Source organism: Polyodon spathula, chromosome 2, assembly GCF_017654505.1.
Source record: "Polyodon spathula isolate WHYD16114869_AA chromosome 2, ASM1765450v1, whole genome shotgun sequence".
Classification (NCBI taxonomy): Eukaryota; Metazoa; Chordata; class Actinopteri; order Acipenseriformes; family Polyodontidae; genus Polyodon; species Polyodon spathula.
In genome coordinates, this window is record NC_054535.1 from 104,732,437 (window position 1) to 104,804,525 (window position 72,089).

The window sequence follows — 72,089 nt, forward strand, 5'->3', positions numbered from 1 at the left end:
GGCTGGTCTTTGTTATCGCATTTACCAGCACCACCTGCTGTCCCAATCCCCTCACTGCACTTTGGGTCACAGAGCGCCTCAGAGCAAAAAGAAAAATACATTACAGCTTCGAATGCAAAAATGCAAATGTGAGATATATTACATACACCAAAACAGTTTCTTACCTGTAACACTTTTTTTTTTTTTTCTTTTGGAAAATAATGTACCAAAGAGTACGGAGCAAAGGTCTAGTAAATGTGATCCTCATGCTTATTTAATCTGTTATTATGATTGCTCCCCACCAAGCACAAGAGGGATTATGTCTTTCTGTTTTTATCCACAGCTGTAAAAACAGTACTGCACTGTGCATCAGTATTATGCCAGGAGAGGAGTGTGCTTCTTGCTCACACTACAGTATATCAAGGCTATTAGTAATAGATGCCCACCTTTGTCAATAGGTCTAGGTGAATATTCATGAAACCTGAGCTCACATGTAAATACCGTTTTTTTTTAAGTGCTTGTGTATTTCATCTGAGATTGGTAGTCCCTAGCATGGGCTATTATTTCATTCAGTGTGAATTGTTAAATTGGCTTTAACAGTCTTTAACAAAACATTGTTTAAAATAGACCTTAATGTTTTTTGTAAACAGAGCCTATTGTATCTTATTAATAATAACAATAGTCTACTAACATAGGCCAAAACATTTTAAGCTCCAATGCAATGTTGCCTCATAATCTAAATGAACAAAAAAAAAAAAAAAAAAAAAAAACTTGAAAACTAGTAAGAAACAATTAGTATGTAAGGAGCCAATAAAATAACATTTTGATTTGTGCATTGAATTAAAACAATAATGCTTGAAAAGTCAAGTGCATTTTACCTGTAAAAAAGTATATGAAAAAAAGAAAAATAAAAGATTTGAAACAAAAATGACTTTCCCATGACACACACACACACACACACACACACACACACACACACACACACACACACACACACACACACACACACACACACACACACACACCACCCTACTGAAAGTATTGACGCAACTTAAGGTTGTCGTCTATACTCCAAGGTTGCCAAACACAAAACAGGACTGTAAACTTTCAGAAAAAGAGGTGGTAGCAGTGCCAAATCTAAAAGGTTGATATGTATGATGTCATTTTACAAAGAAATGCCTACAATAATGTTATGCCCATGAATGGAGAATTGTCCTGGATTTTTCCAGTAAGCCATAATCTTACAAAAATACACCTACTTCATACCACTGTGCGGTTTAGAAAGAGCAGCAAAAGCAATTATCAAACTGATGTAGCTCTCACGTATGGCAGGGACAGCATTGTAGTAATCCAAGTATAATAAATATTGAGAAACATGCAGCTGAAAAGGGCTCTCGCTCAAGGTTGCTAGAGACAGCGGTTTGATTGTTCATTTCTATTACTGGGTGATTATAGTTGGGTAAATTCTATTAAAACATTTCTGCTAAACCAACATTTGGTTTTTTGGTTTATTGATTATACAGTACATTATAATTGTAATTGTATAACCTGCACATTTTGTCAAATCATTTGCTGCAGTAAAGTGTTTCTAGCTGAAAGTTGTTCCGTTTGTTCTCATTGCTTATCCCCTTGATGGTTTGTTCAAATCTTACAAGTGAAGCATGTTTGGTTGTCTTAACTTTCAAGTCTCTAAGTGGGCCATAGTCAACATCATTATAAATGTAGTCAACATCATTATAAAAGCCAATTATAAATCGTGAAGCCACTCTCAGCCAACCAAAACGTCAGGTCTCAGAACATTCCAGCACATCGTATTTTGCCTTAAGTCATCTCATGCATGCTAGACTTGGAATACGGCATTACCTATGCACAGTGTTGTGTTGATATGTATAGCTGACCCTGTCTCTGATGGTTAATTGTGTGTCACATGAGAACACACTCTTATACCAGCTTTGCTTCACGTTCCTTTTGCCCATCCAAAATAGACACTCGTATACTATAACAGACAAGGTGAAATGTGCATATTAGCTTATACATATAGGTGGTACTGGGCATGTTTGTTAGTCAGTCTCAGAAATGGTGGGCATGTAGACTGAATTGTTTCTTCACCCCCTTGGAAAGTGGTCCCTCCAGGGAAGGATTGAGGGCTGCTCATGGGGCAGTGTGTGGAAATCTGCATGTCTGTATCCTGCATTGCAATAGAGAGGACTTCAGTGCGCAGTGCTGCCAGTCTAGTACCTCCTAAATTCATCACAGACATAGAATCAAGAAATATCATGTCGTTACTCTGTGGCTATTTTTTCTTCTGCTCCTCCTTACTGATTTTCCAGCTGCATCTTTTGTCGCCGTCTGGTGGATTCATTTGTAATTGCGTTATTTTCTGTTTAACGGTTATCAACAACGTAATTGTTTTTCCAAATGAAATGTGGTTTTTACATTCATTTCTATACAGAGCTACTGTATCAGACTGCTGCATTGTTGTGTCATATGTAGAAGGAGGGGGGAAAGGAATAATGATCTATGATGATTGTGATGTTTTTCATTATGTAGTGACTTTGGTATACAATTTATTTATATATAAATGAGTCTCTAGGCACACTGTTTAAGAACGGCCAAATGTTGATAACTGAGACATACCATAATAGTTTTGTGATATCATGTAGAACTCGAATTCTTTTGACAACAATTGACATCCGCACGTGTCAGAAATATAAAACAATGGTTTATTTAAAGGAAAAAGGGGTGCACAACTAATCTAATATTACAGAAAGGAAAGTCTATTGGTTAGAGATATGAGTGAATAATAATATGCAGTTCATAGATTCCATAGTCAAACGATTACAACATAAAAACATAAGAACATAAGAAAGTTTACAAATGAGAGGAGGCCATTCGCCCATCTTGCTCGTTTGGTTGTTAGTAGCTTATTGATCCCAGAATCTCATCAAGCAGCTTCTTGAAGGATCCCAGGGTGTCAGCTTCAACAACATTACTGGGGAGTTGATTCCAGACCCTCACAATTCTCTATGTAAAAAAGTGCCTCCTATTTTCTGTTCTGAATGCCCCTTTGTCTAATCTCCATTTGTGACCCCTGGTCCTTTAATATTAGACATGTTTAATACTTATCAATTTCCATATACAGACATCAATCTGTGTCTATGAATACTGCAGCTTTTCAGATCCGCAGTTCCAATTTAGATGGTATTTTGCTGTATGCATTGTATTGCGTAGGCTCGCAATAACCAATAGTTCCTTTTCAAATGGAGATTAGCCTGTTGATCTCCAAGGCTTGCAACATTATCTTTGCTGTTGGCAGTTTTCCCACTGGGAATAGTTCCATTGATCAGACACAACTCAGTTCAGCTAATGCGTTGCAATTGAAAAGTTATATAGTTTGTAAAAGTGTTCTTGTGGCAATTCTTCTGTATGGCTTTGCTTCAGTTCTTTTCATGTAGATAAGTGAAAACAAAGACCTGCTTTCCGATTAATGCAGTATCCCGTCACTGATCCAGTCTCTCGTAGGACAGACAGCAGGGCCCTTCCTCAGAAGATGATTCTAGCCATTATTCAGAACATTGGTTCTTCCTTGCCTTCTGTGAATTTGAGCAAGTATGCTCCCATGACTCTGCAACTTTGTTCAGAGCAGTGTAGCATCCATTTTGTCCCTCCAAACTTCAAGACAACTCTAGAGGGAGGACACTACTTGTGCACACCTCCTTTGTGGTCAGCACGCATGTCTGGGTGCAGCAGTTTGACTGGAAGCAGCATCACACAGCAGAAGATTGCTCACACTTCGAAGTGGGTTTTGTGATTCTCTCTTCAACCCTGTGATTGGCTAGTCTGGTTATTTTGGGCAGTGCCTGAGTTCACGTGAAGTGTCTTTCATTGGTTGTTCTCGTACTGACGTGGCCCCTTGTCGGCTGGATTTACAACAAGGACTGGTTCCCGTCTAGCGTGAAGACACCTAGAATTGTTTGGCTTGTGGCACCGAATGGATCATTCAGCGATCGTGAAGATAAGCCATGTGTCCAGTATTTAGTTTATGACTCTTTTTAAAAGCATTCTTTGCCAGCAGGCGAGTTGGAGACCGGAAACCAAGAAGACACAGAGAATGGTTTAAGACTCCCCCCTGTATATTCCAATTCTGTTACTTTCATACACAGAATGATATGATTACCCCCCTTCTGACACTACAATTATCTTCTTTATAGGTGAATACATCGTTTGTTGGGTGTCTCTTATTGTATCAGAGATGTCTTCTCCTGCAATTTGAGCAAGAGGGCTGCAAAGCCAAGCTGCTCAAACACCCTACTTATAATAAATCAACATATCATAAATTCTCACTTTAGAATGGCACCGTATGGTCTATATATTGGATGACATCTGTACTCTGAATCATTTCCACTCCTTAATGAGGATTTTTCATATCTGATTTATAATGAATGTTGTACAGTTTGTTTTACACCACCTAAATGGCTCTGTATCACATTAATTGTCTCACATTCATATTTAAGAAGTATTGTCCAGAAATTGCTTGTCAAATCCTGGAAGTAAGTCTGGATGTATGACCTACACTGGCAGAATCAAATCAGACTTTTTCCATCTCAGCAGTACATACATGTGGTTTCAATTCAGAGCTCTCAGAATGTTAACACGATAGTTTAGCAATGTTTCCAATCACAGGGGTGTGTTCGGGCATCTCCTCCAATGTCTGGACGTTGGATTAACAATCAGGGAAATAACGGTAATTTTAATAGCAGAAAGCCAAGAAGAGATGTGCTGTAAACAATGGATTTGGAACAGAATATTATTCCACAGTGGTTCTGATAGTGCTTAGTAAGCTCTTACAATGGATACCTTGTGTATATTGTTTGTGCTTTCATTGGTAAGATATAGATTTGAAAATGTTTCCCCTAAATTAAAAAAACATTGCACTCCCCTGTGTGGTGACCCCTGGCTCTTTGATTGATCCATAATAAAAATAGAATTAATTTGCAATGCTTAGAAGTGATAGACAACCTCCAGGGTCACAGTTCATCTGTCTACTTCTCCTCCTGAGAACTCATTATAGTACATTAATAGCAGTTAAAAATCTCAAACCATACATTTCTATTCAGTATATTCTGTCCTAAATCCAGTGCTGTATTATTAATCTGAAACAAAAACATATTGGAAATGTGAAAACATCCCAAGTTGTCAAAAGTGCCCAGCCATTTAAAGCAGAGATATCAAAAACACAAGCCAAGTTTCAGGAAACCATTGTGACAGCCTTGCACAGCACAAAGCAAACAAGCGCAACTGTAAAACAAAATGGGGGCCAAGGTTGCCCCAAATGTATCTTCTAACATGGCATGGCAAACACATGAAAAACACAGGCCAAGTTATCAGAAACAATTGGGGCAACCTTGGCCCCCACAGCTTTGACAGTTGTGCTTACTAGCTTGTGCTGGGCAAGGTTGCCCCAATGGTTTCTTGAAACTTGGCTTGTGTTTTTGATATCTCCACTTTAAATGGTTGAGCACTTTTGATAGCTTGCTGTTTTTTCACATTTCCAATGTGGTTTTGTTTCAGATACACATATGCGTGGATAGACGTGCCTGGGGTCTTTAAAAAGGTTTCTTTTTTTGCATGTGATGTGTGTGACTAGTCCATTTTAAAATGTCAATAAATTGTTTTATATACAATACAAACGTCAAAATAAGTGTGTTCCCCAGTATATTTCCATGTTGAGAAAAAACACGTTAATTGTCATTAAACGCGGATATTCTCTAATATACATATGGCCGGACAAAAGAACCTGGAGCCTGCAAAAATACGGCGGAAGAAAAACGAGGAGGACATTTTTACCTTCCTTTGGCGACGTATTTCTCTTACTGTATGACAGGTATTGACTTTTTTTTTTTTTTTTACATTTTATTTAAGAATGTTGGAAACTACATATTAAAAGTGTAATGGTGCTTTTGGCTGATTTAGTTTTGCCTCCCCAACACCCCGAAACACGTAAACTACCCATGCTGTTGTATTGGAAAAAAATGCTGTTGATTTTTACAGTCGATATAAGAACATAGCACCCATTGAATGAAAGTGCTGCATTTTGTAGTTAACTGTACATCAGGAATGTTGGTTGGAGAAGGGTTTGAGAGGGAGGGATGGAGGGAGAGAAATGTGTAAGATATTTCCAAAGTAATTGTAGATGTTGTCATTACAATTTATTACTTTCCCAATAATACCTTATTAAATACAATGTACACCATCTATTATGCATATAAAAGTGTTCAAATATGTATAAATGACACCTTTTGGGAGGGTGTGGGTTTATAACTCCACTAATTCGTAGTTTAGAACATGTAAAAATAAAAGACACAAGTGAGACACAAGGAGATATAGTAAAACATTTCTTGAGTTTCTTTGGTGAAACAGGGCATGTATAAAAAGTTGAAAAAACTGTAATTCACAAAAATCTTCACATTATGCAATATACAAGTTATACTATAAACATAGAAAAAAGGTATTATGTGATTTGAAATGGTACTAAAAAGCAGGTTGAAATTGTGACATTTTGCTGTCTGGTATGGGTAAGCCAAATGGATGGTTATTGTCTGGTGCACCAGCTGATTGGATTTCTGCGTGAAAGAGTTGTTGCAAATGAGCCATAGCAGTTTTAATTGATGGATACTACCTGCGATTATCCCTTATTGACCCCTGAATGTCTTCTCTAGATTCTACATCTTTTTAAGAGTAAATATAATTCTTCTTCTTCATCACATCGATCAACGCTTTGATTCTGTTGCGCAGCACACTTTTAGTAAGCAGGGACAGAGCGCTGTGATGTGATTGCATCTTAGTATATCATGCAATGTGAACAAATAGAAAGGGTTTTAAATAAATGACCAGTTTACATTTAGTTAATAAAGAAAATAAAAATGTTTTCTTAATAAGCTACAGCATGCTAAGGTTGACTGTAAACATAACAAGGAATTCAGGGGTTAATAGAGGAAATAGTTAATAAAATATATATTTTCTATATTTAAAAAAAAACATTTTTCCCTTTTCACAGGCAAATAGAACATAAATTAAATCTCTGTGGCTTTACTTAATTTATTTAGAAAAGCTGGAGCCGCGTCTTAAGTCAGAATGACTAATATCTATATATATATATATATATATATATATATATATATATATATATATATATATATATATATATATATCAATAATATAATCAGTTCCTTCGGTCGACGCAATCGTTTTTAAAATAATTATATATTTACAAAAAATGTTTTATTTACCATACAAAGTAGCAAAATGCAGTTCTGTAATAACATAATTTTAGTTTAGCGCATTTGTTTGAGAACCGCTCAAAGCTACCATATCCGAGAGAGTGAATGAGATCAAAATACAAAGTGTGTTAATGTATTACTGGCACTTTGATCTCTAATGGGGGCCAAACATATTCTGAGCAAGGCAGTCATATCCTCGGGCAGTCTCTGAATGTGATTGGTCGATGATGGCTGAATGTGTGAGTGGCTCTGTATTGCAGTCTCTAGGTAAGGCTTGCCTGGTTCCATAGTATGTGCTTTAGAATGCATTATACTATATAGAATGGCACAAAATGTTTCATTTTCAGGAAACAAGCCCTCAGTTATGAGTTAAATTTCAGTTATCCTTCCTTACTTTCACAAATCTTTTTTTTTTTTTTTTTTTTTTTTTTTAAATAAAGCTATTCAAACAATTCCCAGCCTCAACTTGGAGCAGCATTAAAAATGGATAAGATCCTCAAAATGACCAATTGTAAGTAACCAGTACTAAATATGTCTGCTTAAATATGAATATTTATTTACACTATTTAAGCATTATTAAACTGTCACATTACTCTTATTTACATGTTTTCTTTTCTTCACTGGACTGGTAGATGGTGTTACTTGTTTAACAAGTACAGACTGCTGTGTTGTGCTGTGGAATTGCTTAAACAGGAGACTAGTGTAGTGAAAAAGTATGAGGCCGGAAATAAGTTTACAGATAACGACAAAAAAGACAAAAAAACAAACAAAAAAACAAAAAAGACATCACCCAAGAAAAAGACTTCTCAGTGTGTTTTGATAACAAGACTTTCAACTCATTTTAGACTTTAAAAAAAAAATTAAACATCTGATAACTTATCAGGCACTTGTTTCTGGTGTGTTCTTTTAACACTGAAGTCCATTGTCTGAAATGCATTTTAAAACCTCCCAATACATGACATTAAAGGCACTGTTCATCAGGACTTTGGCTGGATGAGTGTGGAGACCTGGCTCCCAGGAGCTGCTCAGCGCCTCCATTCCTCTTGCCTGTCGGTCCAGCGATGTACATGTCTCACGTGATTTTTGTTGGAGCTCCTTTTATCATTCTTGGCAAAGTTGTTGTTATAGTATTTCTTTGCGTAAGTCTTTTGGTAAGTGGATGCTGTGAAAGAGACACGATAAAAGGCCATTTAATAAACAATCACAGTGTACACATAGGCAGAGGGCAAAATCATTTTCTAGGGCATTGCATTAGTCACCTGTACTTGGTTATTGCGGGATTACACCTGAAAATAAGTAGTTGATGCAATCCAGGTGGATTAAAAAATATTCAGCTGTGATTTACACCAGCAGGGCATATCATATCAGCCCCTGAGTTAAGAAGACACACTTTTTGGCAAGTGCCTTAGTCAGTGTTCTTTTTTTTTGGTTTTTTAAATGACCAAAGTTACTAAATCCAGCTTTTACAAAATTACATCAAAAACAAACAAACAAAAAAAAAAACACAAGGGCTGTCCTGTGTCAACTCTCAGATGTGTTACACATGCTGGCCAGCTGTGTATAAACCTTTCTTTTAAAATGCTTGTGTTGATATTACTTAATGCAACAACTTACGGCTCAAGCAGGATACTTTTGGTTCGTCCCATCTTCCATCTCCTCTACACCTGATAGTTGGTACATGCCGCTGGATGAAACCATCTCTGCAGTGGTATCTGACCAAGGAGTTGATCTCATAGCGTGGCCTCATCCTGCCAAACGTCCTCGCGTTATTCACAACCGGGGGCTGACCGCAGGCAACTAAAATTGAATAAAAAAATATATATATTTAATATCTATGCAGCAAAAGTTACGCTGATAACATTTTCAGGGATTACTAAAATTTCTGTCTTTCAATACAGATTTCCAATTTTGTAAGCTTGAAGGCTACAGAGGCAGAGATAAATAGTGACCTACTTTGAGAAGTTTCACATACAGTAGACATAAGTGGCTGTACATTAAATCCTAAATCGAGGTCATGGTTAATTAAAATGGGTAAGGTTTGTTCGGAGTTGTCTTTTTCTCATATGTGGTTCAATAGAAACTTTCAACAGAGATGTGCTAGCTGTAAGATTCAGTCATGACATGCTGACTCATTTGTTTTTCAGCTCATTAAACACAAGCACAGTGTATGTGTTTTGATGGTAAACTGGTCTGTAGCACTTTTAGAGGCTCACAACTAATATTCCCCCGGACATTCGATCAACCTTGCCACAGCTGGATTTTATTAAAGCATTTTCCAAAACCAGGGAAGCCTGGGATAACCACTAAACGGTGATTCCCCAGCGCTGTAAAATTATCTTTTTTGTCATATTCCAGGATATTGGTTGATCAAATCAACCCTTTAGTAACTTAACTGAATAATGAAAATTGACCGAAGTTACTTTTTTCCCCAACTAAAGTTATTTTTTTTTTTTTTTTTGCTTCATTTCTATGTCATTAAAAGTTTCAATTTTGTTTCAAATTACAGTTGCCACAGCCTTGTTCTCAGTGCATCAGTTGCTTTATGTGTTTCAGGTATTACAGACGAGGTTATCGACAGCCACTATTTTACCATCCCGTCCTGTTAGTGCTGCTCTGTGAAACAGTCTCAAAAATATAATCATACAAAAGCTGTTATGTTCCATATCTGCAAATCTCTCTTCAATGATACTGTTCATGGTTAATGATACAAAATGAAAATGTATTTCTCATACCCGTCCCCTTTTTGCAGGTGTAGGTGAGATGATAATTACAGGGTACATCATTCCACTGGCCATTTTCATGCCAGATCATAACTACGCAATCCTCTCCAGATGAAAAGAAGCTGTCTGGCTGGCTAGGTCTCCAGTTCTCATATTGCTAAAAGAAATAAAAAAACAAGCAAACAGGTTATTGCATTGCCCCTCACCATGTACAATATGTGGTTCATGAAAGGAATTCAAGTAATGCACTGTATGCATGCCATCTACAGTGTTATCAATATAAAGAGGGGTCTGGATTAAATTAAAACTATGGATCTGTCATAGAACTAACAAAATACAACTACGACAGCGCCATCAACTTGTCTTCAATTCAGACCAGGACTCCACAACAGCACAGCTCTCTTAAAGATCTTGTGAGTGAAGAACATGTATTTATTTATTTTATTTCCCTGGGATAATGATTAACATTACATTACAGTAACTGTATGTTTCAGCTAATAAACCCCACTTAGCTATCAGATAAAAATCTGTTATTTTGTGCAATAAGACATTAAAACAATCATGGGAACTGTGCATGGTTGTGACTACAGGGCCAAAAATGCTCTGATTTAGCTAGACTCCTGTGGTTTGGCAGGAATGTCTGATAGCTCAAGGCATTACAAGACCATTAGTCCAAATCTGATAACGTCATTAAGCAGGTTTATTTTGGCCCTCGTTAGCATAAACTGCAATAGTCAGATCAGTGTGGGTGCAGGAAGTGCCATGCTTATGAATAGTTCAGCAGCACTCCACCCAGTTTCAGATGAATAGCTGAGTAGCTTTTTTTCCACCAGTGCAAATACTGAAATTAATTTTGTCTACTGCATTTTAATACCGTAGACAATATATTTATGTTGCATAGATGTGAAAACTATTGAATGAACAGTAAATTAAACGCTTCTGGTTTCTGTAAGCTGTAGTTATGGGCCCATAATCTACTGTTGCCTTTCCTCACTTGTTCACACAGACAGCCTTCTTATCTCCCTCTAACAGCAAGCAGCTGGCCTACATTATCTTGGGGTTCCCTGTGTCTGCAATCTGTTTAATACTTCCACTCTGTAACAGCTCAGCGTTATGGGGATTAATACAAGCTCCTCACTGTGTAGACACTGCAGCATGTTTTGGGGTTTGGTTTACAATGCTGCAGATTTCAGTCTCCTCACAGTGATCAGTGCATCAGCCGGACCTACATTTCACAGAAACCTCAATTACACTCAATTAAGAGAACTTCATGTTTGCTTTCCTGTTATATGTTGTCTTTGTCCAATTACTGATATTATTTCATGTGTTAAATTCATATGGCTGATTATGTTCAACTCTGCAGGCAGAAGAGGTTAGAAGTTATGTTACTGTAACTATTCTCTTCCTCACGCAAAAAAAAGATTAATGAGCCTGTGCCTGCAATGCACCATTTTCAATGCGAAAAAAGCTGCTTCTGAAACAGAGACCCACTTTCTGTTATTTTAGAGGGTTCCTTGCTAGTTAAATCAATTGATGATTAGCAGAGGTACAGCAGAATGCCTTAGTGACCCACAAATAGATGTTTCAAATGCTCATGACAAGTGACTGAGTGTATTACAGTAACTGTTCAATTCCTGGATGAATTTGGAAACCTGACAGCTATATATATATATATATATATATATATATATATATATATATATATATATATATATATATATATGTGTGTGTGTGTGCTTCTAAAAAATAAGCAAAAAACTGATGCTTTATTATAGCGTTATATAACTTTAAAAATAGTGAACACATACTAGTATTACCTGATATGTCCACATGGGTGTGCTAGCATTACGTGTGTGCAGCATTAGTTTACAAGTGGACAACCCCATCTGGTAATGTCACAGCTGAATGCACTCACAGCAGCATGGTCTGGGCCACTCCTTATAATAGTGTGCCATGGTAAATTTATTTTCACCATACAATTTTAGTCCCTCGTTTGCCAATGTTGTACCATGCTTTCATGTAGATGTGCCCCAACAAAGTTTTATATGGAAGACAAAGTGAAGGAAGCTCTTTAGCATGTATTTCAGAAGCTGAACATTAAAATTCTCAACCGCCAAAAAGCTATTGTTGGCACTTCATACTCCTAGCCCACAAATACTATGAACACAAGTTCCACAAACCAGGAGCACTGAATTGTCTGTTTTTTTTTCACCAGCATTGCTCTACTTTTGTTGAGGTAAAAAATAAGGTAAACTTTCCTTTTTCTTGATTTTGACTGATAAGCAGTTGAAGATAACAAAGAAGGAAACCACTTTATTTATTCCCTGAATACCATCTATAAAAATAACGTTTTTTTAGTCTACCATTTTAAAGACATGTAAAGACGCCTTATAATATTCTGTTGGTTTCCCTTGGTCCGGAAGTGCTATCGTCTTCGTTTTTGTTAGAAAGGAATATAGAGAACACTTAACCATAACAAGTGCTAGAAAGGCACTGCAACAGGAAACTCAAGGGGACAGAGTCTTTAAAGAGCTGCCCCAGCAGTGCAGGCAAGCTCCAAGCCTGTGTCTCAACCATGTAATACATTCGTTTGATATAAAAGGAGAAACCAAGAGCTAAATAGTTTTGGCAGCTAATGACCCGATGGAAATGTGCCCAGTCACTGTCTTTGCCAGGGCTTGGCATGGGATAGGTCATTTGGCCCTTACCGCTGGCCTGCCCCTTGATGAATGTCAACTCGTTCTCCAAAATGATCGTGGGTCGTGGTAGACTTCACCACGACACACACAAAACACAAATTATTTCCAGTCTTGTGTAACTAGGGACTGAAAGCAGGACCTTTTCTGCATCCAGCAATGATATCAGGTTGAGAATTTTTTTTATCTGGGAAACTATACTGTGGGACATGAAAACACCCTGAGGTGTGCTTTTGAAACTTGAATCCCAAATGTTGTGTGGGTATTTGCACCCTGCCCCTGTCTGCTACGCTGCACTACATCTTGATGACTAAATACCGACTGGAACTGAAGGAAGTTATGTGCTCAGTCTAAGTGACAGATAACTGGAAGCCATCAGCCAGAGGAAGAAAGATATACTGTGACCAGTTAGCTACTCATTCCCTTGGGGCTTACATTAGTCAGTGTTAGTCACTGGAATACATACTTGGAAAGAGATCACAGAAAAACACTGATGCAATATTAGGAGTACTTGGTTTGTCCTTCAGCTCTCTATCTAGGAGACTTTCATTTCTCAGAATTAGTCTACACTGGGAGTGAAAATGTACAGCCACAACCATAGTGCTGAACAAAATGCATAAAATGGGTGTCCATGCTGAACTGCTCTCAAATGATTCCTCTGGCCAGGTGCATGGTGACTGTACATAGAAAGGGATGCATGAACTCCACCTGCAATGAACATGTCAGTCTTAAGAAATGGAAATGCAACTATGCACAATGCTGGGAGTGCCCTTTTCTGTATTTCAGTAACCTTACTTCTGAGTGCTCTTATTTGTTACTGCATACAGTTTATTGTTTAATTTTATAATATATATCTATCATTTTAGAATATAAAATAATAAATAAATGATAGCTACCCCTATTCCATAATTGTGTGCTATTTTGCTTATCCAGACCTTGATGCAGGGCGGTTTCTTTTCCCCTCAATACAGAAACACACTATGGCGCTAATAATTGTGCACAGTTTGAGCTTCCAGCTCGCTTCGGCCAAAATTATAACAGTAAGAGACATCCTACTCGTGACTTATTAACATAATGGTAATATTCACTTTGTAGGATATCTCGTGTATTTTTGTGTGAACCTGACGATGCGTCAGTTGTAGTACAATCCTAACGAATCGCACCATGCTGACTTTCAAAAGGCGATGTCTCGCTGCATGCATCATACATAACTAAAACAACATGTTCAATTGCCTTCACCTGTCTGCTAGCTTTCAATGTGCTACTCATGCATTGATTTACTGTACAATTGAACTAACATGCAAGGGTTGTCTTTTCAACCCCACCCCCCGGTCTTATGTTAATTTCGACTTTGAAGTTAAAACTAATTTGAACTCCAGGGCATACAATTAGCCACTTTCCTGCTTACTTTAAGCAACACTCATGCCAGAGTCTGCTCCACCCCTGCTGTTCTCCATGACAACCAGCACCACGTGGAATCGTCTACACCAGGGGTGATCCATCAGTGAGGCAACACACGCCGACAGGCAAATACAAGATAATATACACTTCAAGATTCAACTGTATCCCTTTTAAAAATGTAACATCTTCCAGTAGAATATGCTCCTAATTCAGAGCGCTTATGAACAACATAGACGGTTAGAACCTTGTTTTCTGATACAGAAAGTGGCTTTTCTACTGATACCCATTTCCAACTGGATTGAAAACTCAAGTGCCAGACTGGAATGGAAGCACTGGTTCCATAAACCCGCCACTGGGTTTCTTGAATTTAGCATTACTAAATAAATAAAAGGTCACTGATATTGCAAACAGTGGGGTCACCAACCAGGGGCACCCCCTTCACTGTACAAAGCTCAGCTGCAAGTAACATGTCAACAGTTGAAGACTACAGGAAGAGGTCAACATGACCATTCTGTTGAGGTCATATAGGAAGGAGCTTGTTGCTGCAAAGGCTTGCTTTTGTATCACATCGGATCCTGGCAAAGCAATGAAAAGCTTAGGTTGTTTCTTATGTTGTCTCACCAGATGACTGCCATCGGTCCAGCGGAAGTCCTGCTCAAACATCTTATCATTGAGTCCAATCCACTGGTAGTCATGACCCAAACCTAAAGGGAACAACAGAAACAAAAGTAAAGCCTTGACAGAACTTCCATATTAGGATGCCATTGGAAATAATAATAAGAAAAATCATTTTCATACTCATGAATCATGCTTCCTGTTCTCAAGCCCAGCTTTGGAAACAGTCAGAACTATTTAGCTGTCTCTTTTTTTATAAATTCAGCATGGCCACAATGTGGTTATTAACGCTTTCTGGCCTCAAGTTTTTAAAGCAATTCTTACTGATAACAGGAAAATTGCTTGTTTATTTGCTGTAGGAAATCTGACCTGGGAGCTCAGTTAACCATTCTGGCCTTCATCCTGCAACCTTCAAAGTCTTTGGGACTAGCTTGTACTTTAAACTGAAAACCACAATCAGCATACTAACGCTAGCTCTGCCACACACATACAGTACATTCGCCATGATTCAGTTGTACAGCGTAATCTCCCATGCATCTATTACCCTAATTAATAGAAATACAGCATTGCCTTCCAGTCAACCCAGTGAACTGTACAGCTAATGCACTCTACAAAATAGCTTAGTAAATATTGATTCAAATAAGTCATGTTACTTATTTAAGTAGAGCATTTGTGAATTCTGCTAGTAAAAACAGCTTCTTAAAACATAGTCATGGGTCGTATTCGCAAAACTTTAACTTGTGAGTTATTTAAAGTATAGTATTCATGAAACTTGTCTGGACTTACAAAAAAAAACAATTGTATTGGAATATAAAACCTTATTAAGTCAATATTAAAAAGAAAAAACAAGTTATTAGCTTCTTAAAACCATTGAACATTACTTAGCAATTGTACTGTATCAACACTTACGGTTCACAAAGAGCTGTTCTTCATTTGAGAGGACACTGGTGAGGTGTGCCCCCTGCAGGCGGCACTCTCTCTCTGCGGCATCCCAGGTGCGGCGGTGGGCAAAGTACTTGTAGCAGTGCCCCTGGAATTTGTGCCAGCCGTAGTCGCAGGTCTCAGTGTCTGAAAGAAAACATGAAAAGCACTAAGTACTAAGGTACAACACTGCCATTGTGTTTAATAAACAATAAAGATGGTTTGGAATTCTCAAGACAGTGAGTTTTAGTCCATCCCCAGGATTTACTGTGTGGATTATTCTATATGTCAGCTATCAAAAAAGAAGATAAATGGATATGGGACCAAAATGCTCAATCCCAAAGTGATTGGGTCCAAGCTATATTTGAATCCCGTCCTCCAGAGAAAAAGGGTTCGTACTTTAACCCACAGTGCCACACAGTCACTAATAGGCTTTAGTGAATGAACCCACACATACAGGATCACTGAAATCCTTTCAGTGTGAAGGAGTGACCTTAGATTAAGAACATAATGATATAGCTCAGTATAAGTCATAAATTAATTAGCCATTCCCTATAACGATGCCCTGATGAGTATTTCAGTTTTTGCTGATACTATTAAATATTGCTCATAAAGCCCTTTTTCGGTGAGTGCTGTTACTACATGCCAGAGCAGCAGAGTGATGACAGCTTTAGAAAAGGAAAGAGAAAATGCATCGTTGTGCAGAGTGGGGGAGCAAACATCAAGATCATTGGAAACGACATTAAAGACCTCCAGCAGGAGAGAGGCTTAGTAAATGACAAGGTATCTGTTTTACTTTAGATCTGACAGCTACAGATGAATAAACCAGGGAAGAGATTACTAATATTAACCAGGGACCCCTAACTAACTACAGCCACACATTTCAGAGCACAAGGGGGGCTGAACTCTGTGCACTCAGCCTAAAAATGAATATTTATCGAAAAATCATTTTGGGTCTGTTTAACTTTGCTGGCCTTTGTGTTGTGATTTTGAAGCCTGAAGAGGCATTTGGGGTTTGGGACAGTGGCAGTGGAAGCTTTTTACGACTGGGGGGTCGAAGCTTCCTCAGTGCTATTGTTAGTGTTCCCACCTAAACACAATTCATGAGTTAATAATGATATTAATTAAGGCCCTACCTAAATCTTGGAGAGATCTTCAGAAAATGCAGCTCAATTGATGCCAAAACATGAAATGTAGTTCTACTGCCCCAATTATTTAGGTAATTAAAAAGCCATACAGTGTTTCATTTTCTTATTGCATAAATACCATCTGAAATGGTTTACAATGTTTTACAATAAATCTCTTCACCGTCATGCGACTTCTCAACACCCACTGCCCTGTGACTCCTAATAAAGTTGTTCATAGTATTTTGCCCTTAGAAATCACAGCATATCGTAGTTATTTACATAATTACATTTGTATCTGTGAAAGACATGTGTAATCAAAGGGTGTTGACTGGAGTTGATCAATTTACAAGCTGTCAACAAAGTATGGATGCCCATAGGGTTGGCAACATTGGTTGTTTCTTTTATAAAAACAATACAATTACTGCTAGAAACAAAAAAAGCTGAGAAGTAGAAAAGGCAGATTATTGGTGGTTACTCACCTTATTTATAGTTAAAAGCCCAGTTCACGTATATATATAACAAATACATTTAACATTAGAAATTACTGTAGAGAACTGGACTGTAGAATTTTGATAGTGGGATGGAATTAATTAAACTAAACTACTGCATATATTTTAAACAGGACAGTCATTCAAGATTAAGCACAGCACCATAGTTTACCACAAAAATGTTTTAACACTCACAAATATTGCATAAATAACATATTGTATTCATCCATAAAAGACAGTGAATAGCCTTATTCTACTATATAATATAGGGTTGTTGGCATCTCTGGCAGCTTGGTACTGTCAAAGATGGTCAGTAAGGGAAAAATTGAGTTTCTTAATGCACACTGGGTTTTCTTGTTACACTCACTGTCTTTTTTCATGCAGAGTTCATTCTCTTCACATAGTCGAACCACTGAGAGGCATCCACTTATTGTTACTGAAGTCAGGCAAGGAAAACACCATGCAACATTGGAAGGCATCGTGTAATTGTTTCCTAATCCTACAATCCCCCATGTGTTGATGAGAAAACATTTGCTTTTAATCGAGAGCTTTAATAAGGCTCTTTTATTCATTATCCCCTTGCACAGCTGCATAGTTCTTGTTCTGACAAAAAAAAAGGGGGGGACTTTGTATTTTTTTGGCAGACGAGCCTGAGAACACAGCTGCATTAATGGAGGCAGACTTGCGGGGTGATTCAATGTTCAGAAATTGGAACTATATTCAGGTCAGCCTGTAATATATCAACTTGTTTAAAAGCCACCCAGCAGTGCTGCTCTGGAGGTCAAATGGGTTAGAGTTTAATTTCAAGCAGACTGACTGGCATTTGTGTCCAGCACTACCCATCAAACAGGAAATATTTGGATGTTAATTGACCCCTGCACTTACTTATAAGTGTCAAGCCACAAAAATGAAGCACAATTACATGGTAGTTTAAGTCATATACATCTTTGCTAATGTCTTTCCAAATAATAATTATCAGCGGTAGAACTGGAGCAACTGTGTGTTTCAGATAGTATATGGGACCCCTTAATGAAAGTGAAGTTTCTAGGAAGACAAGCCTTCATGTATTGATGACAGATGCTTCCCATACAGATGTTGTACAGTACAGTATAATAGTCTATTTAAGTATTCAACTTGTTTATATCCAACTGCCTATTTGCACAACCTGTCTGGAATGGTGTGGGCTATCAATGTCAGCTACTGTTCCTTGAACTACAGTACTACATAAGCTTAGCCTAGCTTTTTATTCCATGCAAGGCCCGGCCACTATTTTTGTGGGGAAAAAAAGACTACATTTTGCTTCCAAAGCTTTAAAGGAGTTTACCTATCCAATTGTCTAGTGTAAGTAATACCATATTTTGCTCATAGCAACCACGTTCCCCTACAAATAAAACTACTGTTAGGGAATGTAAACAAACTGAATTGTCAACAACTGTTTGTATAGTGCATGATACACTATGGGAGAATGTAGCAAACATACACCAAGATATTTTATTTTACTAAAAAATTGAACAGGTCTGTGTGAGACATCTGAAGCTTTTAACTATAACCTACTTTCCATCAGAAATCTGTCTAGACACAAACTAAGATCAAAGAGAAGGGAGAAAACTCCAAGGACAAGGCTATCTGCTGGGTGTTTCTTAGTAACAAGTCTGCCTCTCTGCAGCACTTCAAAGGTTAATTTTGTGACTAGTATCTATGCAGGGGGATTGAGATGATAATCTTCAAACCCCTCTGATTCAGCCCTGTTGTAAGAATTACCAGTGTTTTCTGAACATTATGCCATGCTGTTCACTCCAATGGATTCAAGGTACTTGCCAGGCAAGTATAAAAGCTGTAAGAAACTCTAGTGTGGGTGAGTGGAAAGTTTGCATGCAGAATTTATTTTCCCTCATTTCCCAAACCACTAGAGTTACTAGATTAGGAAATTATTACCTAAAGCCCATGTCTTATAAAAAAAGAGGTCAGTAGATCTGACAGGAAATGCCCCCATTAACAACCCTAAGGTGACTTATTTGGTAAAGGATCACACATAAATGAGAAAACTGTGTCCACACCTGTTATTTCTACCAGAAAGAGAGATTTTAGTGCCCTGCTTCACCAATTTAAATGACTCTGGCACTGTCTAACATATAATTCACTTTACTAAATGTTTTTCGAGTTACCTTGTTCACAAACAGTCCCGGCGTAGCTTGGTAGACACATGCAAGTGAAGGAGTTGATGCCATCAATGCAAGTGCCTCCATTTCGGCAAGGGTTCGACTGGCATTCATCAATATCTGAGTATGACAAAAAAAAAATGTCTTTGAGCTAGGCTGCAATTACAGTATAATGTTGATGTTAACCATGTAATAAATACAAATGATATACAATAATAATAATAATAATAATAATAATAATAATAATAATAATAATAATAATAATAATAATAACAAATCTATTGTACACAGGATATGTTAAAACAAGACTTTTCGGTAATCATATTTTAATGCCATGTATTGGCAGCCAGGTTTCCCCAGATAGTTTTAGCTATTCTAGTCTGGCCAACTCTAACAGACCACATGTTTGCACTCCACATGTGTTAAATGCTTTAATAATTATTTCAGCAGAGATAAAGAGGAGATAGAGAGAGAGAGAGAGAGAGAGAGAGAGAGAGAGAGAGAGAGAGAGAGAGAGAGAGAGAGAGAGAGAAATCTAAAGAAACAAACTTGTTGTCTAAGATACCACCAGACCAACTGTGAAGAAATTATCTGAAGTCTGGGTGAGTGTTTATGTCCTTTGCTTATAAATCCTCACCTATTTCACAGTGCTCCCCGCTGTATCCTGGTGTGCACGTGCAGATGTAGGAATTGCTCCTTGGGTAACATGAACCTCCATTAAGGCACAACTGTTCATTACAAAGACCCTGTCCTGTAATTAAGTCAAATGACACAAATACACTTTAGCCATACATGTTCCTGATACAGTATAGCCCAATAAGGTATACATTTGTTTCAGTGACAATTTATAGTATGGTATAATTTATTATTATAAATGTTGTAGGCATTTGTGTTTCTGTACCAAGGTATAAAAAGCCCAGATTGCTGGTGAGCCTCTGTGCAATGTACAACACCACTGAAAAACGAATCAAGCATGCAGTGATGAAATGAAATTTGCAGAGGAAGCAATAGAATCTTCCCCGTTCTAAAAATGTTCCTATTAACAATGACTTAATCATGTTATGCATTAGATCAGACTTAAAATTAAATGCAATGTTTTAAAACCAATAATGAAATAATATAAATGCAATATAAATGCAAAGGAAATAATCCTGCAACTAAATAGTTTCTTGTTATCTTTACACTGTGCAATTGCTTATTTCTCTATTTCCTTTTGCATTTGCTTAAAAACAGGCCAATAATGTTTGTTTTCTTTCTTTTCTCATAACATATACCTGGAATCTGGACCATATGACCTTCAACTTGTTCTCCAGGGGATTTGGTGCCAAATAAAACGTGATCAATCTCTCTGTCCTCAATCTTCTCACTTGATGTTGTTGGTTCATCAGTTACTTCGAAGTGTGGCATGCTTTCAACCCATTGTAACACTGGGGTAATCTCTTCATCTGGTGTTGGAGAAGATTCAGTCTCCTCTAGAAGAGGTTCTTGAGTTTCCACAGCTGGTAGGACAACAGGTGGAGTTGAAGTCTCTGCTTCTTCAGCTTTACTCTCATGGTCCACAACAGCACCTATGGATGGTGTAGGGGAATCAATACTATCTACCGTAGCAGATGGCATAACACTGTCAGGTACTGAAGTTTCACCTCTGGTGATATCCTCATCAATGGCAGATGGGGCATAACCTTCAGCATCTGTTTGCTCTGATATTTTTACAGGTGAAGGGGATGCATCCTCTTTTTTCTCTTCACCATAAGTTTCCATCAGAGTGCTTTCATATACTGGGGATGTTGATGTTGTTAATGCTATACTAATAGTTTCAGATGAGGGGGGAGGTTCCTCGTCACCCACTGGATAAGGTCCTAGTTGCGAGACTGTTGACAGTGCTGAAGGTTCTGTTGAGGTAACTACAACTACTCCAGCAGTGGATTCTTCTTGAACTTGAGTAATTCCCTCCCCAGAACTCTCCTTATCTTGAACTTCAGTGGTCAATATGGAGGAAGGTTCAATAGCTGATGAGGATGGTCCTGCCTCAACAAATTCAAGAACAGCAGGTGTTTGGCTGGCTTCTGCACTAGAATCCAGTGGATCTGGAGTGGCAGATTGTTCAAGTAACTGATCAGAAGATGATATGTGAGTTGATCCATCCGCTGGAGTTGATACTTCCTTATATGCATCTTCAGATGGACTTACTTGGATTTTTGGCAAGGCAGTGATGCTTAACTGAACAATTATATCATGCTGAGTAGTTAAATGAAGTTCTGTATCAGGTCCTGGGGTTGGGTATTCCGTTGCATCTGTTGATGCAGAAGACAGTGATGTAGAGATATCTGTTTCTTCTAATTTGCTCTCTGATGCAGCAGTGTGATCTTCACTGGGCAGGTAACTTGTTTGAACTGGTGAAAGAGCTGTGACTTTAAAAGGTTCTGCTGAAACTGTAGTTTCCACTGATTCTGGGACTATATCCATCTCAGTAATTTCATCTCCTGATGATTCACTTAAAGGTGCAGTTTGCGTGTGTTTCTCCTTTTCACTTGTTAATGTTTCTTCTGTACTTACACTGGGTTCTCTATCATTCTCAACTGGAACCATGCCTTTAGATATGTATGTAGGAGTAACCCCAAACTCAGAAGTCACAGCTTCAACATTGAAGTCTGTTGTTTCAAACTCAGAAGTAAGAGCCAAAGTAGGTTCACCAGATCCTTCAGTCTCACCGTGTATCCCAGAGGACCTTGGTGTAAAGGTCACAGCTGCTATACCCCCTGCTTCTTCTGTAATAACTGTAGGAGGAAAAGGTGGGGATGACTCTTTGTAAGGTGTTTCTATTTTAACTGCATCTGCATCAATAATAGTCTCTTCTGTTGCTTTTACCCCAATGCTTTGCTGGTCTTCAGTAACACTATCCCTTGGACTCGAGAACAACTCATCTTCATCCAGGCTTTCTTCAGTAAAAATAATTACTGATGGAGTCTTTTCATAAGGTTTTGTGGTGGCTGTGATTTCTTCAATGCCACTTTTAGCTCGACTGCTTGTTGGACTTGGAAATACAACTTGTTGCTCGTCAAACTTTTCATACACCACGGAAGATAGCATTGGAGTAGATGTAACAGCCATCTCAACACCATCAACTGCATTAACAGTAACAATGCTAACAGCCTCAGGCACCAGATCAGAAGTAATGGGTGTTTTGCCATCAGTGCTGCTTATTTCTGTAACCATGGGTGACCCTTTATCTGTATGTACCTTGGCTATGGCAGCTTCTGTGGGGATGACAGTAGAAAACAGTACATGAGGTTCTGTTTGTGATGGCTCTTCACCAGAGCTGATGCCTTCTACAAGCGATGAATCTGTCTGGGTCTCTTCAGTTTTCTTTGCTTCTGTTATTGTCTTTGGTTTCTCTGTTGAACTGGGTATAGGTGTTGTAATTATCTCTGTAGGCATATCACCAGAGCTTTCATCTTGTTCTGCGAATGAAGTGACTGCATTTGCAATTTTGCTATCTGTAGTGGTAACCGTGAACTCCTTTTCCATACTGCTAGAAGCCACAGAATCCTTCTCTGTGGGTGATGCTGTAATTGCGGTTTCACCATCCTTTTCAGGAATTGATGTCTTTTCAGCCTCCCCTGTAGTGCTGAATCCAGTACTAACAGTACTAATGGTAACAAAAGAAGGGAACATGGATTCTGTCTTGACAGCACCTTCTCCTGAACTCTTGCTATCTGTTAAAAGGGTGTCTGTACTTGTTGCTCTTTCAACATATTTAGTTGCTTCTGTTGCAGATTCTTCACCACTAGTTACCTCTGTGGTTGGTGTGTTTTCCCCTTCATCTCTAATATCAGGAACCAGGGATTCTGTAGTGACTGGAGCAATGACAGTTTTCCTCGTAGGTTCTTCCTCTCCAGAGCTCTCCTCTTCTGGTAATGTGATGGCTGGTCTTGAAGAGGTACTTTCTGTAGCAGACACCTCAGCACCAGAGATGTAAGCAGGAGATACAGTGGTGCTCATAAGTGGCTCGGCAGCAGACCCTTCCTCTCCAGAACTTTCTTCATCTACTTCGACAGGAGGTAAGCTTTCAACACCCACTACGTCTCCATCACCAAATTTCGTGTCATAGTCATATGTAGATGTAGCTGCTGTGCTCATAAACTCATCAGCAGCAACTGAAGCTGGAAAATATGTTTTTTGAGTGTCTTCTTCTTTTTGTTCAACTGTAAGTGGAGCAATAGTGCTTTTGGAGGTTACATCCACCATCGTGCTGGGAGATATAGGGGGCTGGAAAATTGAAACGTCAACCTCCATTCCTGAAGTATCCTGATCCGTGATGTCATCAAGTGGTACCGAAGAGCTCACAATATACTTTTCAGAGATTGTAGTATAGGAAACTGTGGTCTTGACAGATGCTTCGGTGACTGGAGCATCTCCAGAGCTCTCTTCCTCCTGATTGGAAATAACACCAGTCTCCTTTATGCTGCTGGTAATCAGTTCTGTAGTTTTCCCTGAAGGAGAAGCTGGTTCTGCTTTATCTGCTGATGTCAGAGTAGTGTCTGACAAACCTGGAGCAGATGTGACAACAGAACTTTCCTCTTTTTCTGTGACTGAAACTATTGCATCTTTGTCAGTGATAACTGATGATATTACAGTAGACATCAAAGTTACATCCATTCTGGAAGCTTCTTCTCCAGAGCCTTCCTCTTCTCCAAAAGGAAAAATATGTTTTGGACTATCGCTTTCCACAATTTCAATGTCAACTAAAGTTGTTGACGTGGGCTGGGAAGTTGCAAGGGGAGTGACAGAAGCAGGTTTCTCGGTTGCATCACCACTTTCTGGTTCCAGTTTGTTGTCATCTTGCACTTTGGCGACCTCCTCAGGTTGCTTTGTATCTGTCGTATATGTATCTTCTAATACCTGTGCAGAAATTACATCAGGCTGGCCAGTGGAAGTGTGTACTGTTGCTGCTTCTGCTGGAGCAATGTCTTCAGCGTCTGTTTCTTGGACTGGAAGCATACTCTCTGTGGGGGACACAGTTTCAAATTGATCCCCTCTTGCTTCCTCTGCATCACGATGCTCAGTTTCAAGTGTCACCTGATGCTTCCCATTTATGAAGCTCAAAGCTGGAGTGTGGGTCACAGAAGTAGAGGCAAAGAAATCGTGTTCCCCGCTTCGTTCAGAAATGGGTTCCCCTTCTACATCTGTGGGAATGGGAACATCAGTCACAGCAGGCACTCGGTGGTCAAAAGGGTAAGGTAGAAAAACACTGCCTGAGGGTCTTGAAGAGTCAGCATCAAGTGGTTGACCCAATATATCCAAAACAGAGCCAACTGCATCTGAAAAAAATATATACACGATTAGCATTTCAACACCCACAGCTCACCGTAACACAGAACAACAACAAAAACAATCATATGGTAAATCTTTACTTGTACTGTTTGCTCATGCAAGGGTCCTCCCTAATACTAATTCCCAAAATTCAATTTGTAAGTATAGATATTATCCCAACTATTTAGCTTACTTAAAACCAATACCCTTTTACATCTAAAGTTTGCCAAAGGGTTCCTCAGCTTGAACCAGAAGGCACTGAACCACATTGTTACCACATTCCCCTATCGACGCATTTCTGGGCATTTGTTTAGGAGGGTAGGAAACCTTTACTAATGTACTCACAACACTGTTATCAGTCCTACATATACATTAAATAGATTACAATGTGTGGTCACATAAAGACAATGCAAGCGCCTCTTTAAAAAAGCCAACGACACTCACAAAATATTATGCTTCAAGCTAAAAACTTTTAGTAATCTTTCAAGAGACTGTGACAAAAAATAACAAATAAAAAGCTGAACAAGGCAACGGAAGTTTTGAATGGCACAACATACTGGGAAATGTTAGGCTCTAATTCCTGTCAGAACTGACAGTCTGCTCTTTGAATAGTCTGCCCCAATAGTAAGATTCTAGCACACGCCTGGTAATAAAGTCAGATAAAATAATGATACTTGACAGAAGCCTGATTAAAATGAAAGAATGAAATTATACAGGTCTCTGTTACAACATACAAAATGAAAACCAGTTGTTGTGAGATGATACTCAAAATGTGGTTTAGTATCTGTATATTTTATCAGCAATTAGAAATAAAAAACAGGTGTCAAAATAAGTGTTTTACTCTGTAATCTACCTTTTCTCTAACCTGTTATTTAACTATAACTCTGAACATGGGAATAGGAAGACATATGTTCTTTAGGTACACAAAACTTGAAAGAAACAAAAGTTCTTTGGTAATTTTGTGGTAACAAAATCATTTATAATAAGCTATTTCATAAAAGCAGTTCAATTTGTCTAACTAAAATAAGCTTGAAATGACAAATGTGCAAAAATATATATATATATATATATATATTTATAAATATACATTCCAGTAGACTACAAGTCTTTGGAAAAGTCCTGAATTATTATTTCAAAATGCTACTTATTCCACCAGAACAGAAACCTGATCAAGCACACAAATGTGGAGAGTATGGGTAAATGAAATATAAGTGATGGGAAAAAATGCTAGAATTAGAGAACAACAATTAATGTTTCTGAATAGGAGGATTAGATGGATGCTGTTTGTAATTGCACAATCTTGAGTTTGCAGGATGCTACAGGCAGAAGTATAATAACCCTGTCCAGTAAATATACAGTATATAAGCAAATTATACATTATATATAGCATTATATGAAATTAAAGCACTTGTAACTGCTAAACTTCCCGCATTTCAAAACTGATTATCAACCTGGATATTGTGTCCTCATTCCCAAAGATCTAACCATCTGCAAGAGTTTAGCAGAACAGGACTACCTCAACCATATGCTACTAATTTCTAAATTTGCATCCTGTTTAGTTGATGACGCCTATTGTAACCATGGAAATACAAAGCAGCAATTGTTAAGTTATTGTTAAATAAATATGGAATCATATTAGAATAAATAACATTCCCTTGAAGGGAATAGGCAGACCCAAGGAGGCCTACATTGAAGACAGCACCCTGGTAACACGATCCTCAGAAAGTAAAAGTAAAGCTAAAGTAATTAGAGGGGGTGATTAGATTGGTGATTGATGATTGAAGGGCCGTGCCATTTGCCCTGGGGTTATTTCTTCCTGTTAGTTTCTAAGCCCTTAGACACAAAAAGGCTTTTGAGCACACAAGAAGCAGTATAACATGACATTTCATGTATAGAGCAGTGCCTAATGTGACTAAAATGAAGTTTAAGAGTTAACTAAAAGCTATGTCTAGATCTATAAATACATTTTATTAAAAGTCAGTCATATAAAAATTGGTCACAGAAAGAAAAGCAGCTTTTTACTGATGATACATTTATATATTATGATCCCATAACCATGCCCTTCCACTGCATAGTTTTGCTGCAGACTCAAGCTAATACACTCATGCAAACAACATTTTCCTTTTCCTGAAAAAAATAGCATCTTTTCTTGGTCCATTCAGTCTGAATTATTTGGTTAAGATACATAAAGCCAAACAATTCTGTTTCCCACATATCTTTCAAAATAAACCTTGCAGCAAATTTACCAATGAATTAAACACATATTATTCCTCCTTTCCAAATCCCACATTGGGACATAAGGAACTTAACACAGGTGGATGGCAACAATCAGATGACTTTCACAATGAGGCTGCAAACCACACTACCAAGCCAGGGCTTGTAATCTCAATTCAGTAATAAAGGATATGTTTCTTCCTCCAATAAACCTAAACTCAATTATAAAGTATAACAGTGTTCTCACGGGCAGCAGCCTGACAAGATTAGTGGCTCCAAACCGGAACACCTGCAACTGGGGATGTTACAGATGTGAACACCTGTTTTTTTTTTTTTTTTTTTTTTTTTTTGCTGTGTTTGCCTGGGAACGGCTAGGAAGAACCTGAATGACCATTAACAGCCACTGCCAAAGCTGAAAGCCTCATACTAAGCATCTGTTAAAATAAAACATGACAAGCATATAAACAAGCAAGGGCACGATTTTACAAGAGTTTGCATTGTCAATCTTCTATGTGTATGGATGGGTTTGCAAGTAATTACCTCGTGTGAACTTTCTTCTCACACTGTCTACTGGATATTTTCTTCTGTTAAATAATGTTCTACTCCATTCTGGTTTTAAAGGTAACGACAATGCGATCCCAGCTTTTGTGTGCAAACTGGAAATGTACACAAAATAACAGGAAAAGCTAAACTATTTAGTACTGTGTTAATACATTTGTAACATTAGATTCAAGGTAACATGTGTTTATCTTAGCACACATTCTTAGTATTTACCAGCTGAATAATTGTAATGGTTGCTTAACATACCCTGTATGTATAATACTCTAGTAATTATTTACCCTATAAACACAAATCTAACAGGCATGTTAAACTAATGTTTAAAACAATGTTAGTGATGTGTTTTAAATAGGAAAATAATAAATTATATTAAACAAGAAAGCTTTGTAACATGATACAATTGGCAATTGAGACCATCGGACACATTTTTTATGCACCACTAAAAACTAATGGAATATCTTAACATTAATGATAATGTCATGTTTGCCAGTGTATTTCATTTAGTAACTGGCTACAGCAGGCAGCAGTAGCGCCTGGGAATTCATCAATAAAATCTCTACCACCGAAACGAATGTTAAATGCCTATAAACATTCACTTTCGCTGGACCGCTTCCAGATGGTAAGCAGCAGTCTCGCCATACAGGCGGAGGCTCTGCATGACATCATTCCTGACGTGGCATCCCGGTTACAGGCTGCTAGATGTATACAGGTAGTTAGCCAACAAGAGGACTTTAAGGTGGGCTCTGTGCCTGAGCAAACGGAGAGCTAATGGGTCATTATCCCGCTATAATCACACATTCATTTCACTAGACTCAACGACAGTCTTGTTGTGGTCACCTGTCCAGTTTGATATAAACGGGCCCTAAGCAAAGACAGTGGTGTGGCAATTAATGCAACACGTCTAACTATAAAGCAGAGATTTCAGTATGGTTCCTTTAATTGTTTAACATGTAGGAATCTGTGACTTAATGCATTAGGCATGATTCAGCTATTACACACTGAACTGAATACCCACTTCTTTGAACTGAATACCCCTTGCTGTAAAAACATATATCCGGTTCACAGCCCCTTCTGGACAGTACCTGTATTGTATGTCTGAAACTCCTGCAAATTCTGAAGAAACACCAATTAACAGCCCTTTAAAGCTAATTGACAGTCTTCTGTTTTGTTTTTCTTTTGGTTACTCAGCTTCAAAGCTAGACCACCTTACATAAATATTGCCTTTTCTGAAGATTCAATCCATGAGAAGAACCTTATGTCCAGATCTCTCAAGTGATTAACTCAAGGAGTCATGTGGAAACCTAAACTAATTCCAATCACCTGAAACATGAAGCAGTCTCTGAACCCTGATGCAAAAAAAAAATTAAAAAAATAAGAGAGGCCTAAAAGCCATGCCCTGTTGCAGTGACCTACACATCCCTTAATGCAATCTCCAGCTGTAAGCTGTAGGCTGTTTTTTTTAGATTTTTTAAATTTTTTTAAACAATTTAAGCCTCACGAGTCTGCATCTGTATAAACTAAGGTGGTCCTGGCAAAATTACTGTGGAGCAAAGTGTTCCCCTAACTGCAGACTGCACATGTTCTGTGAATAAGTGATGTTGGAAATACAGAACCTGTACACTTTATTTTCTTGTAACAAACATCAACATCACTAGAGACACATAATGGTACATTAGTCAAAATGAGCAATTACAGCGTGAAAAGAAAAAGGTTGAATGAGTTAACTTTCACAGCACTAAGAAACTTTGCAGAAAAGACAACCCCACTATTGCTAGCTTCAGTCTCATGGAAATAAGCCTGTAGCAGGGCGAGCAGCCCTGTACAGTGTTTATTTTAGAACGGGGTCTTCCCCTCCGCCCCTGTGTTATTTTGTATTTGTTTATTATTTTGTATGACAGCGTAGCCGTGCATTTTTGTGTTATTGTTTTAAAAATGTATTTGTTTATAAATGACGGCGCACCGCCGTGCGTTTTGTTTTGCAGCGTGGATGGGAAGCCCCATCCACCTTATTAAAACCCGTGCAGAAGGTGGCCATCTCCCGAATTAATTAAGTGATTAATTTGTTGCTAATCGGGAGATGGTCACCTGTATAAATACCTGCAGCTCTGTCCGTATTAAGGGGGGTGTTCAGAAGTGGAGAACGAGAGGCGAGAGAGATATTTAAAAAAGAAAATAAGGATCAGTGAAGGCAGTTGCTCAGCCTGACCTTAGCGTTTATTTTTGTGTTCGTGATTTATTTTGTTTAATTGTTTTATTTCTGCTCTGTGAGCAAGTGTTTATTTTTGTTCAAATATTTTATTTAATTTCATTTAATAAAACGGCGCATGTGCCACTGCACCGTACCTTCTGTTTTGGTTGTGCCTTCTTCTGGTCTGGGTCACTGCAAAGCCATTTCCTGCCACAAAGCCATACAAAGATTATAGTGGGCAATACCAAAGACCAGGACCAGTTAACTGGTCTGCGGTGTTACTTTTCCTAGACTACCGTATCACTCTTTCGTTTTGTGTGGAGTTATTTTTCATAGACTTCTTCCAGGTCTGCAGAATTTAAAGAGTTAATAGTTATCCCTGCACTCCAGTGCATACCCAGCACTATAACTACACATCTGACAGTCTGACTGCAGTCAACATAAAGAAGACAAAGGTAGTAGTCATATGCAATTCATATGAAGAATCAGTCTAGTTTATGAATGAAGACATTTAAATAGTTCAATTTCTGTAAGTTGCTAAGGGAATGTATGATAGCTACAGTTTCCTGGATCCATAGGAGTTAGTTAAAAAAATGTTCAGACTGTGCAAAGAGCTGCCATGCTGAGTCTCTTTTGTAATGAACTGGTTTCCAATATGATTTTCACTGTTTATCACATGGTCCTGCTCACTCGCAAGGCACAGATGTGGAATTGTAAACTGTGTTCATTTTTGGTAACTAGTTCAAAATTTTGAATAGTTTTCAAAGTTTTATTTACAGAATAAAAGAGAGGATCCACCACCATTACATTTGAATAACTAAACACTTTATCTATCATAATCACTTAATCTATCTATCTTAATCAGGTTGTATCATGCCACGGATTTGCGCAGGTATGGCATCCCAGGAACAGTGTTTTATGCAGCCTTATAGCAGTTAACCAGACCCTGGAGTCAAGGATGCTGTTCCCTTCTGAAATCCTAAGAGGACTCGGGAAATAACAGATGCCTTAAACTTTATACTTGCTGCTAGGAAAATGATCGCATGGCAGGGAGATTTATGACCTAAAATAGAATTAGGTCATTTTAAAACCAGACTGTTTCCATCGTTACTCTAGTTATAGTCTAGAAATTCAACAGCACCAAAAGCATTCTAAATAAGAATTTGTTTTTAACTGCCTTAGTCATAAGTAATTTTGGTATGAACTTTCCATACAAGTGTAGAATCTCATAATAACAATACTGTACATAATCAAGTATTTTCTTTTATTGTCTTTTAATGAATAAAAGCTCAGTCAAAGCAATTCAGTTAGTTTGTCATCTAACAATGCTGATCTGATTTTTATTTAAATGACAACATGTTTACAATTAAATTTCTTCCCTACATACAGTAGTTGACTCATAGTTTGTAACTCATGTTTCCATGGTAACGTCAAAATGGGGCTTGCTAGAGGTGTGAAGAGCAGTCGTCATACATGCCAATTGCATATGACGAGATGTCAAAATTCTCTCATGTTTAGAAAATCAGGAAGAGTTCCTTTGGCTGCCACTCACTTGACAACTCTTATATTTGATGAAGATGGATTACTCCCAAGGGAACTTAGGCTGAGCACTGCCAGAGGGACCACCGTATAAGCAACAGTGTGAAACACTCCCCACAATATGCTTTTACTTAACTAGTGAATTGATTATATATTTGTTACCTTTTAAAAGCACTCCTGTGCCAAATCTAAATCCATGCAACAAAAACAAATGGCTAGCAGTGCAGTAAGTTTAACTTGAACCTTGAAAAAAGCCAATCATTGCCAAGATCTATAGCCGCAGTGAGGGCCAAAGAACACAACCTGGTGGAATGAAGCTCCTGCTTAAAATAGAGTTTTAAAATAGTCAGACCCTTATTCACCATACCAGCAAGTCTCTTTAAAGCATTGTATTAAAAACATATATAAACTTCAAAATTTAGCTTAGAAGTCTGCAGGCAAATAAAGCTGAAACAGTTTTAATACTTTATTCTCCCCAGCCCTTGAAACATGCATCGGAAACGAAAAAGAAGAATGAATATCTCATTAAATCAGCACAGCAAAGTTTCACCCGACTTTGCAGTTGTACTGTGGTACCTTGACCTAGGTAGCATTATGATTTGAAACAGGGGTGCCCTGGTGCGAGGTCCTACTTTTCTAACTGCCGCATTGCTTCTGAAAAGCAGAAATTGAAACCGGCTAAAAAATAATGATGATAACCAAAAACATCTGTAGGCTGCTCCATAATCATTTTTCACTATACTGACAAGGTTCACTAATAGACCTTGATGGTGCGAGCGTTTAATCATTTCACCGTTCACATCATCTCATCTGACAGGCCCAGCCAATCAGAAATACCTCGATTACAGAGCTCATGCTGCATAACAGCTAATGATGGCATGACAGGAGCCCGGTACTGAACCACATAGCTGTGTACCTGACCATGTACATTAACCCTATTTAGCCTAGTACTGTTCAAGGCAGAGTATCAAAAGGTAGAGAGCCTATGTTTTGTAAGACACAACACAAAAGGCGTATGTAAGGCCCATATTAAGGCACAAGTTCAAAGGCAAAAAGCACATTGAAATATTTTAAGGGTATAAAACTGACCCCTTGAGTTAAATGAGATCTTTCTATGTATATTATCCTTTTACAATTGTTTTAAACTGTAGCTTAAGGGGCAGATACAGTACATTATATTAATTAAAAACCCAAGGTTTATACTAAATACAGCAATCTCCCAATGGTGTTAATAAGCACAAAACAGAAATCAATGGTCTCTTTAAAAGTCAAGTTTGTTTTTAAGTTTGTAAAATTGCAAACTGAGATTTAAAAAAATGGTAATAATGAAGAGGCTGTAATATTTGTGCACTATAGAAAATCCAGTCCAACTTCAAAGCAAAAAGAAATAGAGCTAAACAAGAAGAAATACTAAGCTGTCCAATCCTAAATATAAAGCATTTACTTTACAAAGAGCCCTCATTATAAAGCAAGTGATTTCATCATGTCTGGGACTGGTAACTACTAGGTACAGCACTTGAGTTGTACACTGGAAAATAAGCATCAATATCTAACTAAATAAATATTGCACACTCTGAGCCAAAAACAATCCTATGACAGTAGTTTAGAGGTTACATGCAACTAAACTGTGTCAACTACTAACTGACAGAACTCTAGAATAGAAATTTCACTAAACTTCAACAAATCTCAAAATAAGATAAATCAAAATAAGGCCCACATGATGTTGTTTATAAAGCCCGTTCTAGTGAAGAAATCAAGGAATTTATCTTACCTGATCCATTCCCTTTGATGGTGATGACAATGACATTCACCTTCCCAAAAGGTACAGGCTTTTCTGTGGCAGTTTTCTTTGTACAGGGAACAGTAAGGATTTCTGAGGTGGCTGTAGTTGGCTTGGCAACAGAATAAGGTCTGGTGGCAACAGTAGTGAAGTATTCAGTATCAATTTCTGACACGGCATCCTTGCCCATAGTTTCTTCGGCAGAAGATTCATGCATTCCAGTTGGAGACTCATCAATAATGACCATGTCTTTGACTGTGTCTTCGCCAGGTTCACTTTCCAGGAGGACAGGTGGTCTACTGGTTACTGCAGTTGTTTTGGGCAATACTGTTTGAACTGGAATTTCTAAATCAGGTGAGCCAGTTGTGTAGGCCATGCTCATAGCCTCAGTTGGTTTAACTGTTGATGGTTCTTCAGTTTCCTCTTTGTAAACAATTACTGGCTGTCCTGCAATCTTATCTGAAGAGGTAAGAATCTCTGTAGGTTTAGTTACACCTTCATGTAATTTAACAGTGCTTAATGCTGGTGGGGAGCTTGACTCAGGTGCAGAGGTAACTTTGGCTGTATTTTCTGTTGACTTTGTCTCCTCAAACATGGCAGACCCTTCAGTTTCCTCTGTGGTCATACTTGGTGCCTTTGCCTCACCCTCTTTAATTTCTGAGCTTGATGCGACTGATGGTGACACAGTGACATCACTAGCTGGTGTCGCTTGCATTCTAGTAGCACATGTGCTAGGATCGGCAGGTTCTGATGTAACCTCTGGCTTGGTAACAGTGACCGCTTCATGTGGTGTACCTTGGAAATGTTCCTCAAGCATTGCAGACCCTTCTGTGTCTTCTGTTATATCAGACACTGTCTCTTTCTTTCCTAGTAAACCAGTGGTTGCAACCACTTTTTCTTCAGTTGTGATTACTTCAACTTCAGGTGGTGCAGATTCAAATTTGGACGTCATACTGGGAGTACTGACTTCTATTTCTGTAGTCTCCTCACCCACAGCAGATCCTTCCTCAATGGGGGGTTCAGCTTCAACTAACTGCCCAGAAGAAGTGGTGTCTTCATCTTTTTGAGGACTAGTTGTAGATTGAGCATCTACTGTCGGTTCAACGGCAGCTTCACTTGGTTGTACTGAAGGCTCTGCTCTGCTGGTTTCATTAGGCTCCTCATACATAGCAGATCCTTCTTCCACTGTAGGTTCAGCAGAGGTTGCTAATTGTTCGGTAGCTACAGGCTTGCTGACAGGAGAGGTGCTAGGTACTCTGGATGAAAGAGTCTCAGAAACTGTTGCTTCAGTTGGTATTACTCGGACATTCTCCAGTGTGCTTGCTTCTGGTTGTGCAGATGCGGGTTCAGCTGTAGAAAGATCAGTGGAGCTGGCTTCTGTTTCCTCCATCTCCACAAACATAGCAGATCCTTCCACTAGGCCTTTAGATGAGGTCGCAACCTGCTCCTTTGTGGGAGTCGCTGAAGGCTCAGTTATGTGAGGAGTCTGTGAAACCAAGGCTGCTTCAGTTGCAGTCACTTCAATTTTGTCTTCTGGTTGTGCAGATTTAGGTATGAATGTTGTTCGAGGAGTAATGTCTTCTGTTTCTTTAGTATCCTCATACATGGCAGATCCTTCCACACTGGTAGGTATAGCTTTGACTAACAGCTCAGAAGAAGTGGGATCTTCATCTTTGTGAGGTCTAGATGTAGCCTCAGAAACTACTGTTAGGTGAATGGAGGCTTCACTTGGTTGAACTTTAGAAGGCTCAAGTGTACTGGCCTTTGTTTCTTCAGGCTCTTCAAACATAGCTGATCCCTCAGCTACATCTGGAATTGCACTGGCTGGACTTCCTTCCAGCAGGTCTTTGGATGAGGTGGAAACCCATTCCGTTTTGAGAGTACTTGGAGGCACAGTTGAGTGAAGACTCTGTAAAATCACTGCTGCTTCAGTTGAAATTACTTCAACTTTGTCTGCTGTTCCAGCCTCTGGTTGTGCAGATTCAGGTTCGTTTGTAGAAAAATTAGCACTGACTGTTGCAGGAATTATACTATTCTCTGATTCTGTAGTTTCTTCATACATAGCAGATCCTTCAGTTACTTCTGGAATTGCACTGGCTGGACTTCCTTCCACTAGGAGAGAGAATGTTGCAACCTGCTGTACCATAGCAGACTCAGTTGTGCGAGGAGTCTGTGAAATCAATGCTGCCTCAGTCGTAATTATTTCAACCTTGTCTAGCGTGCTTGTTGCTGGCTGTGCAGATTTTTGTTCAGCTATTGACTGAAGAGTAATATCTTCCATTTTTGTAGTCTCCTCATACATGGCAGATCCTTCCTCAATCTGGGGTGTAGCTTCTACCGCCTTTTCAGAAGAAAAGGTGCCTTCATCTTTGTAAAGACTGGTTGCACTTACTCTGAGAGTTTCAGAAAGGACTGTGGCTTCACTTGGTTGTACTTTAGAAAGCTCTGTTGTACTGGCTTTTGTTTCTTCAAGCTCCTCATACACAGCAGATCCCTCAGCTACATCTGGAATTGCATTGGTTGGTCTTTCTCCTAATAGGTCTTTGGATGACATGTCAACCTGCTCAGTTTTGGGACTAGCTGCAGGCTCAGTTGTGTGAGGAGTCTTTGAAACCGCTGCTGCTTCAGTTGTAGTCACTTCAACTTTGTCTTCTGGTTGTGCAGATTCAGGTATGAATGTTGTATGAGGAGTAATGTCTTCTGTTTCTTTAGTATCCTCATACATAGCAGATCCTTCCACAGTGGTGGGTATAGCTTCGACTAACAGTTCAGTAGAGGTGGGGTCTTCATCTTTGAGAGGACTAGATGTAGCCTCAGAACCTACTGTTAGGTGAACTGAGGTTTCACTTGGTTGAACTTTAGAAGGTTCAAGTGTACTGGCCTTTGTTTCTTCAGGCTCCTCAAACATAGCAGATCCCTCAGCTACATCTGAAATTGCACTGGCCGGACTTCCTTCCACAAAGACCTTGGAGGAGGTGACAACCTGCCATACCATAGCAGACTCAGTTGTACGAGGAGTCTGTGAAATCAATGCTGCATCAGTTGTGATAATTTCAACCTTGTCTAGAGTGCTTGTTGCTGGCTGTGCAGATTTTGGTTCAGATGTTGCTTGAGGAGTACTGTCTTCTGTTTTTGTAGTCTCCTCACCCACAGCAGATCCTTCCTCAATGGGGGGTTCAGCTTCAACTAACTGCCCAGAAGAAGTGGTGTCTTCATCTTTGTAAAGACTGGTTGCACTTATTCTGAGAGTTTCAGCAAGGACTGTGGCGTCACCTGGTTGTTCTTTAGAAGGCTCTGTTGTACTGGCTTTTGTTTCGCCAAGCTCCTCATACACAGCAGATCCTTCAGATACCTCTGGAAGTACACTGGTTTGTCTTTCTCCTACTAGGTCTTTGAATGATGTGTCAGCCTGCTCAGTTGTGGGAGTACCTGCAGGCTCAGTTGTGTGAGGAGTCTTTGAAACCACAGCTGCTTCAGTTGCAGTCACTTTGTCTTCCATTTGTTGGGATTCTGGCAGAGATGTTGCACGAGGACTGGCGGCTTCTGTTGTTGTGGTCTCCTCATACGTGGCAGATCCTTCATCAGAGGAGGTCTCTTCATCTTTGTGTGGACTAGGAGAAGAGGCCTGTGTTGATCCAATGCTAGTGACTAATGAACTTGTTACCTGGCCCATGGCACTTCTTTTCTCATCAATAAGGTCTTGCTGTGTAACAGTGCCTGCAGCTGGAATTTCTGTGTATACAACATCAGAGGCATCTTTATATATAGTTGTCCTTACTACTTCTTCTCCTGGTTGGCTGCTAATAAGACTAGTGCTTTCAGTAGGTACAGTAATTTCAGGTAGTTCTTTGTTAGTAGGTTGTGAATGCACAGATTCAGCTTCATGTGAACCTAGTACTGTTGTAACATGATCATCACTTTTGGCTTCCATTGGTATGTAGGTGGCTTCAACCTGCATATGGATTTCTTCAGTCACTGTTGTGGATGACAACACATCTGAGGAAACTGTTCTAGTTCGTGTTTGTACAGTTGAGTATGTTGTAAACCCATGAGGTCTAGCTGTAGCTTCTGAGAACTCTTCAGCCAAAATTGTGCTTGTGCCTTCAGATACAGTGGATTGATCAAGACCACTGCTTTCCTCAATAAGGTCTTCCTCTTTGCTTTTCTGTGTTGGAGGCATTGAAGCTGTTGAGATTACTTCAAAAACTCTATTCGGTCCAGTTTCATCCTCTGTAGAAACCAAGAGCTGCTTTGTAGTAAACACATGAAGAACCTCTTCACCTACTGTCAAATGTTCTTCAGCATCGTCTTCAACATCAGATTTTGGAGGCAACATTTTAGCCGGTATCACTGGGGTAGATGGTAGAGCCACAGACCTGGAATCCGTCGCTGTACTTGGTTTCACTGTCAGCTCCTCTGGAAAGGTGGTTTCTTCTGTAGTGGGATGAAAAGTGTCACCTCTAGGCTTCACATCTGGCACACTCTCAAGTTGGATTTCTTCAAAAATTAAAATAGAATTTTTCTCTTCTTCTGACAGGACATTAGATACAGGAGTTGTCACTGTAGCATCAGAAGTGCTAGACACCTCAGTGGGAACTGATGCTTCACTGGAAGCATAAACTCCTGCTGTTTTTGACATGCCTGCAGTTAGAGATGTTGGTGGCACTCGTGTGGTCTCACTGTCCTGGTCCTGTTCAGGTTCAAATGTATCTTGCTCAACAGGACTAGCCATACTTGTTGAAAACATTGATGGAGACTCTGTAGCATTTTGCTCACTGATGTCTGGTTGTACAGTTTCAGTCTCTCCACGGCCAACAGGGATGCTTTCTGCAACAGTCAAAGTAGCAGTGCCAGCCTCTGGGGCAACAGAACTTGCTAAGACATCATTAGTGAGAAGGGGACCTTGCTCATTTGGTTTATCATGGTGTGGAGATCTTGGTTGGAATACTCCAGAATGCAAATCAGCAGCAGTCTGTGACTCTACTTCAGCTTCCACACTAATTTCATTCTCTGGGGTTGCAGGTTCCGAAGTTGGATCCTTTGTTGAGCTTTTACCCTCTTCTATCAAAGTGATGGCCATGGTGGGCTTCACTGTTGCTTGTGATGTTTGAGATAAGTTTTTACGTAGTGAATCCATGCCTTCCACTGACACTTCAACAGCAGTGAACGTCTTTGTAAACTCTTTACCTGGAAAAACAAAATACCATAGTGATTAGTCTCTGGATGAATGGGAGATTAATAGCCAGTATGGTGTGACATATTGTTACACTGTATGGGGTTTGCAGGTGTTTCATATGCTCTGAAGGTTAGCCAAACCACCAAGGCAGATTTATTAAAGGCTCAGTTAGCAGATAAAAGCGTTTACCATTTAACAAGACATAATAATTTATCTTGTATTAATTATCAGCTTTGTCTGTTAATAAAATCAGTAATAAATAGTTTTTAATTGAAACATCGGTAAAAATCGGGTCAGAAAAATCTCAGTATACACACTTTACATGTGGAGTATGATGCGTAGCAGTTCTGGTTTCTGATTAAGTTTAATGTCCCTGACATGTATGATTAAACAGAATCTGTGCAAGTCGAGGTTACATTTTCCCATGTTGCGAACGTTTGGGCAATCACTGTACTGACCGAAATAGTATCTACAGAAGGTATGAACATGACATCAGCACAAAACAAGCCAGGTTTATTCATTTTGAAATCATAAAAATAAAAGAAAATTGACAGAACTGGGTAGTACAAGTCATCGGGAGACGCGTCAAAAATCACACTGGACATTTCCATCATTGTGTTCCATAAGTTTACCAATGCATCACCATTTTCTGTCAAATATTTATGATTAAGATTGTCAGTGTTAGGCAGTGTTTTAGCTGCTGTGTTGGACAGTACTGTCGCACAAAGTCACTAATACATCCCTCTCTGCAGTCTGCAATAAACGGCAAAGCACAGCGTTCTGACAAACTCATTAACACAGTCATTCTGCGATCTCGTTTTATTAAAGCGTGTGTATCCTAGGATACAGTGTAGGACTTCTTATTACAATGTCAGAGTCAAAATAAAATGGCATTCTAATCAAAATATTGTGTATTTCCTAAAAAATAGTACTGTGAAAATATTGAACAATAGACAAAAAATTGGTTAAATCAGTAAAAATCAACATCCTGTGAGCTTTTAAACTCAGTTCATTTTTTATTTTATGAAAACTATGTTCTCCAGTCATGTCAAATTGTGAGATAAATGACGTGCAAATTAGTCTTTAGTCTGTGGCTCTTTATTTTTAGACTATGTGGTGTTTTATCAAACTACGATTTAGGGTTAGGTTTATAATCTCTTGGCTGTCCACAGTGGCTTAATCTTGCTTTTTTACATTTCAGGTATCATAAACCTTTCTAGTTATAGCATCATAAAAGCATGTCCCCATTAGGACAGTTTTGTAACTTCATTTTAAGTTCTCCATTTTTTCCAATAATATTTTGAGTGTGTCTTCTGCCCTTAAGAACTACATCAGATGAGTTACTTTAAACACAAAGGAATCCTGAATATATGCTCTAGAAAAAAAAAAAAAAGTGGGGCACTGAAACTTGTTTGGAGAAAAACAGGCAGTACGGCTGATACAGCTGCTATTCTTTCACAAGGGGTAAGGGATCTTCAATGTGCACAAAGCACAGGGCATATTGGATTTACAGAAGGACGCCTCATCACCAGCACACCACCAGTAGACATGCATCATGGTAGATGGACTTGGTCCAGGAGATTACTCTAATCAGAACTGACTCAATGACAGTTTTGCACTTTAGATGTATTGAAGTGGTCTTAACAAAAGGCCAGGAGAACTTGTGGTGTAATTTAAGTGATGATGTGGCGATAATAACCTAGTAATTATCTGAAATCAATCTGAGCTTTATTGCAAATTCTCTCCAGGGTTCTTTCTAATTATTTTTGAAAATGTCAACCAGTCTAGTCTACAATATAAAAGAAAGCATAGTCTTTAGCAGGCAAATTGGATATTCTGCTAATCCACTGCTCTTGGAAGGACTTTAACATATAAAGAAATTTAACCTGAGACTGTCACATAACCTCTGATGTACATGAACATAACAATAGAAAAGAGAAACACGTTTATTGGCTAACATTATGTAAAGCAAGGTCCCTCATTCGTTTTTCTGATTCTTATTATTAACATTAAAATTTAGTCTTGAATAAATCAAATTATACGAAAATGTTTTCATAATTTATTTTTCCTTTAACGGAAAGAAACAATTTTTGGCCAACTAAATCTGGATGAGACTGCCAGAAAAAGCAATAAGACCATTGTTCTTTTTAAGTCACTGCAATTGCCAGTACATTTGTTTCTACTCAGTTGTATAAAACGTGTCCACATTAGTGAGATGTGTATAAATGTCACTAGATTTTTTTTTTCTTTTTACTATATAATTATAAGTCACTCTATCTACTGTCTGGCATCCCAGAATGCAGTACAGCATGTTATTTCAAAGCAGCTTGCCAATGCAAATGGTAATGGTGTTAACCTCTCAATCAAATTGAAGCCTCTTTCTTTTAGCACATATTCTATCAAGACTGTCTACCCCCTGTTCTACACAATTAAAGCAATATATATGTTTACTAACACTCCCTTTCATTTTCTCTTTGATAGCCATGCGCATAATGAGGAAGCAGTCGACTGAAAGCAGTTCAAAATAAAACAACAGAGAGGTTCACAAATTCCCACTAGCCAGTATTCTGTATTTTTTGTTTTTGGCAGCATTGATCAGCTAACAGATTCCAGAGTAAGTAAGACATGTTTATAATACCAAATATGTGTCAGTGCAATATTATGACTTTAAGGTACTCCCAAAATAATTTAGCAAACTAGATTTACAGTCAACACAATTGTGTGCCATTTATAAATGAGTACGATAAACTAAGCATGTCCTTAATTGCCAGTTTATGACAAGAGATAAGGCTCCTCATTTGCTGGTTAGTGTACTGCAGAGAAGGTATGTCAGTGTCCGTCAGAAACTACAGGTGGTAGAAACTGAGGAACTTATGTCTCACATTTCAGAGGCTAAAGGGTGGTTCATGCTTCAATAGCTCTCTGTCTCTGTCTTGGCTTTTGCATGGTTATAAGCCATTTACAATGTTTTATTAACACCCTATAACATATTTATTAAGCGTCTATTATATATTTATAAAACATTTATAACATATCAATAAACAGCACCTTAATATAAAGTGTTACCAGTAAAATAGACAAAAACAAGTAATGAGCATTTTTGGTATAATAAACCCAAGCCATGGGTTTGTCTGCTTGTTGTTTTATTGTCTGTTGTGAAACTTAAAGACAGTATTTATAACTGCAAACAAACTTTCAATACAACGTAAATGAGTGTTGTGGTCTGAAACAAAATAATTGCAATTGCATTGAAAATGACTATATTCCGAACCAGTTTGGTATGGCGGACCTTAAATTCAAAACACTACCATGACTCTGAACTGTACAGTCTGGTTTCCAGCTTGATATGCAGAACTTTGATTCATGTTTTGACCAAAAAGAACATACCTCCCTCAGCTGCTAGACCAAAGCTGAGCATGAGCTAAGCATTACATAAAAACTGGGATTAGCGTGCTTTTAATGTTTGCATATTCTTAGCCACATGATTATCATAAACAGTATGAACAAGCTAATGGACCTGACAGCGATAAATGTAAACACACAAAAACAAACACGCCCAAGGACGTCATAATATTCTCAGATTCTCACAAAACTGTACCTATTAGTCTGGTATTTATAGTGTACTGTGCTACTGCAATTTGAAGACATGGCATGTACTGCAGCTGCCCACAGCAGACAGCTCGTCCAGGAGTGGATTCCCTCCTTGACTACAGGGCAGCAACGCTCTACAGTAAGTGTTACGATATGAAGTCAACAATTTCATTTAGAGCCCTTGTTGTGTTCCTTTACACTCTGATCTCACAAACTAAGTAAGTCATGGAGGGAACTGGCGATAAGGTCAACTAGATGACATACAAGGACTGAGGGAAACCTCTGAGCTTCAGAGCCAGCTCATGCGATTTACAGTCTGTTTCAGGTGTTCTTGTGATAAGTGTTTGCACCGTCACACAGTTCAATATAAAATTGGTTCCCTCTCCTTTTGCTGTAAATCTGAAGTAGTTTGGCAGTCCCTGTTTCATTAGCCTTTATACTGCCAATTTCATTCATATATGTTCCAACTTACTTCTCAATAACAAATGCTTAGTTTGGTTCAAGACTTTTCTTTTGATAACAGTTTCTTATAGAAACACTGCAAATAAGTTGTACATGTTTTTCTTTCTTTTTACTAGGAATTCAAAGCATTGGCATGGAAAATACCCACAGTTTTAAGATCACAATAATTGCATTTAATTCAGCTGAGATGCAGGTTTGATCAGGGGCAGTAGTATATCTGTGTGGCTATAATTACACGCTTAGCGGTATAACTGCCTGGTTGAGGTATATTGACATAGTTTGGATTGGATTTCTGTTGCTGTGTAATAAATGAATGGCTATCTGTGCTCCAATTGGCTGGAACAACACAGAGCGATGTGTGCATTCTATCGCTACAGGTTATTATCAAGATTTCTTTTGTATATAAGCTGTGTTTTAGTAATTATGAAGCAGTTGCACTAATTATCACAACTGACACACCCCACTCACCATCACATTTAAAGATATGTAAGAAACTTCCCCCTGTGACTTCACAGGCTGCTCTCCAGCACTGGCTGTCTGGAGCAGCATGCAGCTGTTTGACATTAGAGAGCCCTGCTTCTTGTGCTCCGAGGCCATCTCTGATGTATGCTATGAGGCACATTTTCCTAATAAAGATGCATACATCTAATAACTGGAAAAGCACATTATCTCATCACTGCATGTTTGCTTCAAAGAACTTTTGTTTTCTACCACAATCACAGCGATGTATAGATTTATTTTTTTCTGTTATTTTACTATCACTGAGCTTCAGTTTTCTCTTTGATAGCCATGCGCATAATGGGGCAATGTGAAGGAAATGGGTGACTGAAAGACTGAAAAATAAATAAATACAGCACTAAATCAACAAAAAAGGATCACAAATTCCGACAAGCGGGTATTCCGTATTTTTGTATTTGTGTAGCTTTGACAAGTTAACTGATTCCATAGCAGTATTATAAAAAAAAGCAAGCTCCAAACTTAGTTTTAAAAAAAAAAACATGACAAACATGTATCAATGCACTATTATAATTTAATACTGGAATCACTTAGTAAGACTGAGGCTAGAATATTGATATAATAATACAATAAGACAGAAGAGTACAGAATATTTATGATACATATTGTTTGTTTTTTTTAAATCTTTTTTACTAGTATTGTTCTTGCTTCTATTTTATGAAATAAGACCCTTGGGATACACAGTAGGATGTAGGTTGGCAATAGTCCCAAACCCTGGGTCAGCTCACACAGCGCTGTGTCACACAGTAATATCACATAATTGCCAAAAAAAACATGATTATGTTTATTTAACTCGCCCTGTGTTTCTATGGTGAGCCTAGGTCAAATCAGAGATTAAGCAAAGCACATTTTGAGTTCATTTATGGGGGACACTTCTTTTTGGCAGAACTCAAATGGTTAAAAATGAAAAGAATATTTGCAAAAACAGAGATTCTCTGTAACTGCCTTATGAAAAAAAATATGATTTAGCTTTCCTGTTATCTTGAGTCCAAGCTGGTTTCCATGGAAACAGAAATACAATGAAGGAAGGAGACCCCCAGGGAAAGGTATACATGCTGGAAGTGTCTCAGGCCTGAACTCTAAGGGAAAGTAGACTTGTCAGAAACAAGCTTAAGAGCAGCTGTGTACAGAACTGAAGCTGGTAGTAGATAACACAGGTCCCTTTTTCTCTTTAAAGAAAAAGCCTGCTGTTTTCTTTCAGGTAGGGGAGTATGAGAAAGTGAGCATTAGGCCACAGTAAACTCAGGAGGAGATAAATCTGGTTTCCTGCAGCAGGCTGGGAAAACTTCAGTGAAAGATCCGGAGAGGTGACATCATTTGCACTCACTGGCTCGAACAACATGTGTTACCCAGGCCTCTGGATATGGAGCTAAGGAACCAGGGAAACCAGAGCTAGACAAGGCAGTATTGACTGAAACCTCACATGTTCCCACTTAGCAAACACCAGCCTTGCGGAACATTCCCTCAAACATCTTTTTAGTTCCAAAAGCTATTTGCTAAAAGGAATCATTAAGGGTTTATGGGACAATAGCAGAAATTGAAAACGTGAACAATTAAAAATAAAAAAAAAAAAAAAAAAGATTTGTGGAGAAATACCAAAAACAACATCCTGAGAAAGGCATGAGAAAAGCTTTGTCATGAAAAAAAGATTGTCATGTCGGACAAATTCTTACCTTTAAAGCAGTAGGCACCAAACTTTGTTGTGGGATGAGGAAAGCCAGTCTGGTTCGTGTATCGGTATAGAGTCCTCACACCAAGCAGGCCGCCTCCGCACTGAGTCCTTGCAATGGAAATGGGGTAGCGGGCACTGCCATCAGAGAGCCAGCCGTAATCACACCTGTCAAAGCCTTGCCTCCAGGCTGCGTGTAGCTGACCTGGGTTTGCCAGAACTGCGTCCCTTTTCCTGCACTCTCTCCTGGCTTCTTCGAGGGTGAGTTTAGACGGAACTGCTGCATAAAATACTTCACCTGAATAGGGGATAAATCAAATTGTCAGATACGACAGCCAAACAGCTGTTACTTAAACGTGTTTGAGAAACCAGTGCTGTTTGGTAAATGGATAAAAACATTTGAGCTAATTTTGAATTCCATCTCTTTCTAAAAATGCTTTAGTAGCCTGTTCCTTTAGGGTAAAACAACCAAATGCCTTTGAAAACCATACATGGCAAAACAACTTCAATTTATATTTCTGAAATGCATTTATGTAGACATAAAGCAGTGGTGACAAATCTGGCAGGTGGTCAGGGGCTCAAGCTAGTGAAAGCCACAATGAAACAGTAGCATAACCATATTACTTGATTAAATAAATAAATAAATAAATAAATAAATAAATAAATAAATAAAATGCTCTTCACTGTTTTTTTCAGTGCTTCTTTGAAGCATGTAGACAAATAATCTTCATGCCAATTACCTGGTAACAACAAAACATTAAAACACTCAGTGTAAGAGTTGAAGTGAGTGGTGTGTGGTGAGAAGCCCTTCCCATGTTTTACAAACTAATGGTACTTAACATGCTCTTGTTTATTTTTAAAGTATGACTTAAGTTCAAGTAAAATAATCTATTTTAATTAGAACATTAAACAGCAGTTTCTCCATTACACTTGCATCATTTCATGTGGTAACTAACAGTGCCCTTTGTGGTTTCCAAGTTACCTACAGCAGCTTGACCACTTATAGTTCCAGAGAAGTGTTAAAATAAACAAAGAGAAATCATTTGCATTACCCCTTCGCTGGGTTGACCATATCAAATGTTCATCGACACTACAGGGCTGGCTGTAAAAGGCTCTGCAAACCTTGGTCTAGCAGGGTAAGCATCTCCCAGACCTCAGACATATTAAAAGACAATCACTTCAGAAAGGGCGTTTTATGTTTTCATTACAGGACTGGTGCCAAGAAAATGGTCAACAAAAATTCAACAGACAGGCCTTCAGTGTCTGGCTCACGGGAACCTGACTCCACGACTGCCTGCCAGCTGACAGACTCCAGGATGATGTTGAGATGGTACACTATAACGGCATGTGTGCTAAAGCAGGTCCCCGTCTTCTTTTCTATTCAAAACCCTGGCCTTGGTCTTATAAATCACGAGTTGAAAGAATCCCAGGAATTTCACCCTCCTATTGTTCATAATTGCACTGCAGTAGGAAAGCATCTAGCTAATTTACTCAAGAGGAACAGCCCGCAATGAGCAGGGCTTGCTTTAGGTGCAGGTTTTTGGCACACGATTCTTCTGAATTTAGTATAGAAAGAATACTTTTTATTATTTCTATTTTATCTCAGGTGTCCAGGAATGTCTTGCACCTGTTTGAGTCCTGCACTGGAATGTATCCATGACAACAGGTTAACAACCCCCTGCTCTTGTCCAGAAGCTATCAATTGAAACTTTAATGTCAATTTTTAGACACGACATTTGCACTATCAATGCATTTTTTTCTTTTTAAATAATTTTAGAACTGCTTAAAAGAGGGATTGACCATTGTGATTTTATAAATCCTATTTTAATCCTGCAGCAAATTCTGCATTTGAAACTAAGCAAGAGTAAATCACTTTTAGTGCCAGTACCTGACATTGAATGTATATAAGTGCCCATATTGACTGGGTTCATAGTAAATGGGTTTCTAGCAAATTAAAGAATGGTTTCATTCAAATGAGATACATTTTGGTTGGGTTTTATTCAGGAAAAAGGGTTGTGGCTGAAAATCCTCTTTCATTCCTATAAAACTGTTTTGAATTGATTTATATTAATACTGGCTTATAGGGGTCTACATGATATTTTTTCAGTTGGTAAAAATAAATATCCACCTTCATCAACTCTATTTAAGTAGGGCAATAAGCTCACTTGGCTGATCCCTTGCCTGGATTTTCAGTAGAAAATCAGTCCATGGGATTTTCAAGAAGCAACCGTTTAAGCATTTAGAAAGTTAAGACTTATTCTAGGCTCGGCTCAGATGGTCAGTTTATGTCTTTATGTAGCACCTGAAATCGTTCCTGGAAGCTGAATCTGTCCACTGCCGATGTATGTAAAACCCCAGCCTCTCAGTTTAGACACACCACAGTCACAGTCATTTTATCTGCACCCCAGCCTCTCAGTTTAGACACACCACAGTCACAGTCATTTTATCTGCACCCCAGCCTCTCAGTTTAGACACACCACAGTCACAGTCATTTTATCTGCTCCCCAGCCTCTCAGTTTAGACACACCACAGTCACAGTCATTTTATCTGCACATACTCTTAAGCAATGTTTGGCCTAGATCTCTGGTTTTAATTAAACATCTAATACGTCATCATCATATTTTTAATCCCACATGCGTGGCTAAGAATGTAATTTAATAACAATTAAGAAAAACAAGGAGATGAACTATGGTTAGCTAGTAAACTTAGCTTTATGGGGCCAGAAGAGTTAAGCACTTTGAGTATCGCATTTTCATTTCTATTTTTAATGCCTATTTTATGTGGAATTATGACCTCCTGCTGAAAGATCAAGTGGTGACATAACTTTGGGTCCTATCCAATTTTTTTTGGGAGCCTGCGGTTTATCAACAAATCCACTTTTTCAAAGAAGTTTATTACTGAACAATTTGCGATTAAGGACAGGAAGTTTTGAGCATCATTGTATACTATTATATCACCTTTATTACATCTCTGGGAGGTCATTTGAAATCCACACATGGCCCTGGTACTGTACATTGCCTAATGACGGGTATGAGACAAAAGAAGTCTAAATAAGGCAAACTAATCAACAATAAGAATTGTCTTTTAATTGCCAGAAGTAAGTTCTTATGTTATGTAAAGGTGTGTTACTTGTTTGTTTTTGTGATGGAGTACACCTCGCCCCTGTGCATAATATGTTTTGCAGTTTGTATTTGTTATACTGTAATTTAAAAACATATCATTTAAATTTGTTTTGTTGTTATTGTTTTTGCAGCATGGTTAAACTTCCCCACCCATGCTAACCCTGTGCAGAATGTGACCGTCTCCAGATTGATTGATTCATTTATTATTAATTTGGAGACGGTCACATGTATATAAACCTGCAGCTTTGGCTGATCGGGGAGGGTGTGTTCGGAGGCGCAAAGAGGGTCGGGAGGTAAAGCAAAGTAAAGCTTATTAAATATACTGTAATCAATTGCTACGCATGCTGGTTATACACAGCACGATACTTGTTTAGTTTCAGTTCAGTGTTCTGTTTTGTCTGTTTCTTTTGGCCATCGTGCTGTTTATTTTGGGGGTTTTGTTTTTGTTTAAACCTTTTATTTATTAACTAAAATGTGCAAGTAGTGCTTTCATTACCCCAGCACTGCTGTCTGTGTCCACTGTCTTCCGGGTCACCACCGGATATCCGGGTCACATGTGGTGGGATACAGTGCTCCACAGACTCAGGCCAGGAACAGTACTGCAGGCACACAGTTATTTGGTGAAGAGGATTTTTTTTTGTTTGTTTTTTTAAAAGGATGGAGGAGGGTCTGTGGTGCCTGCACTGTGCAAAGGTGAGGCACTACACCGGTGACTGTCCTTTCCAAGATGGAAAGGAAAGGCCACAAAAAAGAGGAAGCAGCTTGTACCAGCTCCATTGCCAAAAATGGAGAGGCATGGAAGCTGACTGAGGGGGCCCCAGTAGATGCCGGCTGAGTAGTACACAGCTGAGCATTTTACCTGGTGTGCATATTGCCTGTGCTACGGGCATGAAGAGTAAAGCTGCCCTGAGGCTGACATGGACACGAACCTGGAGTGTCCAGGGCCCAGAAGTGGGGAGGCGAGAATCCAGCGCCCAGAAGGGGGGGTGGGGGGGGGGTGAGTGTCCACCACCCAAGAGGGGTAAGCCTGCATCTCCAGCAACCAAGAAGGGGAGGTCCGCGTGTCCAGCCATGTCAGTCTCCAGTTACCAAGGGGGAGCTGCACCAGTCTCCAGTGACCGAGGGGGAGACACACCAGTCTCCAGAAGGAGGATATCTGCTGCTACCACCTCCACTGCCAGAGGGAGACTACCTGCAGCTCCTTCCTCCACCATTAGGGGAAGACTATCTGCAGCTCCCACCTCCACCACAAGAGGGAGACTATCTGTGGCTCCCACCATCACCTCCCAAGGATCAACTCCTGCCCGAGCCTACACCTCCTAGGGCTACCGAGCCTGCACTGCCTAGGGCTGCCAAGCCATCGTCTGGGGAGGCCAGTTTGCCATCGGCTGGTGATGTCTGTTCACCATCGCCGGGGGATGCCTGTTTGTTATCGCCTGGTGATGTCTGTTCACCATCGCCGGGGGATGCCTGTTTGTTATCACCTGGTGATGTCTGTTCACCATCGCCGGGGGATGCCTGTTTGTTATCGCCTGGTGATGTCTGTTCACCATCGCCGGGGGATGCCTGTTTGTTATCACCTGGTGATGTCTGTTCACCATCGCCGGGGGATGCCTGTTTGTTATCGCCTGGTGATGTCTGTTCACCATCGCCGGGGGATGCCTGTTTGTTATCACCTGGTGATGTCTGTTCACCATCGCCGGGGGATGCCTGTTTGTTATCGCCTGGTGATGTCTGTTCACCATCACCGGGGGATGCCTGTTTGGCATCACCCAGGTATTTGCAGTGTCCGCCAGGAGCAGTTGTTCCGCTGCTGGAGTACCTTGCACAGCTATCATCATTTCTGTGATGTGATGATGTTTTTATGTGATGGGGTACATCCCCCTGTGCATTTTGTTTTGTATTTGTTGTATTATTATTAAAAAATGTATTGTTTAAATTTGTATAAACTACTATGTTTTGTTGTTATTGTTTTTGCAGCATGGATGGGGTTAAACTTCCCTTGATTGATTATTTTATTATTCATTTTCGAGAAGGTCACATGTATATAAATCTGCAGCTTTGGCTGATCGGGGAGGGTGTGTTCGGAGGTGGAACGAGGGTCGGGAGGTAAAGCAAAGTTAAGTTTATTAAATATAAACAATTGCTACACGTGCTGGTTATACATATATTTGGTTTTGGTTCAGTGGTCTGTTTTGTCTGTTTCTTTTGACCATAATGCCGCTTATTTGAAGTGTTTTGTTTTTGTTTAAACCTTTTATGTATTATATAAAACGTGCAAGCAGCCCTTTCATTACCCAAGCACTGCTGTCTGTGTCCACGGTCTTCCGGGTCTGACATCACCACCAGCCATCCATGTCACAGTTTTATATCTGGCACATTTTCTGTAGTTAACTGTTATTCAAAGCTCTGTTTTCAAAATTACAACAACTGGTAGAGCATATCTTACCTTCAAGCTTGTCAGCAAAACAGTAAACATCATAGGTTTCCTTGGGGTCTCTGATGCCGTAACTTCTGATACCTGGTCGTCCCATTTTATCTCCATAGCAACCTGCCCTCGGCTTGGTGATTGGGTACCTAAAAAGGAAAGAATTGTCAAATGGTGATGATGTAAATAATGTCACAGTATAACTTAGTGCTCGACAAATGGGATTAGAGAAGGGAACTTTATGTATGGTGATCTATTTTTATAATGTAAAACATAATCAATTATCATCAAAGGTTACATCTAAAATAAAAAATATAGCAAGAAAGAAAGTACATAATCAATTATAGCTTAATGGCATCTATTCTGAAAGTATTAGGTGCATGTAAAATTGGCATTTCTTATATTCACAAATGGAAAGTAAGGCCAATAATCCATTTGCTCAACTCACATTTATCTCATTAGGCCTGTAAAAGTGGAGGTCAAATCACTGCTGATGAATTATTAACAAAACAGTTCACCGTCACTACTGTTAATAACAGAATAGTTTTCTGTGCTAGCCGTGGTTTAAGGGCAGCTGAGCTGTCCTGATTTACCTGACTGTCTGGTCAGACATCCAGCCCGCATCACACTGATCAAAGCCATCTTCATAGGCGGCAGTGAGCTGTGCTGGGGTTGCTATGGTAGCCCCAATATCCTCGCAGGTTTTTTTAGCCATCTCAAAGTTCAGGGTGTATCTGCTGCTTGGGGCCCGATAGTGAAACACAACGCCTGCAAGACAGAAACAAGAGCCGTCAAAACCCAACGAACACATCTGTCTCCAACAAACATCCATCACTGTGAACTGTGCACAGTTGCAGAAGAAAAAAGCCCACTTGAGAAGGGAATACTCTATAATGAAGTCTGTTCCTTTATACAGCTAATAATTATTTACTTATAATAACTCCACATCTGAATTTAAGGGATCATCTTCTAAAACATAAAATATCCTTTTTTAGACAGTGAATATATTTGTTATACTATACTATACCATTGTACAGAATAAAGCACCACAGCACTATACAAATGAACTCCCTGGTATCTGTTTTTTATAATAGGAATCTGTTCTTGCTGAAACTTAATGCTGAACATATGGAGCATGTGGCCTGACAAGGCATATATGAGACAAATTCGATCTACAGTATATTGTGGGAAAATGAAGCTAACCAAAATCAATATAATTTGAAGTATTGATTTCATTTCCAGTAGTGTCTTAATCACAGAACTGAGCTGAGGGAATCTACCTATCAACACCAGCCATTTGGTCAAAATATTCCAAAAGTCTTTGGAAACTTGGCATACAGTGCTTGGGAGAACTTTATGGTATGGTCCAACCAATTGAGTTGAAGGATTGCATCATCTTTTTAGTTCTGGAATTACTCCAATCGCCCAATCAGGCCAGTTATCCTTGAATAACGTCTTATGTTTTTAACATTCCTGAGGAGCTAACATAAATTTTGTTAACTGGTGAACTTTGTAATAACTTAGATATATAAATACAGACATGGCAAAGTAATGACATGTTGTCTGTTACAATGTTCAGAGCGTATGTGTTTGGCCCAGCTTAGCTGAAGCAATGGATGCCAGCTCCAGACCTCCATTAAGTGCTTGGAAACATTGTGCTGCAATATAATAGAAGCCACTTAGGTAAATGCCCATGGATGTATAGAGCTCTTCAGGGTAGTGGGGCTGCCACAAGTCACCACAAGATTTTGGTTCAGGGCTATTTTTTTAATGGACCTCTGAAACGGAACCCCTTGCTTTACCACACAAGTACCTGACAGCTTTCTAGGGATTCTGTTAAGAATATTTAATTAGGATAGATAACAGCAAACTGCCATTTGAGTACTAGATAATTACAAGAACCAGAAACAACAGCGCTTAATGGAAACGCATATGTAACCTAATCACAATTAACAAGAAAAACAGGCATGTAGTACTTTGCAAAAAAGCTTTATGAATACATGTATGGTGTTTTTTGTTAGTTTGTTTTTTAATCAGAATATGTTGTCTGTGAAAAGGCAAGCACTTTGAGGGTAGAGCCAATGTATTGGTGGTTTTGAGCTAGCATACTAGCTGCCTATTTATATTACTCACTATTAACTAGTTAGATAAACAACTTTACAATTGCCATTCTCATACTTCAAAGTTTTACTACTTTCAAATGAAAAAAGTATGGCTCGAACTTCAACAGAGGTTTCTGACATGATTAGTGTAATCATTTTACAAGCAGTTCAAGAAGCTGCCATGTGTTACGTTAAGTTTTCCTCCCCAGACTCCAAACCTTCCCAATTACTGAATGATTCAGCACTCCATGGCACACTGCTTGCAGATTGCTGGACTGTGGTGTGAAGATCACAGCTGGGGGACAAGGTGTTTTTTCTTTTTTTGCTTTTTTATATAAAAATTTATATAAGTAACTTGAAATCTGCAACTTTTTAAGAGCTGAGAACAATTAAAAAGGTCAAATTAAAGCAAATGATTACTTCAATTAAGAGTTTAGTTAAGTAATTGGAAGCTCAGTTGGAATAAAACCCAGAAGACACAGGGGTCAAGGAGGAACCGGGTTTGGGAAACCCTGATGTACAGTATCTATATAAATATATCTGACTTACCAGCCACGTCCAGTGCCACTGTGTCCTGGGTGTCTTCGATTCCATACATGACCTCGCAGCGGTAAAGGCCGGCATCACTTGCCCGAACTTTAACTACTGTCAGTGAGGCATCGCCAATGTCTTCCGGGTGGCTGGGCACCGACACTCTATTCTTGTATTCTGAGCCGATTTTAATCACCCCGTTCTGGGCCACCAGCACTGTGGTCTCCGTGTCATGCTCGAATTTGGTCCACTTGATTCTCAGGTGGTCGTGGGTGGCGTTGTACATGGGTGCTGATGTGGGCGTGGCAGAGAAGTGGCATGGTAGCACGACTTTGCCAGCTAGAGTCCCGGTAACAGGGGGGCTTTTTACTACCTTTATAACCGGGATTCTCTCTGGGAAAAAAAAAGCATTTCAAAAGAGACACTTTAGAATCCTGTTTTCAGCAAAGCTCAGCAAAGAAAGTGCTGCTGTGCAGTTATCTAAATGGAATGTAAGTTTCAATTTGTAACGTGATTTATTTTTTAAATGTTTCAGCTACTCTAAGGAAGCTTTCTTCAGTTTCCCTTCAGAATGAAACCCTCATGAAATTGTATATCTCAGGAAGGCTGCAAAACTCATTAGTAAAAGTAAGCACAAGAACATATTAGTTTACTGATGTTTTGTATTTAGAATGTAGCATTCATTGCACTTGAATGGTGCTGCTAATGAGGCACGTATTTGCCTTTATGATTACCTTAGCATGCTTTTTCAAGCAAATGGTGCACATATTTGAGGAACTGCATGACTGAATTTGTAGCTCACCTGTTCAATTGAGCGTGCATTCGTTAGTAATTTATCTGTTTCATTTCCCGGTGATTCCAGAAACCAGGAAATCACAAAACATTGGACACACGCCTAAAAACTCTTCCTCAGGTTAAGTTGTTAATTATTATTTTTTAAGAATGTCCTATTTCTACTGTATATAAAGCTTTCAACAATCAAATACCATCTCCCTTTGAAGTCATTCAGCATGTCAAAGCAAACTTACTGTTATGAACTGCAAGTGTTACTGTCAGGGTGCAGGATAACCACAGGATATGTTTTATATTTAATAACATCTTGACCTACAAAGAACAAAAAAATAGTATTAACCTTTGCAGTGCAAAATTGAGCTTTAAGCTTCACTAGCTAATATCAAGCTACTTAAAAAATGGCTAACACATTCAACATGATTGCTCCTTTATCAGTGGAAAGGGTCAAATCACTGCAAAGGCATGTACAAGTCAAATGTTTGTACATGATCACATATATAAAACATTATAATCATTTAGGGTTACATTACTAGTATATCAATTTGATATGTACAACACAAAATAAATTCACTGTTTGACGGCAGCATACTCTTAAAATCAATAAGATTAGTCTTGTCCAGTTATTTTAAAACAAAGTGGAATTCTCATGTCTTAATTTGGACGTGAATGGATGTGTCACTGGCAGTTAATTTCTGTAGCTCTCCCTGAGTTACAATGAGCCAGTGGTTTCTAAAGACCTGATGGTTCTGAACAATCATCATTTGTCAACCAAAGTATTTCCTCTAAGCGGGTGGTGAAATAATGGACACGATTGACATTCAGCTAGGCGGTCAGTGCTGGGTGGTGAGGGGTGTGATCGGCAATAAGCAGACAGTGGGCGGGCTTTATTGGGTCAGGGTTAAATGCAAGGGGTGAAGAGGTTGACCTATTCTTCCTACATGTATTAGAGGTTATTGTAATGTCCATTTCATGTGTGTGTGTGTATGTGTGTGCGTGCGTGTGTGTATATATATATAGAGAGAGAGAGAGGTTCTCAGATTCTGATGTGTCAAATGGGGTCTATATTTTACTTTTATTCAATCTATAAAGGAATATAGATTGAATAAAAGTACTGCTAAAAAGAAAGTCAATTTACATATAGGATAATAAACTATTGGAATGAAACACCCACTCAAACAGTTAAGAACTCAGTAAAGGACTATAATAGTACTGCCAAGATTTGATGCAATAAAGTATTAACTCTTCCTTTCCAGCCTAATCTCCACCCCCATGTCTCACTAATACAAACAAATGTGTTTAAAAATTAAAGAAGGAGAAGAAGAAGAAGAAGAAGAAGAAGAAGAAGAAGAAGAAGAAGAAGAAGAAGAAGAAGAAGAAGAAGAAGAAGAAGAAGAAGAAGGCCAAGTGCACATTACTTAGGCCTAGATTTAATATAAAACATAAAATAAACGTGGACCATTTTACACATGACTGTTTAATATGATATTACAGTAGTTATGTAAGCAACGTATATTAGACATATGGACTATGTATACAGTAATGCTATACAGGGGTATACACATATGGCTGTCCTATGTGGCAGGATGTATTAATGCTCCTGTTTCTTCGTTTTGTTGTGAATCTCAATGACTCCAGTCTGTTACCACTAACCTGAAGCAAGATCCAATACGAAGTCTTCTGTTAAGGACTCTGTTAACAGGTCAATTCCACGCCTGGCTGGTAGTTTTACTGTAGATTTTTTTTCAGCTGTCGTTTCCTTTTCTCCCCTCGTTAATTCCTTTCAAAATCACCAGCTATCGCCGTTAGCGATAATAATTATAACCTGAAATGAATGTTCATAAGTCATTATAGTAAATAAAATAGAACATATCTAATTATTATTATTATTATTATTATTATTATTATTATTATTATTATTATTATTATTATTATTATTATTATTTGTAGTAGTAGTATATCGTATTGTAATATATTATTAAGAACAGTTACATACATAATCAGAAGCCTAGTGTAAATTTAAGATTCAATTTTTTTAAAAAAACATTTTTGGCGGTTCAAATAACATACTTCTTTCAGAATGATTACGTTTTCAAGGCGATTACCCTATAGCATAAGAAAGTCTGGCAAACCATAGGTGCCAGCCAGTGAGCTCCTACTATGAATTACTATCTCATGGCTGAATGCCAAGATGAACGCAGCTGCTTGTTCTACGCTAGGGGGCGATGTGTGCCTGCCCGGCTCGCGACATTCTGGTTTCCAAGACAATGGTCCACACACAGTAGTTTCCTGGAAGCTCTTTGTGCATTACTGTTCATCTACACGTTCGTCAATGAATGAATGTTACAGAATCAATCATTCCGCAGACAACATATAAACAGTTATAAATAGGGTCATTAAAAACACATACATATGGACTGTTATGTTCCAGCTCGCTTTATTACTACGGTATATACATTTAAAGACTAAAAAAGGGCGAATCTGTTCATTGTGATCATGACATACTTGTGGATCGGAGTTCAGCATTCCTTCAATATTACACATATTATAAGTCTTTCCAACATCTGGTCAACTCTCGGATAAAATTGATTTAAACCATGACAATACTTTTCCCTGGTCTTTTTTTTTTTTTTTTTTTTTTTTTTCTTTTTAGGAGACTAATATAACACCAGCCAAAGCCGCACCCAGTGATGATCAGTACTCGCTGAGAATCACTGTACCAGCATTGCGCACAGCCCCTTCATTGTTAGCAAAAGAAGCTGCTTGATGAGATTCTGGGATCAATAAGCTGCTAACAACCAAACGAGCAAAATGGGCCGAATGTCCTCCTCTCGTTTGTAAACTTTCTTATGTTCTTATGTTCTTATGTTTTAAGCATCAGATCCCTGTGTTCACCGCTGTAAGCCTTTTTATAGAGCAGCTGGTACCCCGTGCTGGGGCTTCTCTTTAATGAGATGAAATTAACGTGTATATAGGTCGGGTCAAGGAAAAAATGTACTACTGAATACTAATGTGCATAGTTAAACATACAAAACCGCAAAAATCACTTAAATTAGTATTTGACATTAGTAACAAAAAGGGAATTTTGCCTCCCGTGGTTCTCGGATCAGATAATCTCGGATGGAACTTTCTCTTTTACAGTGTTCTCATTATTTTTACTATTGCAAAATACGAGCTGTCACTCCATTCCACTGCACGTTTACACCCGCTTGCTCCAGAGTGGCTGCGACTTGCATGGGCTACGCTTTCTAGGAACAATCCAGCTAGCGGTAACCCAGACCAAAGCACAATCTGCCAGGCAAACCACAATTCGATTCGCTTTAGTTTCCGTCTATTGATCCAATTATACTCTTGGGCTTAAAATCGTGAAAATGTTTTGTTGTTTCGGTAGTTTTGTGAGAAACCTCAAAAAATGTACATATATACCTTTATTTGCGATTTGTAACAATTTCTTAGCCTTTTTATTTTTTTTTTTATTTTTACAAATTGTTCTGATTGAAAGAAATAAAAGCAATTATTAAAAATAATTTAAACTATTTGCTATACATTATTACCTAAAAAAGCATATTTCTTATACTAATATATAATATATATTATATATATATATATATATATATATATATATATATATATATATATATATATTTAATATATATATATATATAAATCGCATAAATTTATAAAATAAATAAATAAAAAAAAACACAAATTACACTAACATTATGAAAGTGAATTAAAATACCTTATTTTAGATCTTGTAAATCCAGATGATCGGGAAATTCTAGTTATATCCTTAATTTGAGTAACGGTATTTCCAATAGAGATTGTATTAACAAATTCCAGGGTCTTTGATGTAAAAGGATGCTGTATTTTTTTTTTTTTTTTGTATAAACTACTCTTGTTCTCGTTCAGTTGTTATCTCATTTGCTATAACCGCGGCAGCGGGTCCGATTCCAGGTTGCAGTTTGAAGTTCTGATCCGGGCAGAAAGAACCACGAAGCCAGCCGACTGCAAGTTCAAACACGGCTTTTTACACCGCTTATTATTCCGTCATTCCGGAGGAGGGGCACACTTGAGTGAGTGCACGAAGAAACCCCCAAATTAAAAGACGTGGGGGTACTCTCTAGAGAATTGCCATGACCAATAGAAAGTCTTCCCTCGGTCAGATTTATTAGGGTGTAGGGGAAGGGGAGCCGGGTGGGTGTGTTTGTGGGAGGGAAGGAGTGTTCATTAACTGGACTCGAGTCGCTTCAATGAGGTTTGCCCGCTACTACACTCATCTCTCTTTATGCTATTTTACTGGGTAGCTGATCCTCCCTCTTCTGCTCCTTCTCTCTTGACATGTGCCACAGTAAGACTATATCGCCTTGTGGTTCTTACATTATTATTATTATTATTATTATTATTATTATTATTATTATTATTATTATTATTATTATTATTACAGATCACTATTAAGAGTTAGCTAGCTGTGGTACCTGTAAAGTCTTCAGTATGTCCCCAGCGCGTTATTTGTTTGTTTATTCAGATCAAATATCTCACAATGTTAACAATTAGCTTAAGGTACGAGTATCCTTTATACAGCGGTATGATTTTTAAAAGGTGTCAGATGCCAACCATCTCAGGGACTCACAGTCTGGGTGTGTTGCTTCTCAACGTATTGATAATTCATTATGGGCGTTTGAGCTGGTTTCTACATCTCTACACACAATGGGACCGGGAGCCTCTCTGTGTAATCGCAATGGCCCCGCTGCAAAGATCCTAGTCATTACACACGGGGGAGGGGCTGTTCTGCTTTTATGCGAGCAACCCTGAGTACATCGGGATAACGCATTGCATAGCACAGCACTGGAAGGCTATAAGTCCGTATGCTGTTCTGTGTACAAAACACTTGAACATGAAATAGCATTGAAAACAAATAGAAAGACTGACACGTTCCCATATATAGTTAACTGTTAGTTTGGTTCATTTGAGATCGTGGACACGTGGACATTAAAGTTATATAGGTAGGCCAATATAACTTTAATGTACAAGTCTACTTTTAAGACTACCCCCACCCCCTTCCCTCATCAATACCATTCTTTAATTGAACCATTCGAAACAAGTTCTATAACGGTTCTAAAGGTTCTTAGTAGAACTCCCGCAAGAGGGGCCACGTATCAAAGTGCATTCTTCTGCAATGCACAGCTGGATTTTGCTTCTCTAACGCAAGTGAAAGCTGTTTCTGGACTGAGCAGCAGCTCTTATTGAAGGAGTGCCTGTACCTGGACACAAGGATGCAGCAGAGGTCGCTTTACAAACTACTTCCCATTCAAAAGAATGGGATCAACAAAAAGCACTCGCAGTAAATGTGCAACCCGTTTATGATTGAATCAGCCGGTCTATAGTACAGTATATGCATGTATATTACGCGTAAAATCTACTTTGGTAATGCAAGTCTTCTCAGTACAGATAAAAACAAACAGACCTAATTTCCCCATTGTGTCACAAGAAAAATAATATATGATCATATATGATATTTTGTAGGAACATACAGCATTGACATGTTATTTTTTAAATTATAAATTATTGTATTTAACACGACCAAAAACATAGAGACCTGCTCACGATGTTTAGCTTAATAGCCTGCACTTCATAAATGATCCTAATAGTATACATAATATAATAGTATACATTGATAATAGTAATAATATTGAGCATTTTTAAAATGATATATTCAGTACACACTGTCATTGGTATATCTTTAAATCACATACTTGCTTTTCTATATCTTTTTTCGTCATTTGTATATCAAATTAACGTTAAAAGTTAGTAGCCTATCCATGTATGGCTATACAGTTAGAAAATGCCTATTACAACAACAATAGCCAAGCATCCCAAATCAGACAACACATGAATGAATGAATGAATGAATGAATGAATGAATGAATGAATGAATGGTCCGCTTGTCAGTGTGTGATGACATGCATCGCAGGTAAGATCCACAAAAAACACAGTTAGTATCAAACCTTCACTTGTAATCCAGACGCATTAAGCAGCGCTCCCAATCAGCAAAGCTAATGAGCTATCCCATCTATCAAAACTAAACTGTCAAAGGGTCTATGTTCCTAGAAAGTGCGTTACAATGTTTTAAAAGAGCGCTCGCAGGGTCGTTTGTTACAGTGTTATGAATACTGCTAGCCTACACGACAACTACAGAGATGCCAAGGTCCGAGCATCCAACCACGTGAGACTGGAATGTGCAAGCGGCGGTAATTCCACTTTCATTAATAGTGCTCAATCATATTGAAGCTGCTTGGTTTATTATATTCGTAATATGCACATGGCGAGTTATGTACTGTACTTAACTCGTTGGGTTATTTGGCTTAATCTTGTAAAACACACAACCAAAGTAACTAGAACAAGAATGTAGAACATTAACAACAAATTACCAGCCCTGCCCCACCAACGCCAACACAGACAATATAGCGTCCCTGGTGTAGAGGCGTCGCTGTTTCTGTTAAAATGATTCTGATTAGCCAATAGAATAACTCGTTTTCAATTGCAGATAATGACCATTATACCGCAGAACCACTAAAGAACAATTTTGAGTAGGTTGCTAAGCACGTTTTAATTTATAGACGTTTTTATTGTAATACAGTTTCCATTTGCACAATCTTCATTTATTACCTTATTACCACATTTATCTTTCCAGGTTAAATTATCTTAAGTAGGTATATATATAATATATATATATATATATATATATATATATATATATATATATATATATATATATAGTTATTATACGTAGTGTAATAACAAACAGAAAACTTGGAAACAATCCTATATTCCACTGTGATATTGATATATATATATATATATATATATGATATTATTATATATTATATAACTATATATATTATATATATATATAGGGCTTGCAAAAATATAAAAGTATTCAGACCCCTGACCAATTCTCTCATATTACTGAATTACAAATGGTACATTGAAATTTCGTTCTGTTTGATATTTTATTTTTAAACACTGAAACTCTGAATCAATTATTGTAAGGTGATATTAGTTTTAGGTTGGGAAATATTTTTAAGAGAAATAAAAAACTGAAATATCTTGCTTGCATAAGTATTCAGCCCCTGTGCTGTGGAAGCTCTCAGTTTGCACCAATGAAAACCCCACTGTTGAAGGATCATTGGTAAGGCTGTGAATCTGAAGGAAAATGAAGACCGAAGAGCATTCTACTGAAGTTAGAGATAAAGTAATACAAACGCATAGATTAGGGAAAGGGTGCAAAATAATATCCAAGTATTTGGATATCCAAGTGAGCACAGTTGGATCAATAATCAGGAAGTGGAAGCTGCATCACACCACCCAGGTACTGCCAGGAAAAGGCCATCCCTCAAAACTCAGCGCTCAAACAAGAAAGAGACTTGTGAGAGAAGCCACAGAGAGGCCAACAATCACTTTGAAGGAGCTACAGAGTTCAGTGGCTGGGAGTGGAGTAATGGTGCACCAGTCAACCATATCAAGAGCTCTGCATAATACTGGCCTGTATGGGAGGGTGGCAAGAAAGAAGCTGTTACTCAAAAAGTACCATCTGAAAGCATGTCTGGAGTTTGCCAGAAAGCATGAGAGTGACCCAGCTGCGATGTGGGAAAATGTTTTGTGGTCAGATGAAACCAAAATAGAGCTTTTTGGCCAAAACTCAAAGCACTATGTGTGACACAGACCTAACACAGCCCATGCCTCAAGACACACCATCCCTACAGTGAACTATGGTGGTGGCAGCATCATGCTGTGGGATGCTTCTCATCAGCAGGGACTGGGCATCTTGTTACAATTGAAGGAAGAATGGATGGAGCAAAATACAGGAAAATACTGCAAGAGAATCTGCTTCAGTCCGTTAAAAAACTGAAGCTTGGGAGGAAATTCACCTTTCAGCAGGACAATGATCCCAAGCACAAGGCCAAAGCAACACTGGAGTGGCTCAAGAACAAAAAGTTGAATGTCCTACAGTGGCCCAGTCAAAGTGTTGATCTCAATCCCATTGAGAATCTGAGGCACTATTTGAAAATTGTGGTCCACAAGCGTCGTCCAACCAACCTGAACAACCTGGAGCAAATCTGCCAAGAAGAATGGGCCAAAATCACTCCGACACTGTGTGCAAAGCTGGTACATACTTACCCCAAAAGACTTAAAGCTGTTATTGCAGTGAAAGGTGGCTCTACCAAATATTAATGTGTGGGGGTTGAATACTTATGCAAGCAAGATATTTCAGTTTTTTATTTTTCTTAAAAATATTTCCCAACATAAAACCAATGTCACCTTACAATAATTGATTTTGAGTTTAAGTGTTTTAAAATAAAATATCAAACAGAACGAAATTTCAATGTACCATTTGTAATTCAGTAATATGAGAGAATTGGTCAGGGGTCTGAATACTTTTGCAAGGCACTATATATATATATATATATATATATATATATATATATATATATATATATATATATATATATATATATATATATATATATATATATCGGGGGCAGGTATTACTAGCAATGTATGGACAACATTTCAGAAAATGTCCCCACAAAGACAGTAACTCCTGAAAAAACAAGGTTGCTTTTTAGGAATTAAATATGCCTTTAAAAAAAAAAAGAGTGCCAAAATAATTAGTCTGTTGTCGACTTTCACCCTGTGTGGAGATTTGTCTGACTGGAGTTAGAAATAGTAAATAAAAATATAGTGAGAGTCAATGAGAAGTCCCCACAAGTATAAGAATATAGACATGTGTGTGTGTGTGTGTGTGTGTGTGTGTGTGTGTGTGTGAGAGAGTTCTTTTTTAATCCAACAGGATTTTACAGATGTAAATCTTTTTGATCTCCATATGGATATTACTTGTATAGTCAGATGTATGAATGAATGACTATTTGACACTGTTTTAGCTGTAAACCCAGCTGTGAACATCTGCAGGGAAAGTAAGTGTGTTTTTAGCAGTTGTTTATTTGAGAACTTTTAGGTTTAGAGAAGGTTTATTTAGATGTTACTATATTTTGAAGAAAATAAGTCCCCAAGTGTTTTTTAACCTCGAACTAAAACTATGTATTTTTTTAAATTTTCAACAGATTGTTTTTTACCATCTGGTAACAGCTGGATCACATTTACCTGTGAGAAGAAAACCCAAACAAGTTCTTACACAGTGTACCCATTAAAAAGACAGGTTCAATTTAGTGATAGAGCAAGACATCAATAGTGATGTGTCAGAGAATGGGTATTTATTGGGTGTATTGATCTCAAAATAACTGGTATGATAATAAACCATTGCTTCTGGTCAAACAAATACAAGCTTTGAATATAAACAGTACAGTGTTATACCATACCCACAGTAAAGAAGCATGAATTGAAATCTATTTATAAAATGAAATACATTATTTGTATTGAATAAACAGGGCGTATCTGAAAAATACCATCGAAAAGCCATATTGTGGTATTGTTAATCTGAGAAGACTTTCCTGCATTGTCTACTTTCAATAAAAGACCGGCAATGTTCTGCAGCCTGTACAGTGGATCTGCTTGTGATGGTCATTTCAGGACTCCCTTACCCCCCAGTCTCAGAAACCCTGCTGTAGGTCCTAGAATAGAATTATTGAATCTCTTATCTTTGCTACAGTGGGATTAACCATTAACCTAAATTATGCGAGGATACGCTTCCATCTATTCAAGCAGATAATATGGCGTTTGTTCAGATTTTACAAATCAAAGCCTTTTAAATGAGCTCTTTATCCCAAGTTCACTTTTTTCAGACTCGAAACTATTCAATTGTATATGAAACTTTGATAATTCCTGTTTGAACTAGCAAATCTAACATTGTGTACAGCCTTTGTATTACAAATGCTATCATTCTGACATTTGTTTGCATTGGACTGTAATAACTGTATTCATTTTATTTTACATTAAAGGGCTCGTCTGTAGTAATATGTACCTCAGAGTCACACATAACGGCTGGTTGTTGAAGGGGATTATGAAAAGCATAAAAGATTGAGTGACAGCTTAGAACCAAAATACACGTCAAATACGCTAACAGCTACCAGAATCATAGATAGTGGATTCTCCAAGGGTTGATAACAGTGCACTACAGGATTAATTCTCAAAGCTATTTATTCCAAATTAGTCATTAGCACATTTTATTACATGAAGGAAAAAGCAGCAACTACAATTCTAAAACAAATAAGAAACAACTTTAAACGACAAACAAGCCCCTAAATGAAACATCTTGTTCATATCTGGTTTGAGCACCTAAATCAGTGCATTTTTTCCTTTCTAAAAAAAACTGTGCTGATGACGTTTTGTATTAAAACAAATTGTCACAACTCCTCCTCACACTGAATGTCACAAACAGCAATGAAGAATACCTTACTGAACAGCAATGAAGAATACCTTAATGAACATCAATGAAGAATACCTTAATGAACAGCAATGAAGAATACCTTACTGAACAGCAATGAAGAATACCTTACTGAACAGCAATGAAGAATACCTTAATGAACAGCAATGAAGAATACCTTACTGAACAGCAATGAAGAATACCTTAATGAACAGCAATGAAGAATACCTTACTGAACAGCAATGAAGAATACCTTAATGAACAGCAATGAAGAATACCTTACTGAACAGCAATGAAGAATACCTTAATGAACAGCAATGAAGAATACCTTACTGAACAGCAATGAAGAATACCTTAATGAACAGCAATGAAGAATACCTTACTGAACAGCAATGAAGAATACCTTAATGAACAGCAATGAAGAATACCTTACTGAACAGCAATGAAGAATACCTTAATGAACAGCAATGAAGAATACCTTAATGAACAGCAATGAAGAATACCTTACTGAACAGCGGTGAAGAATACCTTAATGAACAGCAATGAAGAATACCTTACTGAACAGCAATGAAGAATACCTTAATGAACAGCAATGAAGAATACCTTAATGAACAGCAATGAAGAATACCTTAATGTCGTTTCTGAGAACAGGAGCTCAGAGATATCCACCATTATTAGCAACTGTGATTGTGAATTGCTGCTGTCAAGACTGCTGGAAATTATGGGCTGCTGTACTTGGACACCCTTTCTGTGAGAGCGATTTCTATGATGAACGATGTATTCTGTGCAAAAAAAGGTAAACTAATTGACGTGTTGGGTTGTTTACTGAACAAATTATACGTCTCTCAAATAGGTTATATCCAGCCATAGCATTAACATGACCAATTAAAAAGTCTAATAATCTGAACTACAAAATCACAAAAACCTTGCTTGAAAAAGTAATGCATTTAACAGAAAAATGACTAAACCGCTCAGTGAAAATAAGCACGTTGAAAGAGGTCAGTACTGGATGTTGTTCTTACAATCCAAATCTCTGTCACTCTCTGTCATCGACCCCCCCGCTTGTAGTGATTTTTCGTTACAACACCACTTTTGTTTAACTAAGGATTGGGTCTTTCTTCACTTTATTTGAGAAAGCAGGTGAAATACATCCTTTAATCAGATCTCTACATAATTACTACCCTTAGAATTGTACAGAGTGTGAATGTATTCACAGAATGTTAATGTTCTAATCAAGTTCTAAACACTGCTCAGCAACAAACTTTCCATTTCACTCAACCTGACACTGTTATATTGATTATGTTCCTTCAGATCAAGATGATCAAAAATATGATAGTGTTTTATAGGTATGGATGAAGCAATTCACATATTAAGCAAACTGTAATAGTGGGAACCAATGGGAAAAGGGGGTTCTAGCAGGGTCACAAGATTTAATTAAGATGATGCGAGTCACTTGAAATAACAGGATACAAAGCGTGATTTGGCTTGCTCCACTGTTGCAGATTTTATACATTCATGTAGTATGGTAAGGTGACACTCAAATAAATGTAGGAATTAAGCTAACAACATTTAAGCTTGGTTTCACAGCCCTTATCTTGGATTAATATACCTAAGATAGTCCAGGATTAGTGCAAATACGGCTCTGTGAAACCAGAAGCAAATTGCTGTATCACTGGGAATTAACAATGAAATCAGACAAAAAGCACTAGCAAGGCTTCATGCCAGCTGACTGAAATGTCAAAGGTCCTGTAAAGCATTCATGGGTTTTATATGGATTTTTGGTTAAAGCATAGTTTATACAAAGTTTGTTATTGCCATAGCTCAATTCATATATGCCCTCGCCCCTCCCTCCCCCCAGCATTTAAGGGATCATTTATATAATTTTCTGTTTATTCCTGTTTATTATACCATATGTGTTCTCTATTATTGTTCCTGCTCAGATCATTTACCAGACTCACAAATGAATGCCCTTTGCCTCTGAAGATTCCTGCATGTTGAGGTTCTGAGGTGAGGAGGTTGTAGAAATGCCCGAGTGTAACTCCAACAGCAACTGCAAGTGAATAAATGGAAACCCTCCCTACAAAGCAACTATTTCTGTGGCATCAGAAATGATGGTGAACCCATGTAACAGGATACTAAACATATATGAATGCAATATTAAGTAAATGTATTGTAGATGGTGAATAACCGTGACTCTGCCTGGTCCTCGTGGACATGAATACCTCTTGACAAGTGAAGGAAAGAGTTAAACTCTGCATACTTTTCCAGTTATTGTTGAGTTAGGCTGGGCGTGAAGAAAACCCAGAGTGTTTGCACTGTTGGATGCTTCGGGCAAATGTTGAAAATTATAAATGACCCTCTGAACAGATAAATACAGAGTCTAGACAGTTTTATTTTGTGCAAATTTATGTGACCCTTATACAGGGGCCTTACATGCAACTTGACGTTTGGTTAAAAAAAAAAAAAAAAAAACACTGTTATAGTTAGCGAGGTAAATAATGAGCCCGGTCATAAAGAATGTATTGTGGCTCGATATGGATTTCTGTGGTGCAAATTTATGGCCAGTAGCGATCTGTGGAGTTTAAATAAGTAAGCACATTGAGCTATGCAGTTCTGTGCAGCTTCTGCTGCTCCGAGACAGTATTAAGCCAAATAATCAATACAAGTCATTCTCAAGTTCAAGCTTTCAGAGATTGCCAATGGCGTCTTTGTGTTTTGTATGCAGAGGGTTCCTCCATTTTAATTTCTCTTTTTTTAACTCTGCGCAATCGGCAAAAAAAAAGAAAAAAAACTCTCAAATTTATTATGGTGGTCAAGGCTCTGTAATTATTGCCATTTATCTAACTAGATATTATTAAATCAATGCTGTCTGGGGTTTGAAATACACCAGGGAGAGTAGGAATGGGATTACAGATTTACCCTTAGAGGCACAACACATGTAGTATTTCTACTGCCTCTTAATTTATAGATCTATTTGCCATTTTAAGCCTCAGCATACCATAAATTGAACATTTTTAAACTGCTTTTTTTTTTTTTTTTGGGACAATAAATATTTAGAACAGATAGATATTTGACCAGGTTTCATAAAGTAAGTTGTTTCTCGGTTACAGCACTTGTTTTTAATATTGCTGCACTTATAATTTACAATCATCATACAGTTTGAGAAGTCTCACTGTGTGTATATGTGTGTGGTATCAAGCAGGATAAAAGGACGTTCTAAACTTTGAAGTACAATCAGAGTCAAGCATGCCTAATTATGACTTTATGTGCTCGCTCGTCACAATCTTGTAAATGGTTTCATACACAGACAGCCACCTCATTAACAAAACCACACTGAATGTATGGACGAATTCCAGGCAGTGGCATAGAACTACTGATCTTAAACACACACCAATGTTTTAAACACAACTCCATCACAAATGTCTGATTTAATTTCCAGGAGCCTAGTATAAAACACCACTATAAAATGGAGGTGATTCACATATTGTGAGCAGTGTTGGGGAATAACACATTACAATACATCAGATTACATTTTTCAGTAACTTGTACATCATCTTGATGGAACGCCCACAGAGAAGGAAATGGCTGGGTCTTAAAGCTGGATCTTCAAATAATATTTAGCAGCTGCAGCCTGACCAAACAGAAAAAAATAAACCTCTCTATAAATGTGAACTAAGAAGTAATTATTTGTAACTGTAAAAAAAAAAAAAAAATCAAAGTAATAGTTACGGTAACAAGTTACAATTTTATACAAGTAATTTGTACAGTAACTGTAATGGATTACTTTTTAAAAGCAACTTCCCCAACATTGAGTATCGGTAGTGGGGAGTTTGGTCAGGTGATTAATTTACATACATGTGGGTGAAAGTATTAAAGCAATATTAATTGGGTTTATAAAAGGATTTTGCAATGATACATAATGAGACATACATACAAGAGGCAGCAATAGTAAGTTGTAAGAACCTTTTAAAACTGGGAACATTTTTACAAAATCTTTAAAGTAGCAAAAGCAACTAGTGTAAAGTAATTTACAAAAAAGGTAAAGGACCGGATGGGAGCTGCATTTACAGTACACGAAGACAGCCATTGCTTGATTTTCCTATTATTTCAATAGAGGATCAATAACAGACACAATGAAGAAGGATTGAACAATCAACCTGGAAATGTTCACAGTCTCATTTTAGCTTCATTTCTTTCTATTAAGTAGCTTCAGATTGTTCACATGACGATGTTGGCAATCATTCGGAGTGGTTCTGGTTCTTCTGCTGCTCCTCTACTGGATTATAAATTATCACTTTTATATTTGTATCTGTCCTCACTAGGTTTTGATCTTTCCCTGCTGGCACTGAACAGAATTCCTCATTGCATTCCACTTGTGTGACAATATGTATTTAAAATCTTCAGATAAGCTCAAAGCCAGATGAAGACAGAAAAATGATATTGATTCAGGTTTGCTGCTGTATCTATTACAGCTTGTGTTTACAGGTTATGTTAGGTTATTTTATAGGTTTTTGTGCATATATCCACCTTACAGTACAATCATGTTGAAAGGACATTTTGTTATATTTTGAAGAAAAAAACAAACAAACTCTTACAATGAATCAATGGCTGTATTTGATTATTATAAAAAAGAATGAGTTGCTTGTAATAGTTATTCAACGATCATATAAAAAAAAAAGACCTACAACATGTATATACTTTACTACAAAACAATCTGGCACCGTGAGATTGTGCCACAGGCACTGTGGGCTAGATGTCATCAAAGAGGTCTTCTGGGTCTGGGGTGCTCCTGGCTGCGGCTGCAAATTCCTTTGGGGGCTGATTGCTGCCACTTGATTTCTGCTGGGTGGATCCCAACCTGGGAGAAAGGAGGAGATTAGACCAACAACAGCATTTACAATACAAGGCGCCCCATATTTTAGGCAGACTGTGGTGTTGGAAATGGTTCACATCACATTGACTACCTACACCACACATCAGACATTACACACTTGAAAGAAACAGAGGAAACCAATACAGTATTAAAATTATGCCTATGATGCTTGACTTATGTAACACATTGTAAAAGAAAGTATTTAATGTGCTATTTAACTCTGCATTTGTTTCCAGGTAACTTCTGAAGCTTCTCAAATCAACCCACAGCGAAGAATCGCAGTAGGTGTTTTCTCCACGGAATTAATCAAACCAACAGTTACCAGACCATCCCCATACGAAATCCACCTGTAGCTGTCCTTCAGACTTCAGTAAACGTATGGTCTACAAATCTCACACATGAATGTAATTGTTGCATGCAAAACTAAAAGTTTAGGCCTATGCACACAGCTAAAGTACTTGCAGTAGTAGTATACGTTGACACTCTCAATAGATGTGAGAGAAGAGACGGCAACAAAGTAGCAAAACCTGGAAGATTACTTTTCAACTGCCTGACAAGACAAAAAACAGGCAAAAGAAACAGACGGCAGATGGAGAGCTACAGATCAGAAGAGCAGGCCCTTGAGACAATGTGGTAATGTTACCGTTCCAACGTTAATGTGAACATCATTCATTTACTTTTTACTTCTGCTAGAATATCCAGTTGGGATGTTATCCAACAGGTGATTTCATCTTGTTTGACTATTACTCTCATTGTGTCAGCAAATAAATTCTACAAGCGTAACATGTGAACACAATCATGTCACCCCCGAACAGTTTATTATTTATTAGAACAATCTGCCTCAATCTGTTTGAAATTATTATTTTTTAAATTTGTGTTTCTGTCTAGATCTTAATCACCATGTGAAATAATGTAGATAAATGATAATACAATTTATATGGAAACTGCAATAAGCTGTATTGCAGTTTGTGTCTTGTAAACAAATGCATTTTAGAAAAGTCATTGGGTTTGATTCTTGAAGCTCATCCCATAAAGTTACTAAACCAAACATTAACAACCCTGGCATCTCATTTAATCATGTAAGCAGTAATATGTTGATTATTATTAGTTTTCAAATTGCAATTTATGTTTTTTTTTTCTGTTGAGAAGAGAACATTGTGCTCATGATGAATAAATAGCTTTGAGAATCTTTCCCATTGTGTCCTTGTGAAAAAGTCATAATAAGTCACAAATCTATCCCTCAAGACAATATTGTTCATGCCATTCCCATGCCAATGTCCTGCTGTGTGTGACAGTTTTACAGCCTGACATGCCATGACTGTGGAGATCTGGTACTGGTATTTTCAGTATGCATGTGCAATTATCTGGAAAATGTTTCCAGAGCTTCTCAACACTTATATTTGTATTTTAAAAACATGCTATTCCTATTACTTTATTTTAGTGCAATACATAACTAAATCTGGTCATGCTACAAGCCTCTGACTCATTTTCATATACAGTATAAACAGTACTGTTAGTTTTACCTTTACTTTGTAAACACACATGGACCATTAAACCTTTGCTTGGGTAACATCATCATAGTAAATGTACTTCCTTCATCTCCAGTAAGTCATACAGAAACATAATTTAGCTTTTTGCAAAAGTCACTGGCAACCCTGTCTGGCAGATGTAACACTTATGTTGCAAGCAGGGCTGGCCAAATCCACATAATGGCCAAATTCACATGCCCTGTTAGCAGTCCTGTTTGTTAAAAATACAGTGCTGAACCATGTTAAGATGTACTGCACTAAACGAGCCAGCAATCGGCCCTAACCAAGACTCGTTTGTTTTAAAATGGTTGGGGTAAGACTTTATTGTAGCCAGGAACCCTTCCAGCAGGCAATCAACGAAGGCCTGCAGACTGAGGTAAGACCGCATTGCTTATTTTGTAGGCTTGGTGGGGTATTCAAACATTTAACAATTAATATACGATGCCAAGTGAACATGAACATGTGCTCTAAGATCTATCATTTTATAACTAATGGTGACTAACAAAAACTCACTGTGGGAGAACGGGTTGACCTACTTAAGTTCATGATTGTTTGTTTTCTATTGGCAAGCCCCCGAAACAAGCTTTAAAACAATGCTCACATGAACTCATCCTCCCCACGTGGAGAACAATAAGTTCAGATCTCACTCTCCTACTGAAACCCGTTCTCTACCAATATTGGAATAACATGAAAGCTTGAACCCAAGTTGCCAGAACTTGCCATCTGTCTTTCCTGTTCCAGCGTGTGGTTTACAACACTGTCCACATGGCTTCCATGGTTCCATTAGTATACCATGGCAAGTTATGATAGTAACAAACAAAACCAGCTAACAGCCTTGCAAGTAGTTTTCTTACAGAGTTCCACTTTTTGCACTGATCTTATCCTTTCTTACACATTGTTGGCCTTCAGGTAACCAATACCAGAAGAGGTGCAAGTCTAGAAGCACTCAATGCCACTATTCCTTCAATATCTTCATTCTCTTGTTTGGAAAATCTAAACCTGATACTGTTATTATCACAACATTGGTTCCATGTCATTACAGTATTGGTATTTTCCTTGCAGAGACGTGAAATCTGAATAAGATATACCAAAGCTGCTCTCTGAGCCAGTGACACAGTCATGGCCCACCTCGAGGGCTCGAGTTAACAGTCTTTAAAAATGGCAATGAGATCTGTGAGTGCAGTCTTTGTGTGCCCTCGGGGGCAGGCTATGATTGCATCTCTGTCTCAGACAGCAGCCAATATTCAAAATGTGGGTCTTTTGGAAGTAAATACCCATACGTTAATGGTTAAATTCTGTACTTGAAAGGGAACTCCCTGTTAATGCAAACCAACACCATCAGCTGGTTTCACAAAACCTGGTTAGCGCTAATTTTGGATTACTACTCAATGTTACTTTAGGTAAGGTGGTCTGAGAACAGTGCTAATCCGGATCTGTGAAACCAGCTGCATAAGTTTAATTTAAAGGGTCGAGAGTTAACATATATATATATATATATATATTATATATATATATCTATTATATATATATATATATATATAATTATATATATATATAGCTCTGGAAAAAATTAAGAGATCACTGCAAATTTTTCTTAAATCAGCATCTCTACATGTATGGCAGCCATTCCATTCCAGTGTCTGTTGAATTCCAACACAGGCACACCTCATTCTACTGAATGAGGTACTGATTAGGGGATCACCTGAACCAAATCTTATTTAACGAGGTAAACTATAAAAACCACTCCTGTGGTCATCACTGTCCTCTTGCAATAGGACCAGCTGGATGGCAAAAAGTGCTAGCAGTACCTCAAAAGTAATGGAATCAAAAAATAACTATTGACCATACCCAAAGAGTTGAAAAGGAAAGTTTTGAGTGAGGAAAAGAAGGGTTCAATTCTGGCTTTACTGGCAGAGGGATACAGTGAGCGTCGGGTTGC

The 72,089-nt window shown here is 38.2% G+C and overlaps 2 protein-coding genes across 4 annotated transcripts in view; both read right to left on the reverse strand.

The window, feature by feature from the left end:
* Positions 1–7,279: 7,279 nt before the first annotated feature.
* LOC121306276 (versican core protein-like) lies at positions 7,280–57,521 on the reverse strand. Its single transcript, XM_041238021.1, has 16 exons — positions 57,107–57,521; positions 55,018–55,189; positions 53,604–53,679; positions 52,594–52,968; positions 50,536–50,710; positions 49,964–50,091; positions 44,397–44,690; positions 32,970–38,165; positions 20,661–24,707; positions 20,024–20,137; positions 19,393–19,506; positions 15,601–15,759; positions 14,698–14,780; positions 9,992–10,136; positions 8,874–9,056; positions 7,280–8,421 (listed from the first exon to the last, which is right to left on the reverse strand). The coding sequence occupies exons 3-16, from the start codon at positions 53,671–53,673 to the stop codon at positions 8,285–8,287; spliced, it is 11,220 nt and encodes a 3,739-aa protein (XP_041093955.1). The 5' UTR covers positions 53,674–53,679; positions 55,018–55,189; positions 57,107–57,521; the 3' UTR covers positions 7,280–8,284.
* Positions 57,522–68,393: 10,872 nt separating this feature from the next.
* LOC121306287 (DNA repair protein XRCC4-like) overlaps positions 68,394–72,089 on the reverse strand; it is a 126,183-nt gene continuing 122,487 nt past the window's right edge. For all 3 annotated transcript variants that reach the window (XM_041238039.1, XM_041238046.1, XM_041238031.1), the window contains one exon: positions 68,394–68,606. In XM_041238039.1, the coding sequence (XP_041093973.1) occupies positions 68,498–68,606 (109 nt within the window). In that variant the 3' untranslated portion in view covers positions 68,394–68,497. The remainder of the gene's footprint in view (positions 68,607–72,089) is intronic.

Coding starts and splice junctions, on each gene's coding strand:
- LOC121306276 (XM_041238021.1), bottom strand. CDS start 53,673: ATGTTATTAAATATAAAACATATCCTGTGGTTATCCTGCACCCTGACA. Junction 44,691..49,963: donor TTTTGCTGACAAGCTTGAAG/GTAAGATATGCT, acceptor TCCCCTATTCAG/GTGAAGTATTTTATGCAGCA. Junction 24,708..32,969: donor CATCAAAGGGAATGGATCAG/GTAAGATAAATT, acceptor TATTTTTTTCAG/ATGCAGTTGGCTCTGTTTTG.